The following is a 72089-nucleotide window of genomic DNA, read 5'->3' as shown; positions in this document are numbered from 1 at the left end:
GCTGCAATATAATGATACATTGATGGTGACCAATCTCTGTCTGAAATGGCCAGTATCTTGGATGACTAATTTATGTATAATGGGATGGAGAAATATGCATAGAATGGCAATAGGAATCATTTACAGTATCTTCTATTGGCTCTTTTTAGCAATTGAGATATAACTGAATGACCCAATACAAAACTATGCTCTTCAAGTTATCTGTTACCAACATCACTTTTCACTTGGACTTATTTCTTGTACTTGCCACATGCAGATTTTCCAACATATGTATTTAGCACCCACATACAGTGTCTTCTATGAATGTGGTCCAAGTGGTCCAGGTTTTATATCTGCTTTTTGCTTACCTATGAGTATTTATATATGGCCATATGATATCCAGGTTAAAGCATGTGTGAAGGGGCTTGGGGCCTAACTCAACACTGCTCTGGGGTCTGCAAGTCACTTGCACACTTGCTGAGAATTTATGGCCTACACTGGCACAGGCACTCTGGTGCTGAGGACATCTCATCTCAATCGTCTGCACAGGACCTTTATCTCTCAGCATGGCACCTCTGGAGCTCCTTCCCCCTTTCCCAAGAACTCTCAGCTACTTCTTCCTCAGGGCTCCACCTTGCAGCATTCTATTTCATGCTTGTCCCCTCTTCCTTTTCACTTACTAAAGGGACTAATGTCTGATCTTGCTGAAGATAACTGCAGCATATTCACAGGTAAATGCCAATTTTCTCTCAATAGCCATCCTTTGTTCCTATGGGAAACAAGCCACTGCCATATTCACTGTTTATTTCCCTCTCCCATTAAATTGTAACTAAGTATCTCTGTAACTTCCAGAAACCAAACTCTTCAAATTACAACCCATTACTTTATAATATTGAGAAACTTCTAATATTGTAAAACTAACATGTAATAAGCTAGTTATGGCTAGTAGGGCTAGCTTATATAATCATATTAATAGCATTATAAAGTAATCATCTGAAGCAGCTTTCCGGTAAGTGAGTGAATAAATCGCTCTATAAATAATATTTCTCTACCATGTTTGAATGCGGCTGGTGTAGTTGTGCACATGGCTATCATATGACACTGCAGATGAACATTACACAATCACCATCATACATCAAGTGCCATATGAAGGATGATTTCCTTTAATTGGGATATGAACATTTTGAAAGCAGTTTTTGAAGCTAGTGTTACGGGAATGTCAGTGTAATTTTGCTGGTCTGGGCACACAGCAGCCAAGTAAATAGTAAATGAAGGAAATGATGAGTGTCCTTTCTACAGAATCTTCCAAGGAATTATATTATTGTTAACGTCCATGTTTACTGAGATAATAGTTCTGACTGATGTTGAGAATACAATTAAGCCAAGGTGGAATATTTACAACACTGGCCACATTCCAGTTATTCTATTACTTGCCAATGAAACCTTCTAGTGGACAAATAGTATGGATAAGGTCATTGTACTGCTGACTGCATATATAGGTCAACCATTTTGTATTTGGTTTAAAGGGGTATTCCAGTATCAGAAATGTTTTCTTCAAAAAAAGGAGGTGTGTTTACAGCAACCTGCGTGCCGTGAAGACACCGGGAGCCCTGAAGCAAGCAGGAACGGGGACCCGGTAATGTATAATGTCCGGCGGCCGGGGGGTTAATGGGGTGGGCTGCAGACAAAATCGCAGCAGGGATGTACATCCCTGCTGCGAGTTTCTCTGCTATTGAAAGTATAGGGCCAGGATCTGCAGCGAGTCTCGCTGCAAAAACGCAGCAAGGAGACTCGCTGCAGATCCGGCAAGTGTGTTTGTAACCTTAAGTACAATAAGTTTGAAGAGACTCTTCAGAACACTTAAACACTGCTGCCCATAGCAACCAATCACAGCATAGCTATTAATGTAAAAGGGCTTTTAGGTAGATGAGTCTCTTATAAAGATTATGCTCCCTGTCCTCCTCATTGAAGGTATGTTCACACTGAGCAAATCAGGCGGAATTCCGCAACGGAATCCCACCGTGCTGAGTGGGTCATTGCCCGTCTATGGGAGAGCGCATGCTCCTCCACTTCCGCGGCTCTCCGCTCAAAGAAATGACATGTCACTTCTTTGAGCGGAGAGGAGTAGAGGAAGTGTAGGGTCTTTTGTCGCTAGACTCTGTAGAGCCAGGATGCAACCTACAGTTTCTTCTCAAGTAACTCCGCTCGACACTATGCAGTGTTAGACCTTCACTAGAGAGGATCATCTCACCCCACACCGTGGACAGGGAGAGACACAGTGGAGGACAGAATCCATAAGAAAAAGAAAAGGAACTGATCCGCATAGAGCAAAGTTGCTAGAAGCCTATGAACTCTATCTCGCAGTGCGGGTGTAAGCAGGGAACCCTCAGCATTCCGCTCATCCCAGGTAACAAGGTCTGGGGCTTGTGTCACCCTCTAGGACAGGGCCTCCCAACACTGGTAGGGCAATAGGTGGTGGAAAGACCCAAGAGTCAAAACACAGGCACAAGTATACTCTCTTCCCAAGTACTCTTCTATTTCTACCTCCGACATCCCGGCAGAGCACAGTACTAATTGGGTAGGGACTCTCACGACATCCTCCTCTCTACTCTTCTGATTCTTTTTCATACCTCTCAGCACGCAACCCAGTCGGCATGACTGTACCCCACTCTATACTCTCACTACAGATCTGGATCCTAAGCAATCAAGTGTCTTATCAAGTGTAAAGTGTTCTATCAATGCAAAGCTGTATGATCTGCTGCATACAAGTATCTTCAGAGTAAACCAGATTTTATTTGTGATAAAGAGACTCTGTGATTCCTAATCAACCACCAACACACACTCCTTGGGTCATCTCCCCTTTCTGCGGGTGGCAGTGCCAATAGTCCAGGTGGGTCACTACTCCACTCCGGACCACCGTGATAAGTACCCAAGGGACCCCGCAACAACCCGGCAGGACACTGTTCAGGGCGGGAGAGCTTCGCTGCGGAATTCCGCCGTATTTGCTCAGTGTGAACACACCCAGGGGCTATGTTCACACTACGCAAGTCTCCGGACGTAGCGCGTTCCGTGAATAAGCGGCCGGAGTTTTATGTAGTTTGCGTACAATAGAAAGTATACGATCTACGGCTGCACAGTTCAAACTACGTAAGAACTTACGCCAGGATCGTACGCAGCTCCGTAAAAAATTAACCAGACCATTGTTTGAGGACGAAAATGACGTAACTTACGCCCGTAGCGTAACATGCGGTCCCGTACGTAGTGGTGATTTCTTCATTTTTTCACTTTTCTTTGCCGATCCAAAAGGTTCTGTGGGGTGTCCGGGGCTAGGCGAAGATTTCCAAGTAAAAGACCGCTGTCAGATCGCTACGTAGGGCACTCGGGAAGCGTAAGTAGACTACGGGCGTAAGTTCGCGGACCGTACGTAGCCGGCCGCAACTTACGTAAATCCCCGGTCGGAGTTTAACACACACATGTCCGGCCGCGAAAATATGCGGCCGGACATATACGTAGTGTGAACATAGCCTAAAAGAGCAAATGTCATGAAGCAAAAAAAATAACAGTTGTCTTTGACGTGCATTGTTTTTTCAGCAAGAAAGGGTTAAGATGAAGAAATATCTTTTTAAGTAAAATAATCTCTATGTGATGAACCCGCAGTAGTTTTCCTTGAGTAATGTTGTTTTCATTTGATACTAGTGATGTCTTGGGTTTGGGTTGCCGTTTATTGCAAAATACAAGTCCATCTGAGAACACTGACTGAAATGTAAGACCGTTAAGGGAAAAAGATTTCTGTGGTTTCTCCTGGTTCTAATGTGTACTAAAAACTTGCAGACTGCAAACCACTGAAAGGTGTCAAGCTCATAAAACATGTTCCTGTTGTGAAAGCAGAAAAGCCCTTCTCAGGATGCCCAACACGTTTGTTCAGATAGAGATCTTCTGCAGTCACAAGTCTGAAATCCGTAGTAGACGTTTGCTGCCTGAAGCTAGGCAGCTCTCTTATAATGTGCCGGGTCCTTTATAAACAATATTCTGCACCTTACCGTACCTTAACCTCCGTTCTTCACATGTCCTACGTGACACACATTTATGCTGATTGATCTAAGTACAATGAAGGAAATGGATGAATAATATGTCAAGCACTCAGGAACCTGGCAATAAACACACACAATGGGGTGTTCTGGATGATTATAGAGGACTTCACATACCAACATTACATAACAACTTATCATGTGACTGATATTATCAACACAAGTAATGATTCTCACGTCGGCATTGGCTCATAGGTCATTATAGAAATTGTTTTGGCCCTATTACATGGGCCGATCTGGAGGAGCAAGCAAGTGGTGACCTGACAGATCCTGCTCGCTGCCGTGGCTATTACACGTGCTGACAGTGAGCAGGTAAGAGCAGGGGAGGGCTTAAGAGCCCATAGGAGACAGCAGTCTGCTGCCACCGCTTCTATAACACTAATGCCCCTATTCCACAGGTCGTCAGAGGAGCAAACGAGCGCTCTCAGTGCTCGTTTGCTCCTCCTTCCCCGCTTGCTGCCGCCGCTATTCAACGCGGCAGCAGCGAGCGGGTGAGTGCGGGCGGGGGCGGCGGGGAGCTGCGGGGGGGCTGCCCGGGGGATCGCTGATCGTCCGGGCAGCCCATAGGATATAGCAGCGTCTGCTGCCGACGCTCCTATTCAACAGAGCGACGGCAGCAGATCGCTGCTATATCAGTCGCTTGTTTTTCAACATGTTGAAAAACAAGCGACTGCAACGATCACCCGACATTAACGATGTCGGCTGATCGTTGCACTCTATTCCACCGGACGATTATCGTCCGTAGCGGCCGATATCGACCGAATACGAACGATAGTCGTTCCGTGGAATAGGGCCTTAAGTGATGGGCAGCAGACCGTCGCTATCATTCTATTTTTTTTCAATATGTTGAAAGACAAGGATCAGCCGACATCGTGCATATCGGCTGATCGTTGCCTTTTAACAGGAGCTATTACACCAAATGTTTATGGGCCACAGCGGACGATAATCCAAATATGTCCGATAGTTGCTTGGTGAAATAGGGCCTTTAGTCCCCAAAATGTAACCTTTATAATATTGTCACGACTCAGGTCACAGAGATATGCACGAGAGACACAGACAGCGTACCCTAAGCTCAGCCGCGCCCATGGTCCCTGCGTATTTGCCGCTATCTGCCCTAAAATGGCAGCAGGTAACTGGGCAGTGATCCCTGGCCTGGATACATGAAACAAAAGACAAGACAAACAAACACAATAAGAATAGTCAGCGATCCGGGTCACAATGGTCGGGCAGCAAAAGTACAAAATCAGGATCCAAAGGTGTAGTCAAACAACAGGCAATAAGGTCAGGGGCAAGAAGCAAGCAAGAGAGATCAAAGATACAAAGCAGAAATCAGGGGATACACAGAAACAGAACACACATGCAGGCAGAGACTAACTCAATAACTGGCCAGGCAAAGGCAGAAACAGAGACCTTAAGTAGGAGACCAGGAACCGAGTCCAGAAGGTGATTGGAGGAAGCAGCTGTCAATCACAGAGGCAAAACCAGGTTAACCATTACCTGACCAGAAAAAACTAGCAGAACAGACAAGGGTGGGGCAGGGAAAACAGTAGCAGAAAAGAAAGCATAAGACAGAGTTCAGACTGGGCACAAAGGCAAACAAAACACAGAATAGGTGAATAGTCATGGCCAAAAGCTCTGTCTTGGTCGTACCTTACGCACCAAGGACTGCGCCAAAGTTGCATTCATAACATAAATTCATTAAAATATTAAGAACTTAGGGCCTGCACAAACTAAATAAACCTAAAAACAATGTAATTACACCAGAAACCACAATCCAATGCATTTCAAGTATGAACTATCCTGTAGTCTTACTTACAGATGCAATCTCAAAATGCACCTTATAGCTTTTTAACTGGAGTGGCCACACCTGTGGTCAGCCTGCATCCCAGTGTGATGTGGAACGACCACGCCAGGTCAATACTGCACGTAACCCACATTCTGATCCAACTGGGGTCGCACACATTACTGACCTGACATGATCATCTCCATGGATACCCAAAATTCCGACGGCAAATGGATTCCATGCAATGCTGGGTACAAACTTTGTGACAGATGCACTTTGAGGCTATGTTCACACTACGTATATGTCCGGCCGCATATTTTCGCGGCCGGACATATGCGTGTTAAACTCCGGCTGGGGATTTAAGTAAGTTGTGGCCGGCTACGTACTGTCCGCGAACTTACGCCCGTAGTCTACTTACGCTTCCAGAGCGCCCTACGTAGCGATCTGACAGCGGTCTTTTACTTGGAAATCTTCGCCTAGCCCCGGACACCCCACAGAACCTTTTGGATCGGCAAAGAAAAGTGAAAAAATGAAGAAATCACCACTACGTACGGGACCACATTAAACGCTACGGGCGTAAGTTACGGCATTTTCGTCCTCAAACAATGGTCTGGTTCATTTTTTACGGCACCACGTACGATCCTGGCTTAAGTTCTTACGTAGTGTGAACTGTGCAGCCGTTGATCGTATACTTTCCATTGTACGCAAACTACGTAAATCTCCGGCCGCTTATTCAAGGAATGCGCTACGTCCGGAGACTTACGTAGTGTGAAGATAGCCTAAATGTCAACTTCAACTTCATAAACTTCATAAAACTTCATAAAAAGTACCAACAAGGGCATATTAAAAACAATACATAACATACATATTATTTGCTACATGAAAGTTCTGCATGCTACGTCATGGTTTTCAGAGTGGCAGGCTAAATGCCTATTAATATACCACTAAATGTGAACATCTGTCTTTGAATAGCACTTATTGCTTGGAGCTCACCCTTTGGAAACAATTTACTGACTACTGGCCCTGTATCACCGATTCTCTGCATAACTTACTATGATTTACAGGTAGAACCATTATTTAAAATAGCAATTTTCCTAGAGGAGTCAACAGCAGATTAAAGGCGCAATTTGCAGCAGACTGTGCTATACAACTCTACTGCTCTCATAGACGTAATAGGCGTACACGCTCCCCAGGGCAGAGTGAGAAGACTGAGTTGACCATGAGCCCCGCAGGTAAGGTCAGAACAGTCATGCTAAAGATGGAAAAAAAACAACATAATTGAAGCAATGCAAACTAAAATAATCAGTTTTTCATATCCTAGCTTCAGCTACTTCTGAAAGTGGTCCTGGGGGGGAGGATCCTTGTTTTAAATTTTGCTATGGGTCTTTGTAGCCCAGAGCTGCTTTTATAATTCCAGCTAGTAGGAATGTATTCACCAACACACTTGCTGACCACTTCTAACTATAAAAAGCAGAACTGTGAATACATTTCTGGACTATGAAACAGGCTGTAACTCTGATTACCACTTTATGAGTAATGTATTGTATTTACATAGATTATCTCCTCTACATTGTAGAGATCTGAGACGTGAGGAAACCAATTTGGGAGTGGAATCTTCCAATTCTTGCCTGATGTATGATTCTAGCTGCTCAACAGTCCAAGTCGGATGAGCCCTTTCCTCTTGAGTCCGAAGGACATTGGGGGGACATTTATTAAAAGGCTAAAATGCCTTTTTTAGGCGCAGATGGGCCTGATCGGCGTAAAAATATTTGCAAATGGTCTATTTGCAAATATTTCATTCGCATCAGGCCCATCTGCGCCTCTGTGGGGCAGGGAGGGGGCGCTACAGGGGTGCGGCAGCACGCAGAGGGGGCACGGCCTCTGTGTGCACCGTGTTTATTATTTTTCCGGAGGAAAAATTATAGTGAAACCGGTTCCAATTCATTCGCACGGACGATGCGCCTCTACATAAATCCTCTAAGCTCCAGAGCTATGAAAAGGTTTGTAAGCCCGGCATAAAAATTGCTGGACTTAATAAATGTCCGCCATTGAGTCCAAAAAGAATTTAAATATTGATTTATATCACCATATCAGAGGTTCCTATTTTGCTTCAGTCCACTTCAAATGAGCTTTGGCTCAAAGAAGATGGCATATGCAACTTGCATTTGTGGATTACAGGGCAACTGTGTTGATAGATGGTACCGGAAGTGTTCCTGAGCCCATTCAGTGATTTCCAGTACTTGTTTTTAATGCAGTGCCGTCTGAGGGCTCATTGATCACAAGCATCCAATTTTTACCATCAACCTTTACACACATTGATTTCTCCTGATACTCTGAATCTTTTGTTGATATTATATACTGTAGATAGTGGGATATTCAATCCCCAGTTTTACGTTGAGGATCATTTTAATGAAATTGTTCCACAATTTTTAAACTGTTTTCTAATATTGGTAAATCTCCACCCAGTTTTGTGTGTGAGAGACTTTGCTTTTTATGCTCCTCATGTGACTTGGTTGTAAAATGCTCATCCAGCTGTTTTTTTTTTTATTAGTACCACTTACTTTTCCGTTATCCCAACTTTTTTGAGATGCATTGCTGCATGGTAAAATTTCTCACCTTCTATGTTATTTTGTGAAAACAATACAGTTTTATTAAACTATTATATATTTACCAAATGTTTCTACATATATTTTACATTTAGCAAATCCTCACTGTGAAGTGATGTTTTTAGATGTCAGAATTGAACGGCACTCCTTCATAGGTTTTCCATATCTGATACAGGCAGGAATTTGCAGGAAAGGGCTGGAACCATGCTGTTTGGTTACGGGTCTTTGGACCTAAACAAAGGTTTTTTGTAGGATAGAAGAAGAATGCACACATAGAAAAGTATTTAAGTAACTTTGAGGCCTGAGTATGGGCATAATTACCAGGGCAGCACTGGCCCATCAGCTCTAAGGGTGTCTTGACAAAGAGAGATTTATCTGACAGATTTTTGAAGCCAAAGCCAAGAATGGATGTGAAAAGAGGAGAAATCTCAGCCTTACCCTTACGACCTGTTCCCTGTTTATAGTCTGTTCCTGGCTCTGGCTTCAAAAATCTGTCAGATAAATCTCTGTGTGTAAAGGCACCCTTAGTGTCTGGCTAGGCTTAGTGGAAACAAGCAGTTAGTGAAGAAGTAGGAAAAGTAATGTATATAGTCACTATTGAGGCACATGAAAAACAAGTCCTAAACTCAAGTGCTGGTGAAAGTCGTTGTGATGTTGTTGTGATGGCATGAATCATTCGTAGGGCAATTTAAATACATTGCTATCGGTTGCACATACATTGCTATCGACCCAGACGATTAATTGTGCCTTGTAAAGGCACTGCAAATGAGTTACGATCTTGCTGATTGGCACTCATTTGCGGCAGTGGACAGGCGATCTCTAATTGTAAAATATAAATTGTTCTGAAAGAATAAGCTGGTGCCAAAACTGTCTCGCTACGGCTAAACCCTGCTTTCCCATAGGACACATAAATGTTCGCCCAAGTCCGACCTTTCTTGCATATGGAGAATTTTAGAGAGATAACCATTGACCAAGCATTTGCCCGATAGTTATTGAAAGTGTATGGCCAGCTTTATAGTTGCACTCCTATACTGTGTTTAGTTGACAGCTTTCACAGACCCTTCTAGCTACTGCAGTAATACAAACAACCCCTCTTAAAAATGCTTTGAGGGCAAAATAGCAACTCAAGATCCCCTTAAAGGGTTGAATCTTTGAACTCAGCTAAAATATTATGAGCAATGATCTCTAAAGACTATTGCATCATAAAAAGATCAATGAAAGGTTTTTTTTTGCTTTTAGGGTGTTTACACAGAAACCTGACTTGCCCAGAATATGATGTATCTCCATATGCAACTGCTAGGAAAGGTCATAAACTTTTCTTAAATGCTCCTATTTTTCTAACCTAGCCAGACTGTGGCTGCACAGTGTGCTGCAGTGTTTTATGGTGTAAACCAAGGATATAATGCAGGACACTGCAGTAAATGAACAGAACAGAATTACATTTCATCCTTTGTTTTTACACATTTTGATAGATAGTTGTCGTGTTTGACCTTTTTTTACCAAATATTGTGAAGTTTTTAAGGGAACCTGGAATGACCCTTCAGCTGTAGTTGGATAATGTATGGATAATATAATATAATATTTCTTTTCTGTTCTTGAACCATTTTCGCCTACCTTTTTAGATGAAAGTATACATTTAATAGATTTTGACCAAACTCTCATACTCGCTACAGTATTCAGCTTTTCAGTATTCAGTATTCAGCTGAATGGGGTCAAAACACCCTACACGTTACGTCCCGAACCCGGACGAAGTTCCGGGTTCGGGACGTAACGCGTAGGGTGTTTTGACCCCATTCAGCTGACCACACTCTATCTGGGATTACTTTTTGATTTTGTTGATTTGGGTTACCACTTGGATATATGGTTATTTATTTATTTATGCATATTGCACTTTGAGGGTTTATGCACTTGCACTTTGTATATACACATATATATACATATATTTTTGTATATTTATTTATTCCTAGATGGGTGTATTGCATATATAGGGTACAAACCCACTTGACGTATTTGCTGCGTGAATCAGTCTTAAAAATAAGCAGGCAAAACGCAGGTTGGCTTTATACAATTGTTCTGCGTTAAAATACGCAATTGCGTATTTTTGAAGCGTGAAGCTTGTTGTTAGCAAAGCATCAGTTGTTAACAACCTGTGCGAAAAACGCATGTAGCTTCACGCTTCAAAAATACGCAATTGCGTATTTTAACGCAGAACAATTGTATAAAGCCAACCTGCGTTTTGCCTGCTTATTTTTAAGACTGATTCACGCAGCAAATACGTCAAGTGGGTTTGTACCCATATATTGTATAGAGTGTTGGTTCTAATATAGTAGCTGAATATGGGGAGGTAGGGATTCTATGTATTGTTTGAGAGTCCCTCCTGGATATGCTTGGGTGTTTTAAGTGTTTTTAAATTTTGGGTTTGTGCAGGGTTGTTTTGTGTATGTACAGATATATGAATAAAGATTATGTATACTTATTGAATTTATATTTGTGTGTTGGTGAGTTATGACATACCTCTGTCTCTTGTATATAGACTAAGGAAAATTAGCTTTTATACCAGGGAAAAGTGTACATGTGCCATTATTGGGCTACATAAACTATTTAGTAGTTTGAGTTTATGCAGTCCAGCTGAAATGGACTAGGTAATAGGCTGAATCCCGGAATTCCAAGCGGTCCCCGGCATGCTCCTCCTTCCGCACGGACTGTGAAGATATCAGCAATCTAATGCGGAAGGTTTGGGAATGTTCAAGTTCGATTGAACCTTGGATTTTCCGAGGTTCGATCAACTCTAGTCTTGTGCTTTGGCTCTCTTCCCACTTTTCGCCTCTGAGTTCTTCTCTTTAGGGGTAGTTGAACGTCACCACTGGCTGCTGCCCACCTAAGTGGGCAAAACTGCTCATACTACATTAAGAAATACCCTAAATTAAAGGAGGCTTGTAGTAATACTGATTCCCTTTACATGACTAATCTACATTTGATATAACAAAGTACTGTTCTCCCCTATCAGCCATGTGAGACTAAAGGCTTATCAACAAAAAGAGATCAGTATTAATACATTTTAGACTAATGCAATCCTAGCATATTTTCACGCACTGAGAATAGTGAGATTTGGGGGGGGGGGGGGGGTGGAGCTAGCCGCAGCCATGAGGAGACGCGTCTGAGGAGAGCTCCACTTCCACCACTACATAACAGCCGTTATCCTGCCAATATTCTGATACCACTAACCCTACCGACACTGGTATATGACCCAGAGCACACTAAGCCCAGAAATTAGTCGTTCCCGGCAATCTACTGCAGTGGATAAGCTGAAAGAATTCGCCAGACCCAGCACGCAGTTAAATCAAGATGGCACCCGCACCTCCAAAGAGACTGACTCGCTGCAGCCGGATGCACTGGAGCCCACGCTAGTCCAGGTCACCGCCCAGCTCCTGGATGCTATACAAGCATCCACTGTCTCCCTTACAGAGAATAGATGAGGTAAAGCTGGATGTGGGTCTCCTTAGGCAAGACCTCCATAAGCTACATGACAGATCAGAGAGAGCGAGCAAATGATCTCACAGTTGAGGACACTACAGCTCCTATGCCTAATAAGCTGAGCGGGTTAAAGAATAGTTAGATTCTTGTGTCCATCTGCATACAAAAAGCAAACTGTGTAACATGACAAAACATTTTATTATTAACAACTCTTTTCAACGATCAGGCAACATACCCCCAATGTCCTGAATCTTGCAACACTAATTACAACTATGTACATACATTACATACAAAAATACTTTGCGTAAAGGTGGAGGAGGGGGTAAACAGAGAGGAGGGGGTAAACAGAACATATTGCTACATTTTCCATATGTACAGAAACCGATTAACACAAAATAAAACATAAGAACAAAACGTTAACATCCAGTCACTTTAAAAGTAACAGTTGCCGTAAAAATGTACAAAAATATAACATCTTAAACCATTAAAATAAAAGTGTCAGACTAAGTGCCCCCGATAAAGTACCTTTCGTATTAATGGTTTGGTTAACAAGCAAATCCTAAGTGATTTGTCCAAGATCATACGGAGGAAGTTCTACTTAACCCCTCTCTGAACAGCCAGGAGCAAAAAGGTCAAAGCATTTTTTTTCTTTATTTTTTTTTTATCTTTTAGAAAATATTTAACATTTTAAAGGTGCAAAAACAGACAAATGCAGTGCAAATACAGGTTATGCCTCAGCGCACCTTTCTGTAGAAAACCAGTGAGCTTTCACAGAGTGAGAGACAGTGATGCTATTGATCTGACCTGTTCCTGTGATACAACTGTAATGAAGCATTCGAGGATTATGGTAGTTGTAGTTCGGCAATATATTAATCAGTAGTTTGTGCTTTGACCTACTCAGTTTCTACACAAGGCAAGGCATACCTCTGGTACTAAAGATGAAAATTTTATATCCAAATAATTTAACGCTTATAACTATATTCGCTGTATCTATCAATTGTGAATAAGTGCACGAGAATGGTCAATAAATAGTTTCATGAAATATAGTATATATGAGAAATGAATCAGTAGCAAGACACTGGAGACGTAGGTATGTCAAGTCACACAGCAGAAGCGGGTCAACAGAATTCTGGTTTCGCATTCGGTTTGCAAGACATTTTAGCATTTGTGTAGGTTTCTAATGCTACAATTTAAGTCTCTTCAAAAGTTCCCAGAGCTATCATCTCAGTAGACTTCAAATCCGGGAACTTAAGTCTTCATCCAAAGTCCTTCACAGGTCACTGAGCATTAAGCCTGGCATTCACGTGATTGTTTCTATATTGGCGTCCACAAAGAAACAAGTGACAATATGTCCGAAGAAATGATAGACGTCAATATCTATTACAGCATCACATGGGCCACAAAGGACCTAGCTGATATTTTCGATCACCGCTGTCACAGAACGATCTGTCCTGAAATTCAGCAGCTCAGCAGGATTGTGGCAATATTGTAACATTTAGAAATGTATGTGAAGGTAAAATCCACAAAGCAGCGAGAGGTGTTTAGCATTCCCTGTTGGCCAGTAGGGGTTGAGTAGATGATGTGCTGCTCCCCACTGAATTGATCCTCACGGAATGATCCACAGGAGTATGGTTCGGACACACAGGAGAAGTGTTTGAAATTTTCTGTTTATGTAAAAAAAAATAAAAAAAAATAATAATGTTATAAATAGACAACTGCAAAGTGGATAAGGCTACTCTATTAGGATATATCACATCTGAATTACCACTTGTTCACACACCAGTACAAAGTTGGAATAAATGTCTATGGGGCCATAAATGCTCCATCAGATACAGCGTTACAAAAATATTCTCTCCAAAAAACATTTCCTTTATTGGTAAATATCTGTCATATAGAAGGACCACATGGCAGCACATGAAGTACATACAAGGAGATGTGTACAGTACAGGCCCATGCACACAGACCTACAGAGTAGAGTAAAGATGAACAAACTTGCAGTCAGTTCAGGTTCTCACTCAAGAACCCGATCGCTCGGCATTTGATTCCCACAGCCTCGAGAAGAGGGATGCTGCACATCTTCTCCAGGCTGTGGGATTCAAATGTTGTGTTCAGATTCACGCAAACCTGAACTTACTGTATATCTGAGTATCTAACACTCAGTGTTCACATTACAGCTATCACAACCTGTCTGTCCTCATGACCTATTATACATTTTAAAGCACTTTAGCAGAAGTTCCACTTTAGCTAATAACATTTGACTTGAAAGAAGTAGACTCACATGCCCCTTGGTGTCTGAAAGCTGCTGTTCCACCATCTGTACAATCTGTTTAAAGGTAGGCCGCTTCACTGGGTCGGAGTTCCAGCAACTCTTCATTATATCATAACTGAAAGCGGAAAAAGAACACTGATGAATATTGATACAGTATAAGACTTTGGTAAATTTTCACGGGGGAAAAAAAAGACTGCAATAAATGTAGGTTTACTCACAGCTCAGCTGGTGCACACTCTGGGCTCAGCATGCGGTAACCATCCTTTATCATTCTGTAGAACTTGGAGTCCACCGGTATTCGAGGATATGGGCTGCTTCCTGTTCATTAATCATACAACGCAGTGTTAGAAACAGGACAGGAATGACTGAAGTGGAAATAAAACATTGGTATGGCGAGCACTGGGCTATAATCATGGCTTTTTTAAAATTACAACTTCCTTTAATACCCCAATTATTGACACATTAGCAATTATACCACTTTATTCTCAAAATATATCATTAATAGATATAGATCCAAAGCTTTAATGAGGTTATCTGGGGACATAACATTTTTTGTTACCTATAATTAGAGGTACATTAAAAACAAACAATAAGTTATTGCTGTTCTCTCAGACAGCATTTGGAGGCTTTATGGCTTTCATGGTGCAATATTTTTCCTGTCCCTCTTCTCCCTTGTGTTACGCAAATGTGTATGTAATGTGTTTACATTGTCCATGCTCAGATTGATATTCCTGTTTCTATATACACAAATAATATGATTTTTTTTTATATTTGCTGATAATATTGTCTGTATTTATTTCTCTGTTTTTCTCTCGTTTTTGGACAAAACTCCCCTCTGATAGCTGATTCATGTTTTTTTTTTTTAAATAAAAGCTTTTAAAACTATAATCAAAAAATAAGTTATACTCAATTACCCTGATCCCTCTCTGCTGCTGTTCTAATGCCTTCCAGTCCCCACTTGTCACCATGGCTTCCTGGTTTCTGTGACATGTTGACCCTACAGGAACTGCCTGAGATAGGTCAATGCTGCAGCCAGTGATTGGCTGAACTGGCAGTTCCTGTGGGGTTGATGTGTCAGGTGCGGTGACAACCAGGGAACGGGAGGCATCAGAACGACAGAGAATCAGGCTAGACGAGTATGACTTATTTTTTATTCTTAACACATCCCTAGCCATATGTAAAAGGATATCTGACAGCTGAGATAGGCATAACTCTTCAGGGGTTACAGAAACTGGTTAACTTAAGATGCTATGCAGTTTTCATAACTCCCGTTCACTTCTTTAGAAGTTATATAAAAAAAGCATAGAACTGTTTAATCAATAATCATATCCTTCCAGGCTTGGATAGAAGTAATTATGTTATGGACATTATGAACGTGAATGGTCATTTTGATCACAATATCCAATTTAAAAAAATGTCATGGTGCAACAGAATAAAAGAGATGCGGCCTTTGTTCTTTTTTCATGGAAATTAAAAATAATAAAAATACTAATTAAAACAACGTACCAAGAGAGAAGATCTCCCAAAGCAGGATCCCGTAAGACCAGACGTCACTTTCGAATGTGTACACACAATGGAAAATACTTTCAGGTGCCATCCACTTCACTGGCAGTCGAGCCTGAAATACAACCATGTTATAAATCTGGTTAGACAATCGTAGGATAATATCCCAAAAAACCCATCATGTAGAGCTGTATGGCCTTAGTATATAGAGCTGTGTGACCACAGTACATAGAGCTGTATGGCCACTAGATAGAGAGTTATACGGCCACAATATGTAGAGTTGTGCTACAGACTATGTTACAATAGAAGACCTAATCCCACCCATATAATGGATTAAGCATACTAAGGATCCTTCTGAGGAACAGCAGTTCCCCATTTGCTTATATTACTTAGGCCAAAACATCTTCTTTTGCTGCTAGTAAAAGACGAAACTTCATCTGTTCCATTTCTGTTTTATAAGGCTGTAATTTTGTGACATGTCGTATATCTTCTAATGTTGGTTGCTTATTATGCATCTAGGATTAAACTGTTGTTAAAAATGCTTAAAGGGGCAGAAATGCTGTTGTTATATGTCCTATTATGACATGTAGAGACAATAAAAGAAGGGGAACACAAATGGCATCTCTTTCCTGGTAGAAGACAATTCTAAATTGCCTCCAACATTCACTGTACATAATGGATGACCATTGATTCTAACAGACATTGGAACATTTACAACACCCAGAAATCTAAATTGTATGGAAAGTCCTAAAATATACAAAAATGTGAATCCACACAAAATACATCAGGTTATAGCTAATTTGCAATATTGATAAGTGGGTTTAGGAGAACTAATATGCTCCCATAAATACAACCTTATAGTTGCCTAAATATGTTGTCCCGTTCTCTCCCTAGCATTACTGGGAAATTCCAAATTATCCCTTCTTAAAGTGAAATCCAAACCTTATCCCATGAGAAGTACTAAAGTTATTACTGTAGTTTGGTTGAATATATATGCTTCAACCTATACAATGGCTGGATATGCATTAATGGTAGAAGAATATAAGGAAGAGTATCCTAACTTTCCATTGTAATTTTTTGCATTTATTGCCAAATAAAGCATTACAATGTTATATTTTTCTCAAAAGGGATTATGTTAGGATGCTATACACTTTAATACACCATCTCTTGATAGAATAATTTGTCACAGCTGAACTATATTACCTTTTCTAACCAGTTTAAAAAGATCAATACATTTTATTTCTTTTTCTCCAAAAGGCACATTACGTCCAGTACGTCCATTATGTCCAGTAAAACTGTGCCTAATAGGACTACTGTAGTGTCATTTTTACATGAAATTTTACATTATATCACCAAATCATTAGGTTCTCTCCAAGAGAGAGTGTCCTGATGTGATTTGCCATCTTCTTAGGGTTTTCTAAGGAAATATGAGAACACTGAGTAGCGCTAACTGAATTACACCTGCTCAGACTTACATTTCCTTTAACCACGTAATTTGAGTCATTCTTGATATCTCTTGCCAGTCCAAAGTCACAGATTTTTGTAATTCGACCATGAGTGAGGAGAATATTTCTTGCTGCAAGGTCTCGGTGAATGCACTGTTGAAGAAATAAAGAAAACACAAAAATAGTTATTTAATGTAACAGCACAGTATGGACAGTATAGGATTCAACACCATAAACCTATGTATTTACATAAAAGAAAATATCAGAACATCATTCTAGAGGAATAGTTTTCTACTTAACTGTGCTTAGGGTGCTATTAAAGGGGAAGTCCGGCAATTTTTTTTTATTAAAGTATTGTATTGCCCCCCAAAAGTTACACAAATCACCAATTTACAATTATTACGGGAAATGCTTATAAAGTGTTTTTTTTCCCTGCATGTACTACTGCATCAAGGCTTCACTTCCTGGATAAAATGGTGATGTCACGACCCGACTCCCAGAGCTGTGCGGGCTGTGGCTGCTGGAGAGGATGATGGCAGGGGGATTCTCAGTGTCCCTCCAGTGCCCTGTGTCCCTCACTGTCCCCCTGCCATCATCCTCTCCAGCAGCCACAGCCCACACAGCTCTGGGAGTCGGGGTGTGACATCACCATTTTATCCAGGAAGTGAAGCCTTGATGCAGTAGTAAGTGCAGGGAAAAAAGCACTTTATGTGCATTTCCCATAATAAGTGTGTATTGGTGATTTGTATTACTTTTGGGGGGCAATACAATACTTTTTAAAAAAATTTCGCCGGACTTCTCCTTTACATAGGAAAAAAAACCCTATACTTTCTCCCCTTGTTATATCCAGGTCAGTCCCCCAACACTGCTCTAGCCACTGATTGCTTCATGATTTAAAAAGTGTACTTGAGCACAGTTTAACAGAACACAAATGTCTCCAGAATATCCCTTTAAATGTATAAATTACACGTTATACTTTTCCCATAAAACTATATATGAATCTGATCAAATCCAACAACATATAGTCTAAAGATCAGGCAGCATATTCAATACAAGGATCCCTGTAAGTCAACCGCTTATATCTTCAGTCAGGACACACTAGAAGGCTGATGGGTGATAGGTTTGTACCATCAGTACATTCGCTTCAAGTTTTGCACATGGATAGAACGGCGCAGGGAAGCCAATGCCATGCCTTCTTTTGAACCATGGCCCGCTGCCCGTGTATGGCGCTATTCTATTTCCGGGCACCGGCCGGGGGTAAAGTACTGGAAACGGGCTGCCCCCTAGTGGAAGACCCCCCCCCTCTATGATGCGGCTCCATTGATTCTAATAGAACCGCGTTATAGAGGGGCGGGGGTTTCTTCCCACTGGGGGGGCAGGCGTCCGCCCCCAGTGCCTAACCCCGGGCTGGTGCTTTATCCATGTGCAAAGCTTAAAGCTAATGTACTGATGGTACATTCACTTTAAGGGATCCTGTAGAAATGTTTGATTTTTTTTTATCAGAAAAAGTCAAAAGTTGGGAAAATATTTTTCAAAACTAAGTTTTCATGTCAATTAATAAAACAGAGAGAACAACATGAATACATTGCAGGCTTTCTAACAGTAGCCTGAAATACCAATGACTTTTTTTAACACAACTTCTGAGAATACACAATGTCATGACTGCTGTAGCATTGCCCCTGTTGAATGGAACCATGCTCACGTCAGTAGATCAGTAACTGTATCTTAGCCTCGCATGTCTGTCAAGTACAAATGTGTGTGAGCATCTGTGTATTAACTCACATTTTTAGACGCCAGGAAGTTCATGCCCTGTGCAACCTGATATGAAAAGCTAATCAGATCTTCTGTATCTAAGGCTAAATCATCCTCTTCAGGCATTGCGATGGTGACATCCTGATCAACATAGGAACCTATTCAAGATAAACCGTTTACAGAGCGTTAGACAGAAAATTCTAACAAGCATATCATGGTTCTGAGCAATGACCACTTTTTTTTTCTACGCAAGCAAACAAATGCCTCACTAGAGCAATAAAACTATGTGAATTTTAAACAAAAAATGTGTGGTTTGAAGAAGTACGGGTTTTCAGACAAACTTAAAGGGGTTGTCCAGCGAAAATCTTTTTCTTTCAAATCAACTGATTTCAGAAAGTTATATAGATTTGTATTTTACTTCTTTTAAAAATCTCAAGTCTTTCCATCCTTATCAGCTGCTGAATGTCCTGCTGGACGTGGTGCATTCTTTTCAGTCTGAAACATTGCTCTCTGCTGATATTTCTGTCCAAAAGAGATCCTGTCCAGAGCAGGAGAGGTTTTAATTGGGAATTTGCTTCTGCTCTGGACAGTTCCTGTCTCGGACAAAGATGGCAGCAAAGAGCACTGTGTCATACTGAAAAAAAACAGCACTTCCTGCAGGACATACGGCAGCTGATAAGTGTAAGAAAAAATGAGGATTTTTAACTAGAAGTAAATTACAAATCAATATAACTTTCTGATTTGAAAAAAAAAGATTTTCGCTGAATAACCCCTTTAATTTAAAATGGTATTCATTGCAACAGACAAATATGTAATTGATGGCAGAGTCATCTACTGGGGAATGAAATTTCCACTCACCTGATTTTCTTTTGTCTGCCTTGGTTGGCACCACATAGGACACTCCTGGCTTCATATCCATGTACTCACTCAATCCGTCACTGTAAAACAAGGGGAAGGTTTGTTTTTGAAAAACATCACCACTATTTACAGCTCCTCGAATGAAGGATCCAAGAACAAAGACAAGGATATCAATGTTTAACTTGGCAGGAGAACAAGCATAACATCTCCTGACATCCACGTTCTTTAGGAACCGCGGCACAGGATGTACGTATAATCACTGAAGACGAGTCCACCGGTGGCAACAAAACTTGTAGGGTGCATTAAAAAAAGAAATGCTTATCATTTTATTCATCCACTTTTTTCCCCCTTGAAACCCACCTGCACAAACTACAACAATCTCCTTCCAAGCCATATGCTGGTTTATTGACACAAAATAGAAACATCAGGTCAATCGCCATATCTTAAAGTGATTACATGTTAGGAGCAGACGCTATACCCATTACATTGTGTCAGGAGAAAGAGACAGCAAGTGATGAACAATAGATCATTCTCCAGGGAAATTGTAAGGCACTGCGGTTTACATGAAACGAGACCTTGCACAAATACTGTTCACAGGTCAAGGAGAACACGGATTAAGACGTCTGCTCCTATAGGAGGTGATATAAATGTAACATTGCACACGAATGAATACTGAGTTTCATTTTATATTTAGACATAGGCTGGGTTCACACTGCATTTTTAGCATAACGGATCCGTTTTTTTAACGGACAAAGAAAATAGTGTCAGCAACGTATTTTTGTCCGTAAAAAAAAAAAGGATCCGTTTTTTTTATGATGGAAATCAATGGAAAAACGGATCAAAATGGATGCACACAAATGCATCCGTTTTTGCAATCCGTTTTTCATCCGTTTTTACAAAAAGCGCATGAAAAAAACGGACTGCAAAAATGCAGTGTGAACCCAGCCTTATTGAGGCCTAATTTCCTTGTCTACATTGGCACAATTACTCACTGTGGTAAAGTGAGTCATGTAATTTGCTGTGTAAAAGTCTTAAATTTTAAGGTTAATATGCTAAACCATAGCACTACCCAACATGCCCCAGGTCTTACAGATAAAAGCCCCAGAATTAGCATTAGGGCAACTGTGATGTATTTTTGTGGTGTCACTACAAGGTCATCCAGAACCACGATGTGACACCCTAAATTATTAGAGGGGGAATAGGGATACCTTTATTTACCTATACATATTTATTAAGAAATAGGTTCATTTTCGGACAACCTTTAAATGTATGTAAAGGGGACCTCACACTGAAAACGCAGTTCAATCTGAAGACATGATGTTACTGAACAGGTTGATATATAGATTTGTGCTTATTCTGGCCGGTTCTACTCAGTGACTGACAGCTATTTATATGCACAATTAAACACAGATATTTGTCAATGAGCCGGACTGCCTCTTTGACTACTTAGCCCAGAACGAGCAGAGATTTACATAAATGACAAGTTATATTGAAATTTTTCCCCAAAAAACTGTATATAAGTCTGCTCATCTCCCTCTGTTCTATACCACGCTGCCTGCAGACTGGACTGAATTTTCATTGTGACAGGTTCTTAGAAGATCTTAATGGAATGTACTATGGAAGTGATAAAGTATCACCACTTTCTGTAATCAAAGATTTGATCTGCTTTTCAGCATTCTGTGTTATTTCCAAACTTTGACTGGTGAACTGGACCTCAAGAGATCCTGCTGGTAACTTAACACACATTGGTTATAAGGTTGCTGCACCATAAGACATAAAATACTTAACTCACCAAACATGTTCCCTGGAGTTAAGGAGGTTCTTGTAAAGGGCATTTTCTGAATGATCGTCAAACTTTTGGCAGATGAAGGAATCGCGTTTTCTTCGTAGATAATTTAGAAGATCCCCATAGCAACAATATTCCGTAATGACAAGAGTGGGACCTGGGAAATAAATGTAAAGTCTATTTAATGACAATAGAAGCACATCTATGGAATAATAATATTATTCTCAGGTCACATGATCTGAACACTATGTAGATGGGCCTTGCCGTGGCCAGTATGGTATCACAGTATGATATGTGATATGTTATTTCTCATTATATTCTATGGAACTAAGCTAGAAAGATGTCCCAGGCTGCAAATGATGGCTCAATGCACAAATTAGATTAACTTCTCATTAGACTCTTATGAAGAATGTATTTGCTACAAGGGTTCTTCTTCACTATGAAGTTATAAGTAATATTTTACTACTCAATTAAAGCATGCATAGATAAAGAAAACCATAACTATGACTGCTCTGTGTCATTCTGATGAAGAGGACCTCTGTTCCTCGAATCGCGTAAATATTGTGCACTTTTAATAAATATTTTTACTTTATTCAGCCTCTATTTGGAGTCTTTTGGGCAGCGCTAACATTTATGGATTAGCCACGCACCATTTTTGTACCTAGACTAGCCTTATTCCCACGGGCCCCCACTTGGGAGCATCCCGTTTGGGCTATCCTAGTTGGCCTGCAGCCCTGCACTCTCCACCGAAGCGCCATATCCTGGCATCTTCTGAAGACCTGGTACCCATTTGGGTGATATGCATAAAGCCCAAGGGGCTTGAAGGTGAGCACCCCATCAGCACCTTGCATTTTTAACTGACTTGTTTGTACGGTATCACACGAGGCGCTGCTGCCTGGCTTTTTTCTCTCTCCCTTGTCTGTGTCAGTAGAGGAATGAACATGACAGATACCCCTTAGAAATCAACTTTAAGAAGAAATTCAAAGATGAGTTTGGCAAAGGTAAAGGATCATGTTATATGCATCTAGGATGTTTGAACCAATCATTACAGGTTCAGCACTGGATTTCAGTAGCTTCTTCTTAGTAGTGAACTGACTCATTGCTAAAGAATGCAAATTATAGCGTGCACTAGAATGCAGCTGGAGAGCCACATAACATGCTTCTATTTGAAGAAGTGATCCACTTAAACAGCCTGCCAATGCTCTAAAAACAACCTGCCGGGTCACTGCACTAGATTATATAATGCCACCTAAGGTTCTGTCCTTACAGTTACCCAGATGCAAATTTTACTTTCTACAAGTTTTTTTGGACACACGAAATCTTAACTCCCTTATTCTGCATATTATTGTGCTGACCTTTTGTGCCTAGTAATATTTATCATAATAGTGCAGCAGTTTAAACAAGCATGCCAGCTAAGACATGGACTTATATTCTGACACTTAAAAATTCAACGAAAAGCTTGATAAATAAAAGACATGGAATGTGACTCTTAAAATGAAAAATAAATAAATAAATCATGCAAATCAACTGGTGTCAGAAAGTGCCAGAGGTTTGTAAATTACTTCTATTAAAAAATCTCTAGTCTTCCAGTACTTATCAGCTGCAGTATATCCTACAGGAAGTGGTGTAGTCTTTCCAGCCTGACACAGTTCTCTCTGCTGCCACCTCTGGAACTGTCCAGAGCAGTAACATATCCCCATAGAAAACCTTTCCTGCTCTCCAGACTGGAAAGAATACACCACTTCCTGAAGGACATTTAGCAGCTGATAAGTACTGGAAGGCTGGAGATTTTTTAATAGAAGTAAATTACAAATCTCTGGCACCAGTTTATTTAAAAGAAAGAAAAAAAAAATCGCTGGAGTACCCCTTTAAGTTTCACCTAGTTTTTTCTGGCACACCAGAAAAAGTGCACAGATGCTTCAGCAGAAACACCGTATTTATAATGAACATAATGTATACCCTGTTCTCTGCAAATAAAATCAACAAAAATGCATGACCTGACATGTAGATGCTTCCAGAAACAATTTATTTTATTTAAAGGGGCATTTCCCATAATTAACTTTTATGAGGTGTCAATCATATACCAGCGGCTCCACCTTACTAGAAATTGAGCAGGAAAATAGACAGTTCTCCTCCACTAAAAACAAACCAGTCCTCTAAGGCTTGTCTAACAGTGACTACATTCAATCTATAGTTTGATTCCAATGAGAACCTAAATCCCAGAACTATGCGTTGTGTCTCTCAAAATACATAGAGCAGACTTCTGACAAAGGAAACTTTGTTACCAATAACCCCATTGCAGCTATCATTTCTCAACATCCGAGTATGAAATGAAAGCTGCACTGTGATTGGTTGATATGGGTAACAATGACAGTTTGTCTTTTATATTTTCATAAATCTCCTAAAAACAGAATAGTAATACTTTATTAGAATTTATGTCTTTCTTTCTCTCTATGGGGTAGAGGAGTATGTTGGAGTTGCCCTTTATGCATATGTTTATTTAGCATGTAATCTGACTGAAAGAGACAACAAATTAAAGTGTATCCCTGCCCGGACTCCACTGAATAGATGATGCTTTTCTGTCTGATGATGGATGATTGATAATGCATTTACTGTCCTCCACATACAACACAAGTCCACATTAACAGCTCTACAGTCCTCGCCGGCTCCATAAAGGCTTAGTCACACGTTGAGTCTTAAGCTGCGCTCGCAATTAAGCGATTATCATTAACCCCTTAGGCAACCAGGTGGCCTACGTATTATAAGCATGCCTTAGTCACAACCTAGTAATCCTTAAAAAATGATGTAAAAACAAAATACAGAATAATTTATAACATGATCCTGTTGTAATCCCCTACAAAGATTTAGTGCGTGCGACACATACTGTTTGTGTTTCCAACTTCCTCAGTTGTTGTCAAGTCCCTGGTTATGTATAATGTTGATGTAATAAAAACTTGATACAATGTATTTCATCATACAGGAAGCCAAGCACTAGTGACACTGACATTGCTTTACATGTAAACTATAAAAGTATAGAGGTGTTCATAGTACAGCAATGGGCATTTGGAATACTACCTAATAGATATATGTGGTAGGCTCCTTCTCTTTAGTAAGTCACTTAGTGGTAACAGGACTCCCATAACACATGACACCATTGTATTTGCTGGAACAATGTATGACGAGGTGTCACATGATCCCTACTGCCCGATAAGCTGGTATAGACTACAGGAAGAGTGTGCGTCTTATTTATAGAAACCAGTGGAAGATATTAACTTCAGAAGACTTGCATTTATTTACCTCCCACAGTGCAGGCTCCTAGAAGATTTACTATGTTTTTGTGATGGCCAAGATAGCTCAAGACCTTCAGCTCAGACATCAGGGCTTCCCTTTCTGTTGAATGGGCACTTGCTGCAAACAGAAACATTTTATTCAGTATCAGCTATACAGTGTCATTGGTTATCAATAATAAAACCAGTCAAGAGTGATACTCACGTTTCAGCATTTTGACAGCAACCGTGATGGCGTTGTCTTCCTTCAATAAGCCGTATGCCGTTGCTTCAACCACTTTACCAAAAGCGCCAGCACCCAGAATCTTACCTATAAGGAAATACAATGAAATGTTAATACAGTTACTATAGTAGTTTGGGATATAATGAAACATAGTCCTGCAGTCGGACTATAGGGATATAGTCTGCATCCATGACATTATAGCATAACATATCTGAAGGCTGCTATAGTCCACACCAATATTAACCTGCACTAGCTGATAGAGTAAAAGGATCATCCTAAGATTTAAAGTTAATAACTATTTATGGGATAGAGAATGCTTTGCAGATCAGTACAGAAAGACACCAATCTCTGTATAACACAGGGGGAGATTTATCAAACTGGTGTAAAGTAGTATTGTCTTAGTTGCCCCTAACAACCAATCAGATCCCACCTTTCATTTCCCAAAGAGTCTGTGAGGAATGAAAGGTGAAATCTGATTGGTTGCAAGGGGCAACTGAGCCAGTTCCACTTTACACCATGTTTGATAAATCTCCCCCATAATGTTTTATATATGACGTAGAATATAACAGTTATATAACTTAAAGGGAATCCGTCTCCATGAAAAAGATCTGTGTGTGTTTCCATGTGAAATTGGAGGCATACAGATGTACAGTTTAGCTCTATATCTATGAACAATGCATTACGCATCTGTATAATGTATTGTTTATATATGCACGAGGCCATAATCTGTAGGAATCTAACTTCTTGTGATATATAGTATTGTATAAAGTAGTGAAATAATCCAATGCACTAACCAAAGCACAGCCTGTCCCTAGGGAACTCCCACTTATTGTCATAAGGAAGTTGTGTCGGATCAATATACACATAGTTATTTCCATTGATTTCTTCTACAACCTTCCACTGAATTTCATACTTTGGTTTCTGTGGTAAGAAAAAAACAACATAAGCTAAGTAAAAGGAATATAGATTAACATAAAACACCAGTAAGAGCAGAACACAAGTGTCTGCCATACCTGCAAGTATTTGTACATGAGGACCACCATGGCGACGCACAGGACAGCGGCTGCTACTATAAATCCGATCAGTAAGGGGTTAAACAGGGAATTCCCATCTTCAGAGAAACAAAGAGAAAAAATAGAAAGGAAACAAAAATAAAGGAAAAAATTATATCAATGTTTAATCTAAACAGGGGCTAATGTCCCAATGAGCACCACTATGGGTGGAATCCATCAGGCTTATCAATGTCGCCCCACTGAATAACATAAAAAATTAGCAAAGAAAAGGTAACATTTTTATTTACCTGTAATGGCAAAACTGTAAATGGAGGTTATTCTCTCCACATCATTGTATGCGATGCAGTGTACGGAGCCATTCTTTTCCTTAATAGAACTCACGTCAATGATGCTTTCTACAACCGTACGCCCAAGAGAGGAGTTTTCCATGCTCTGTTTTGTATCAATTGGTAATATTGTTGGAGAATCTATGCACCTGCAATAACAAAGTCACATTATACTTGTTTTCTTCTGAAGCATCAGCACTAAAAGCAAATGGAAAGTACAGATATAGCTACAGGAACTGCAGTAATAAAATACAGAAATGAAATTGAGTCGACTGTGTTGATATTGTTACATAAAGTGAGTTGCTCACAAAGCAGATTATTGTGTCACTCCCATAGGGTTGAATGACACTTTAGTAATTGTGCTAATGTCTCGGTGTAATACTTAAATAGATCCTATGTCAATAATGCATGAAAACATCGGCTGCCTGTCAATCAGCGTGCGCACACAATACCAAATAGTCTAAGATTTAAGAAACTTGAGTTCCTTCATTAGAATTGGTCCTGAGGAGATTTCAGGTTCATTTACAAAAAGAATTATATTTATCTATTAGTTATCTAAGAGTTTTGCATAGTGTCTGTTACCTGGATTCAGATCCCGGACAGAATAACCAGTCAATAGAAGGCACAGGAAATCCCGTCGCCACACACTGCAGCATGTCCTTACTAAGTCTCTCAACTATTAGGATTTCTGGTTTTGCTGGAGGAATACAAAAGAAACCAGGGGCATTAACAAAAAATCTTCACAAATTATTTTACATTGTAACCATGTGAAAGTTTACACTCACTCTTCACTGATATGTTGAAGCTGACGGACGCATTGGCATCGGAATTCGAAGCATAAAATGTATAGATTCCCCTTTCATTCCCTTTGAGACGGATCAGATGTAGCTCACTAACATACCTATCAGGGGTAGAGAAGTATATTTACCTATAGATAATGGTAACATATGTAGTCATTTACACATATGGCCCCGACCACACAACGTCCTTTTTGGACGTTTTTTTGTACAGGTACCATGTCGCACTCAAATAACGTACGTTATTTCAAAACAATGGCCACAGTTCCACAAATAACAGCCGTTGAGCGCGAAGTGGTGGATGTTCAAAAAACTGCCGTCAAACAGCCAAAGATAGACGTTGTGTGGTTGTGGCCATATAGTTATATAAACATTGTATACAGCATAGTTTATACATTGTGTTATTTCAGTGTAAATGTTAATTTAACACTAAGATATACCATAAAGATTACCAGTAGCTCACACAATTGTTACTGTCATACCTATTGTTGCCTTCATCTCGCCACTGAACAAAATGGTCGGAAGTGTTGAGCACACTCTCGTTCATAAAGGTCCACAGCTCTTCATCTGGTCGAGGATATGCATCAATGTAAACCTGCAATATGATGTTCTCGCCAGCATTTACACACACGTCAAATGTGGTATTGTCCATCACAGTCAGACTGATGTATCCAGTTTCTGTTCACAAATAGAATAATTGGGCTAAAATTAGTGTGATATAAGAGTAAGAGGGGTTTAGATTAGATCTTTTTAAGGTCCCCAGGTGCTGCATAAATAAAAAAGGAAGCGTACTCGTTGGCCCCAATCACCTGCCACAACCAGTCTGATGGCTCCTGGTACCGGATGGTTTCCTCTTCTTTCTGACATAACGACCTTGTAGGAAATGCCTCCTCAGTCAATCACTAGTTGAGATTGTTCACCATTTCAGCCAATGCTTGACCAAGTGGGCAGTTCCTGCAGGTTTTGTCTGTCAACGGAAGCAAAAAGAAGCAGAGAGCACCAGGGACCAGGAGCCATCAGAACGGCAGTGGTGCTGTATGGTGTGTACAATACATCAAGATGTGAACATGAAAATAGCAAGTGGTCTCCTGGTATCTTAATGCAGATCTTTGCATTGGTCTTCGCATAAAAAGCAAAAATAAAACAAACAGGACACATTAAAGTACTGCTTAAATATAGGAATGTAGGTCAGCAAACCACATACATTTCAGCAGTGATAGATTTATGTACATAGACAAAAAAAAAAGACCAGTCTGCTACTGTCATGAATAGAAAAAAAAATATCATGATCTCTACATATCAAAAACTTCTATGAAGAGGTAGCACGGCCATCTTTTTATTAAAATTTCCATTAAGAACACAATGGCCAGGAATTGATGAACAGAGATCTCCTAACCCACGTTGTCTCCATAAGGGATGGTCCTAGAAGTGGGACCCACATGTATTGGGCACTGAATGGGAATAACGCTAACTTGCTACTGCAAACCTAGACTTGAGCAAAAGTGCTAAGACAGGTTGTTTGCTGGGATACACTACTCAAAGACCTAGCTGTAATTGTCAGACACTGTATCCATAGCAACCAGGCTTTCCTAACTCAAGGCCAGACTGCTGATGCCCTTCAGCTTGGTAGCTGTCACACCATATTAGTCGCACTTTTAGTCTCTGTTAATAAAATACTCTTAACAATACAGTTAAACTTTATTTTTAGCTGTGATGCTAAGCTGCCACTTACCAAGAACATCTAATATGAACGTGGCATTCTCAGTGCCAACACTGTTCCTTGCTTGACAGGTGTATATTCCAGAATCATTAAGCTGAACTGCACGGCTGCTTAGCGTGTTGTTCCGTTCAAACACTGTATCGGATAGGTACTTGCTCTTTGTAGTGGTTGTCTGTAAAAAAAAATTACTAAATAAATGAGATATTAGCCCAATTTCATTTAATTACCACTCTTCCATGTCAAGGAATCCAAAGTTACGACCTGTCAACCTGTCTATTTTAGGGGAGAGTAATGGCATATGAATGGATAAAATAACAATTCAAATGGTGAGCGCTGGGATGCTCTATTCTGGTGACGTCCCTGATTGGAAATTCACCTTTCCAGCTTCATTAAAATATGCTAATGGCAGAACAGCGGCTGACTATATCTCTATGTGCGACAAAAGAAACATAATGAAATGACAGATAGGAAGCGGAGGATGATGTGCAGGGACTACAAGAAGAGAGGAAGGAAGGAAGGGGGGCTCGGAGATTCCACAAAAACAGCTTTATTTCTTTTTGTCATGTCAATGGAAAAGAATGCTAAGAATTGGTGAGGATGGTGGGAGGTAATGGTGGAGCTTGTGTACACTATAAAGCCATTATGACAAATGATGTCTCTCTATGTATATTACACTTTGTAAAGCTTGCTTGCTTTTTTGCTACTTGCAAGAGACCACAGGGAAGCTGCCCCCTAGCCTTGTTTTCACACATCCACCATGTTTACACTGAGCTCCTACACAAACAATACACTGACATCACAAACGGGAGACAACTTCCCGTATAGTCCAGCCTATGGTTCAAAAATAAATCCAGTCACCTGTGTTTATCAGACATTTTTAGCTGTTTACTGGAAATGTATTAAAGGCTTCTTTAAGGGTATGTTCACTTGTAGCATATAGGCTGTGGATTTCAAGCAAGGAAATTTGAATTTTTCTTTCAATCATAAAACCCAGTATGAAATCCTCAGCTTCAAATCCATAGCATTAAGAGCAGCTTATATGCACAGAAACTGTTTATACACTGTGGATTAACAGTATAGCGCAAGTAGTGAAACAACTATAAGTATCTCCTAAACTACCCTTAAGAAGTCTTGGAAAGCTGGGGGACGTCCATACAATATCAGTAGGAGAGACAGCAGCTCAAGAATCTATATTTTTCTTGTTACTTTTTTGCATTTCAAGGTAAATTTTTCTAAAAAAAAAAAAGGGTTTTATTGCTGTGCATATGTAGGGCTGGTTTGTCACAAAATGTCATTGTAGACAGCTGACAGCATACGTGAGCTCTGAACATCAACCGTGACACTAAAACCCTGAGACATCGGTGACCCTCCCACTGTATTTGCACACAATGCGGTGATGACCCTAGGGCAGAATAAATTAGGTGAAGAGTGATAGTCTGCCAGGACAATGGAATGGAGATCTCACAGAATATTCAATTGTACAACCTTTCATGAACACTGTTGCTACGATGCTGTAAACGGAGACGTCCATAGCAACAAGTATATGGGTAGCATGCTTACTTGTTTTTCTTGAAATGCCCAGGGCTAAGCGGCTATAAGAACTTCTCAGACAAGCTGGATAAATGCAGAGAAGGGAGTATCAATGCTTCAGAGTGGACATAACACCTACAGCCAGTGCAGCTGTTATAGGACCTTGGGCAAGGAGCCGCTACCTGTATGTTTAGTCGCCTATATTCGGTGTCACTTGTGTCTACCATAAATTTAGGCTCTTGTCTTAAAGAGTTGTCCCACTACTAAGACTTCTCTACCAACAGTGTATGATCACTGGATGTCCAGCTGGGAATTCTTGAGAATGAGGTCCTCAATCTCTTATTGGAATCCAGCAGTAGTCATACTATTCTTTAAGGGAGTTGTCGGAGATAGCCGAGACGTGTACTACATTTAAACCTTCTAATGTGAATACACCATTCCGACAGGAGACTCAGGACCCTGTTCCTGGAGACGGGGTCCATGCGTTCTTTTAGAGGAAGGGATCTTGCATGTTGAATTTCAAAGCCCTATGGTTCTGTTTCTAATGGCAATAAGCTAGGCCACAACCACACAATGTCTTTTCTTGATGGCTTGGCAGCCGTTTCTTTGGACAGACAACATCTTGTTGCTAAACTTTGCTGTTTTATGCAAATTAGGGCCATCATTTGCATAAAACTGCCACATTTTGTTGTCTAAAAAAAAACGCATACCAAACGGCCAAAAAAAAAAGATATTGTGTGGTCGTGGCCCTAGCATGTGTATGTTTAGTGTGCAATCTCATAAACACACGGAAAAAAAGTGGGAATGCTTATTACTCCAGGCTATTGTATCCATTTTCATCAAATGCACTAAAACAATTGTGTCAGTGTTAGTTATTCAATTGCATTACACTCCTATATAGTATGGCATAGTAATAAAAGCCATAAAACTAAAGAAAATAAATTCTCCTGTTCACACTGCTTTATATTTGTACTTCAAGGCTTTCTATGAATACATGAGAGAAATGTTGGCTGGACCTGTCAACTTCAGTGGGATCGACTGACAATTTAAAGTGCATGAGGTTCAAGAAAGATCAAGTGCATTGAATTTCAACATGCTCGAGAGGTGTGGGGCAGCAGCTTATTCTCACTGAAAAATGATGGTGGATTCTGGAGCAATATGTCACAACAGGATTTAGAATTATAAAAAAATAAAAAAGAAGAAAAGAAAAATCTCTTTTTTTTCCCATGAGCATCAGAAGGGCATATAAGGTATTGCATATGTCCCCCGAGAAGGAGGAGATCCTACTCTCTTCCAGGAAAATTGTGCAGCTTTGTGAAATGTGTACAGACATTCATTTGCGGACAATCCCACCTTCCTCTGACATGTATGCTCGGAGTGGCTGGCTCTAAACAGACTTTTCAGAAAGACACTCCAGGGCGCCTGCCACTAGATCTACAGACTTGTGTTTATAGTGCACTGAGAATTCGAGACACCCACCAGCTGTCATCACAGAGCAATCCTTCCCTTCATTAAAGGAGCCTTTCAAATCACAAAAGCTTTTATGTGGCCAAAACAGCAAATTAATACGTAAGCGGCACAACCACGTTTTAATAATTCAGCATTGTTTGCAGGCCATTATTCAGAGATGTGTTTTCATTTTGCAAATACAGCATGGCATGTTGTTGAAAGGCAAAGTGATTGATATCTTGTGGGAAATGTCACATTCACCTCCCATATGATTTACCCTAGACATTAGGAAGCAAAGCCTCTGCTTACCATGGTTGGTGCATCTATCCAGTTGACCTCCACAGTGTTAACATCCCTCACCACACAGGTCACCTCGAATGGTTCCCCTGCCTTCACAACCAACCTGGATTTTGTTAGCGAGACCAAAGGTTTTCTTTTTTGAACTAAAGAAGAAAAATGATGCATGTAAGCTAAAAAATATTCTGTTGTCTTTCACGTTTTTCATACAATAACCCATTTCTGATATTTTATATAAATTGATTGCGTCTCATATCAGGAAAGCATACAAATAAGGTATTGATATGGTGAAATCTAAATGACCTCTTGAAGTGGCCACACACAGAAGTAACCTAGAGCACATTTTTTGATTTTCGACCATTAGCGTCAATCTTTGTTATCCAGTATCTGTGCCTAGAAAGAGACCTTTATCATTATATAATTATTAGGGATGGGAGAGAGTACACTATACTCTAGGGAAGAATCTAAGATCATTAGTAGCTGGGGTCACGTGTTAATGGATACGATGGTGCTACAGCTGAAGCACAGCATCATGACTTCATTCCCTCAATTATAAGCTCAGTCATTTTGCAGGCGGCTAGGGAGAGACTTTTAGGAGGACATTACCTTACAAATGTCATATCATTCTTAAGACAGCTCAGCTTTGCTATATGGGATTGCATGATATAGAAATTGGTCTGATGTTTTACACCGCAAACTCTAACAATTTTTTTTATATATTACACAAATGTAAATATAAAATACATACAGTTTTTGCTAATATTATTTATTACAAGTTTAGGACTACAAATCTTGTATTAGTTACTATACTGTGTATTTTATTAGCTCGGGATAAATTACACTGCTTAATATCATGCATCTAAAACTAATCCATTTGTGATACATCAACAGCTTCTTTAATAGGATTGAAAGTCAAACCCACAATGCACTGCACTGGAAAACAAGCTTAAGTAAAGACCATAAAGTAAAAAAAAGCAAATCTAGACACAAAGACAGCAAAATGAGATTGGGTATCAATGTATCTAACTCACCTGGAGTCACCACCAGTCTAAACTGTTGGGTCCTGACAACTCCATCCTGATTCACAGAACACATATAGCAACCCATGAAATTTGTCTGTACGTTTTTTAAAGCAATGCCGTTCTCGATATCACTTTCATAGACAAAACCTTTGGGCAGGGGTGATTTATCGCATTTTTTAATAGAATAATCTGTAACATTTGAATCAGAGAGAAAGCAGAGGCCAGAAATGTCTCCACCTTCTTTCGAGTCATAATATCCTGGAATGTCAAGGAATGGGTTGCTTGGATCTGAAAAGAAAAAAAAGACACTGTTTTGTAAATCTTGTTTTTTGATAAATCAGTAAAGTAGCTACAGTATGTACAGAAAATATTCTATAAGCAAATTTAGAGGACATGGAGGCCACACAGATGTTGTCATGGTCATATTCAAACATACAATCCTAGGGGGTTATTTATTAAACCTCCGCCCAAGGCGTACGCCAGGGAGAAGGTGCAGATTCGCCACTTCTCCCTGGCTTACGCCTGCTGTATGCCCCGCTTGCCCGATGGACGGGCAGAGGGAGCTTGGGGGGCCAAGAAAAGGCAGGGAGAAGGTGTGGTCTCCTCCCATGCCTCATCATGATTTAGGCCTGCTCGCAGGTGTACATCATGGTCCAAATCTACCAATCTACATCTAATCCTGCCGGGGAAAAGGGGTCGGGGCCTAATATAAGACCGGCGTACGCCCCCTAGTGTCCATTTGGGGATCTTAATGTAAGATTTGTACCTCACACAAATGCTTGGACCAATTTCATAGAAATGCAGATATTTCAAGTATATTTCTTGGAGGCTAAAAGAAATCACAGCACTTTGCAGAAGAAGATGAACTTACCTTTAACAAAGAGATAGAAGGACTGCTCATCTGAAAAAGCGGCCCCTTTATTGACACAAATATATTTTCCAGTATGTCGGCGTTCTGTTCTCGAGATTAGGAGGGCGACTCCACCTTCTATCAGTTGCTGTTGTGAATTTAAAACAGGTCTCGGCTTCTTGCCATTTCCAAGCTTTTGGTGAAACCATACCAATGGGGCAGAATCTGTACAGGAAACCCTGAATGTGTTTCCTGCTTTCACAAGTTGCCTCCTTCCAGAAACAGATATAGTGGGAGATGAATGTGCTGCAGAACAAAAAAAGATATTTAAATGACCAAATGTTGCTACGAACATAAAATAAGATTTTACGGAGGGCATGATGAGTAATTTATATGATACATTAATAACAGAGCAAAAGTAACATGATGTAGAAAACTGATAAAACTATGTGCTATTTATTTATCACAAACAGATATGTCAATGGGATCAATGAAATAATTTTAAACAAATATCTTTTTGTCTCATTTTTTTTTTTTTTTTAATGACAACTATTTAAGCATATTCATTTGCCATCACAAATGCAAAACTTATTGTGTAACATGTTAGCCCTACAATGAAGTGCATTCCACTTTTCAGCTTCAGCTATCTGTCTTTGCTCTGAATAAATGTCCAAATAATTGCTTGATGCAAACTCCTAAGGCCATGTTCACACAAGGTAGGTTATGTAATAATCACGGCCGTTGTTGCAACGGCTGTGATTGGTACGGAACCTACATTGTGCTGCAGGCCGAGGGAATCCCGGACGGAGTGTATACACATAGTATACACTCCAGACGGGATCCCTAGCGGCGCCGTAGAAAACTGACATGTCTGTTTTCTGCGGCCGCATTTTCATTGAATAACGGCCGCAGAAAACCCTGTCAGTGCACACAATGGAGCAGCGTGCAGAGTTCAGAACTCAGTGGCATAGTGTGCAGTGGGGAGTTTAGAACTCAGCGGCGCTAGAGATCATTCGGCTGGTACTGGAGTACCGGCCGGGATGATCTTTTCTGAGACCGGCCGGGTCACGGAACGGCTGGTCTCGTACTACGTGTGAACATAGTTGTACATAGCTGTACATTTCCAGTATGGGCATTTAAAGGGGAACTATCAGCAAGTTAGACAAATCTAACCTGCTAATGGCCCCTTATAGCACACGGGACACTGAGGAGGAATGTATTCTTACCTTGTCTTACCTTCCTTCTCGGCCCCGGTTCCAGACTGTTAGTCGGGGTAAACTCCACTCCGGAGCACCACTAGGGGCACTGTCGCTTCATGCCTGCCCCCTCCTTTGATTAGCATTAGAAGGGGTGGGCTGGATGACAAGGCTATGCTCCTAACATTGCTTCAGAGTGGACAGGTGCTGAGGAAGAAGGTAAGGAAAATACATTCCTCCTCAGCGTGCCTGACGCTAGAGGGGGCTATCAGCAGGTTAGATTAGATTCTAACCTGCTGATAGTTCCCCTTTAAAGTATGCCTTGGCCTACTCCTATAGAATCTGTAGAAATCATCAGTAGGATGGAGACCTTAACTGGTAATTTACAGAGATGTTTTGTTATAATGGAAAATATTATACAGGTCAAATGCATCCCTGTTTATATTGGGGGCTTCTCTTTCAACCGTGGGTTTGTAACAAAAATGGGTAAGACTGATGGTGCTAAGAAATCAATCCACGCTAAAGCCAAAATGAACCCCCATGTATTACCAAAGGTGCAAGAGAGATGAACACAATCATACCCTCTTCGTTGAGAAAAGCTGATGGTCGTTTTAAATTACAAGGTCTTTCTTTATACCATTTCATAGCTTATTGGAATTTAAGAGATACAATAGTCATAAAAGATGTCCCCGAGAATAAATAACCAGACTGCATTTACCTATACCTGTTAATAATACTTTTTCACTATTTAATGCCAATTATGTTAAAAATATTCCCACAAATGTTTTCACTCATATAACAAAAGTTTTTATAGTCCTTTACTATAGGCTCACTTGTTTCCTTTATCGCCACATGCAAACACAGATATCTATAACATCACAGAAACTAAGGCCGAAGACAGATTTATAGGTCTCTACCTTCAACCACCAGGAAACTACCGTCTAGCATCTGTATGACTCTTCCTGTGGTATACATGCCAAGCTCTAATACTGTAGTTGAGTGGTTCAATGAAAAACCCCACAGTTAAATTCAATAAACTTAAGAAATCACAATGTTTCGCCACTGCCCTAAGTGTCCTTGGAGTTGGTTCACATCTTATTGACAATGCCCACATTTATATAAAGGAATTACATAAAATCATGAATATGCTACTCACATGTGAAACAGGATAAAGAATGTAAAATCATGCGTACCAGCTCTCCATGCAAGGATAAAGAATTAGTTTCATAGAAAAAAGGAGATTTCACAGAAAATCGGACCTCTAGACACAAGCGCAAATCATGCATGCTCGAGTCCGATCATTCGGCATTTGATTACCAGTGGCTGAAGAAGCTGTATGCAGCCCTGGGGAGTTCAGTGAAGAGGGCCATACACCCCATCACTAATGTATGTCCCTCTGTTCACATTAAATACCTGTCTGCCGAATGAGCAATCTCAAAACTCACATATATGAGCAATGCGTTGTCAATGAGGAGAGGAAAGAACGCTGCTATGGGATTTTGCTACTAGCGGCAGATCTCTTGAGAACAAAAGGATAAAAAAGCTGAAATCTAACATGCTTGATCCCTTTTCCCCAGACATCTGCTGCGTGGAGTTGGGAGGCCCTCATGCTCATTAAAGGGGTTATCCAGCTAAAATCTTTTTCTTTCAAATCAACTGATTTAAGAAAAATATATAGATTTGTAATTTACTTCTATTTAAAAACTTTTCCCATACTTATCGGCTGATGTATGTCCTGCAAGAAATGTTATTTTCTTTTCAGTCTGACACAGTGCTCTCTGCTGACATCTCTGTCCCAGACAGGAACTGTCCAGAGCAGGAGTGATTTTCTATGAGGATTTGCTACTGCTCTGGAAAGTTCCTGTCTCAGACAGAGATGTCAGCAGAGAGCACTGTGTCAGACTGAAAAGAAAACAACATTTCCTGCAGGGCATAAAGCAGCTGATAAGTACTGGAAGAAAAATAGAAGCAAATTACAAATCTATTTTTGTTGATTTGAAAGAAAAAGATTTTCACTGGAAAACCCCTTTAAATAGTGAGCCAGTCCTGCTAAAAGTTGTGCTGATGATGATTTTCTAACATGTATGGCCAGCTTAAGACAATCATTATCTCTCTAATATCACCTCTGTTTTCTATGATGTTTTATCTCCAAGGCTGCAGAAGTTGTGAGATAAGCACCTTTTACAAACAGTACTTCATACTATCACAGACAAACAGCCATCGACCAGTCTCCACAGTGCCACAGACTTTGCATTGAGTGGCAGGTGACACAGCTGACGCCGCTCCATTCCAGCTCCTCCCAGCGCACTCTTGTGGCTAGAGGAAAATGGGGAACCTCTTTCTAACAAAATTCAAGGAGTTGGACAGCCACCGATATAGTACTTAATTTAGGGATGGTCCGAACCTGCCGAGGTTCGGGTTAGTACAAACCCGGACTCTCGGCAATGATTCCCGCTGTCTTAAACCTCCGTGCAGAGGGTGGATACAGCGGGAAGACCGCTACTTATCACATATATGCTGGAAAGGTGACAAATACTTCTGGCTGGAATACCCTTGAAGATCTGGTTAGCTTTTTGTATTGCCCATGTTTATAGCTAATAGCTAGAGGGCTAATTCTGTATCTGACAGTGACTTCCAGAACAACTTTTTTATGTGCATTTGAGAATTAAAGTATTTTTAACTTTCATCCTCTTACAAATTAACCAACCTAAATGACTTCCGCATTTAACTTCCATGAAATTCCACAATACACTAATTATATAGTATAACATAAATTGAAGCATATGTTGAAATACAGTGGCAATAAAGATTTGTACTTATTTTTCACTACCCTAAACAGTTGATCTGTCTCTATCTTGATCACCTAAAGGTTGTTAAATGTAGGCCCAGTACTAAAAATAATCATATCTTATCAATAAAACACAGTTCCCACGAGTTAGCTCATTCAGTGATTTATTAACCTTACATAGTGACTCCCCATATTACATTGCATTGTAAATACTTATACTGAAAGCAATGAAGAATGAAGCTGTACAGATGATTAAAGTCAGAACACATGTACAGTATATATTAATATAGTGGCCACAGTGTCTCTGTCTTTGTATGTACTGCAGCAAAAACTCCAAGGGGGAGATTTATCAAACATGGTGTAAAGTGAAACTGGCCCAGTTGCCCCTAGCAACCAATCAGATTCCACCTTTCATTTTCCAAAGAGTCTGTGAGTAATGAAAGGTGGAATCTGATTGGTTGCTAGGGGCACCTGAGCCAGTTTCACTTTACACCATGTTTGATAAATCTCCCCCAAAACCTTACAGTAGGTTCTGTGATGGGTATAACATAATTTGTTCTGCTTTCCATACAAGTTCATGACTCTGTGTATCTGTATATATAAGGAATATAGGCTCACCCATTCCCCAGCATGCAAAAACATCACTGCTGGCCACTTGTTACGTTTACTATGATTACGCTCATTCAGGATTTCCACACTGCATTCACAATGCACTCAGAGAACCTGGAGAGACCTGAAAAGCCCAATCTGTTGGTCTGGCCCGCTGCCCACTCCTCAAACAGACAAACAATAGAATAAGGGGGTGGCAGCCAACGAGTAAAAGATGTTACTAAAATGACAACAGGAAAAGTATTTGCCTTTTTAAATTAATATACGTTCAGTTCCGGGACATTATAATAACACCAGGCGTCTGAGGCGCTCAATTAAGACTGTAAAAGCAAACAAGTTAATGTAGTGTGGTCTGCCCATGTAGCAGACATGTCCCAAACACTATATTGAGGCCAGGAACTATAAATATAAAAACTTAAAAAGGACACTCACAAAACTTAGGGCCCTATTCCACTGGACGATTATCGTTTTATGCTATCGTTAAATCGTTAAAATGATAATCGTTCGTTTGAATAGCAGTTAACGATTAACGACCAAACATGAAATCGTTGATAGTTTAATAAGACCTGGACCTATTTTTATCGTTTTGTTCGGTCATTCGCAGTAGTGACAAACGCAATAGCGATGACAAGAAGACTGCAAGAACGAGAATAAGTAACGATTATCGTTCCATGTAAATGGGTGAACGATTTCAGGTCTTTCGTAATAGCAGTCATTTGGATTATGCGAACGATAATTGTCCTGTGGAATAGGGCCCACATCTTAAAGAGGACCTGTTGCCTCCCCGGCCTGCCTGTTATAGTAAAACCTAGTAAATGCCCCAGGAGAGAACAATTCTGGAACATCTTTTCTTATAAGCAACTTGGTGTTATCAGTTGGGGAGTGGGGTCTGAAAGTGACAGTTTTGATAAGATAGTCTCAGATGTGTTTGGACCCCCCCCCCCCCCATTGATAACACCCAATTGGATATTTACTTAAACATTTCTAATACTAATAATAGAGGAACGGCACTACACAGAGCTATATAAAAAGATAGAGAGGCTATTAGTCCTATTGAAGGCTAGCACATGGCCTGGAATGGAAGTTAAAAAGAAAAAAAAGCACAGTGTTTAAATATTGCCTAGACTGCCATGTGGCAAAGTAAAAAAAAAAAATTATACTAAACAATAACCTTGAAATTATATATATATATATATATATATATATATATATATATACACAGTATATATATATTCTTAACGGCCCATGAATAATATTATAAAAACACACAAATAAAAAATTGTGAATAAATAATGACTTTTACGAACTGTAAAATTTGTCATAATTGAAAAAGTCACATCCACGACAGGTGCTATAATCCGGCAATAAATTCCCAGCCCTGCACAGTGCACCTCTTGCTATTTAATATTATGTAATTCTATCCCAAGCGACAAACCCTTCAATTTCACATCAAAAATGAGTGTTCTCAAATAGAATGAGCTGCTCACACATGTGGGAAACTACTTATTGTGCTTTTTTCTTCTTTTTTGTAATTCGAAGTGGGAGGTAAGATCATGCCTTCAGATAGTCTAAAACACATGCACTTTAAACTGGGTCCCCTTTTGGACATATGAATAACCAGATTTCTATTATAGTAGTTACGGTAGTGGTCTAAACACATTTTTATGACAACAAAAGTAGACTAATGCGACAGTACATGACCATGAGCAGCGCTCACATTTTTTATCTTTTATTGATTTAAATTGAGGATGTCTACAAGCTGACATTTTTCTATTGATGATTGGTATTAGTACCAGCCTTGCCCTGAAAATGGTAATGGACATATACAATATATGGATATATACTATACGTATTGAGCATATTGGTCCCCCAGTGAGTGTCCGTCTACTGATAATGTACTAAATTGGGTATATATTTCAACAGATTAAATGTCACATTGAAATCAACATGGACCTTTATATTTATGCTGGATTTGGAGGACCACCCTTTCAGTGTACAGTGGAGTGCAGCCCATTTACATTCCCGCCTGAATAGGCAATGTCCTGCTAGAATTGTATTGAACAGCACTGTGATTCCACCAGATTGTCATGCTACCACCTCCACTATTGATTAGTATTGTTGGAGGCTGAAATCCCTAAGAACATCAATAGGAAAGTAAAATGTATAGTTGACAGATGATGACAGATAAAGCTACATGGCAGGTCACATTTGACTGATAATGTACAATCATGTAAGGGCTGGTGGTAGAGCCCTCTCTCTATTCACACCCTGCTTGGATGTGGCAGCCAGGGATGGGGGTCACAGGTACGTCAGCATACCTTTTTCTTTTTAATTTTGCTGTATGGTTCTGAGAACTGAAGTTTTGTAAGCCTTACCTAGATCATATATTTGTGTAGACTCCCTGATGGTAATGTCATTTAAGAATACTAGTCAGCCTGAAATGGCTGATAACAGAAATAATAGATTCACAGACACTCTTTGTTTTATTTGTTATTAGGAATTAGGAAGAAGGAGGTCCTTCTCTTACATGAGGACAATATACCTCACATTTCTTATTCTAACAAAATGTTTATATCCAAATCTAGTCATAGTCTTGTGACTCTGTGCCATTTCTTCAGTATATATAGGAGACACGTTTGTAAGCCATCATGTGAAAACCACGCATTAAGAATGAGCAAACAGCAGGCGTCTATGACTTTGTGTTTATTTGAAGAACTTGGAACACTAGTAGGAATGAGACCTTCAATGTAAAACCCTTCACACTGTGGGTTATCATGTTCCGTGTGCTCACCTACTCTGGAATAAAGCTCTTAAAGTGACTGTACCACCAGGCCCAGGCTGAAGCACTAGAGGCGGGCCGACCCACCCTTAGTGGGAAGAAACCCCAGCCCCTCGATGACTTGACTCCATTAGAATCAATGGAACCCTATCATAGAGGGGCTAGAGTTTCCTCCCACTAAGGGTGGGTCGGCCCGCCTCCAGTGCTTCAGTCTGGGCCTGTGGTCCAGTCACTTTAAGTCTACGTACAGTATATGAACATAGCACTGTATGTAAAACATAGTGTTTTTTCTTTTTTTTTTTTCTTTTTCAAATCAACTAGTTTCAGAAAGTTATTTAGATTTGTAATTTACTTATATTTAAAAGCATCCAGTACTTCAAGTACTTATCAGCTGCTGTATGTCCTGCAGGAAGTGGTGTATTTTTTCAGTCTGACATGGTGCTCTCTGCTGCCATCTCTGTCTGTGGCAGGAATTTCTAACAGATATAAGGTCCATATTAGAGATGAGCGAACCTCGAGCATGCTCGAGTCGATCCGAACCTTCGGCATTTGATTAGCAGTGGCTGCGGAAGTTGGATAAAGCCCTAAGGCTATGTGGAAATCATGGATATAGCCATTGGCTGTATCCATGTTTTCCAGACAACCTTAGAGCTTTATCAAAGTTCAGCAGCCCCAGCTAATCAAATACCGAACGTTCGGGTTTGGATCGACTCGAACCCGAACCCGGTTCGCTCATCTCTAGTCCATATCTATCTATCTATCTCTCAAAAGTGGTCTAATTCTGACTTTGATGAGGCTAGCAGACTATCTAATGCCAACTCTCCCAATAGATTATATCAGAGGAAAGAAAGGTTTGGGCATGATGGATTTGAAGTGCCCAACTCTTGGACTTCATAGACCTTTCAAATGTAAGTTGGAATAAAGAAGCAAGCATGTGGAAGGGTGTATAACTGCAGCATCAGGCTATGTTCACACCACGTAAGTTCCGTGCAAATCACGGCCGTAGTTACAACGGTAGTGATTCCCACGGAACTTACGTAGTGCTGCCTTCTGAGGGAATCCTGGCTGGAGTGTATACACATAGGGGGAGATTTATTAAACATGGTGTAAAGTAAAACTGGCTCAGTTGCCCCTAGCAACCAATCAGATTCCACCTTTCATTCCTCACAGACTCTTTAGAAAATGAAAGGTGGAATCTGATTGGTTGCTAGGGGCAACTAAGCCAGTTTGACTTTACACCATGTTTGATAAATCTCCCCCATAGTATACACTCCGGCTGGGATCCCTAGCGGCACCGTACAAAACTGACATGTCAGTGCACACTATGGAGTGAGCGGCTCGATCCGCATGCTCCATAGTGTGCTATGGGGAGTTCTGATGCAGGCACACACGGATGCGCCCGCATCAGAACTCTGAGGCGCTAAAGATAATGCGGAATGATCTTTTCTGAGAGAGGCCATTCTCTTAAAGGACAACTCCGGCGGGACCCCCCCCCCCCCCCCCAAAAAAAAAAAAACACAGACACACACAGACACCATACTCACCATCCCTCCGGTGACGATCGCCACTCCATTCGCCCGCCGTCCGCCTCACCGTCACCTGTGTCCGCCGTCCAGCGATGTCTCTTGCTTCCGGGTCCATGAGAGAGAAAAGGCTGCCAGTGCGCTTGCGCATCGGCAGCCTTTTCATTGGCTGGAGCGCATCACATGGCTTTCAGCAAGCTCAGCCAATCAGGGCTGAGCAAGCTGGAAGCCATGTGATGCGCTCCAGCCAATGAAAAGGCTGCTGGTGCGCATGTGCACCAGCAGCCTTTTCTCTCCCATTCACTCTCAATGAAGACGCCGAAGAGGAAGAAGACCCGGACCGCCCCCCAGCTCTGACGTCACCCGTCACCAGATGCCGCCCGGGAGAAGAGGACCGTGTCGACCGTAATAGGTAATGTATACATTCTGTAACTTCCGGGGTGGGGGGTCGGAAGTCGGAAAGTGGGGGAAGGGGGCCAGACCGGGTATTTAACCACATTACAAAGTTATATAACTTTGTAATGTGTGTTAAATAAGCCAAAAAAAAATTTCGCCGGAGTTGTCCTCAGTCTGCAACTAAGAAAATAGATATGACTGCATAGCAGCTATATTGTATATAGCAGCTATAGGCACAAAACAGCAGATAAGTTTCTTTAGATGCATGGCGGCATTAAAAATAAGTCTGCAAAAGATGCCAAGCCCCTTTAAATGGAGCACTGGAAGTTTGAAGTATTTTTACATAGCGTTAAACAGCAAATAATAGCATAACTGTTTACTTAAAGCTGAAACAAGATCACAAGTTTTCTTGCAGCAAATATTTAAATGGTAATGGTAATGGGGGCCAGTGAAGATGCCTTTTGTTCCTGTGTGACTGCCTCTTTCATAAACCTTTATAAAGAATTCCATTTCAATCGATTTATACGATGTGTAGAAAGCTCCACGCATCATGGCCATTTAAACAAGCTCTGGTCTGTCCACCTCTAAGATTATTCTCTGTGCGTGATAATCCACTAGCTCTGCTCAATATGTTTGTGTCATGGGATGGCGGTAAAGAACACTGTATGGCTCAGAGTGGGGACATGACATATTTTCAACTATTTTTAGACAACTGTCATTTTATATACTAGTTTTGCTGTAAAATACAACAAGGCTTCAGGTTTTGTATTTTACGGGTAAAGCACCTTTCCAAGGGGGGTGATCCGTAAAGGAAGATTTAGCTTTGTTGGGTTTTAGCATACCGAAAAATGTCTTATTTTTACATTTTACAGGCAGCAGACCCTGACTGTTTAGTCGGCCGCACCCTCCAACTGTTTATTTTCTTACAATCTGTCTGAAATTCTTCCTAATCATTCACAAGAGACAAAGATGCCCTTACAAAAAGAAAGAAAGTTACAAAAACAATATATATAGGTACTATATTATATCAAAATGAAACTCCAGACATTAATCAGATTCCCTACTGTGTAATTGTAGTGAGTGCTGTTATTTAGCCAGTTGCTGTGCAACAACACTGCAGGCTACTGCAGGTGACATTACTGGCTCTCCAAGATCTGCTGAAGACTAGTGTTGTTACCTACTATACAGGGGCGGTTACTGATCACCTGCTACATTCTATAAGGGATGATGGCCAATGGCCCTAAAAGAAGACTTACGGCCTCTTGTCCTCCATGTAGAGTCACTGTTCTACAGATTCTCCTTTTTTCTGGCTTTCTATTCATCAGCAATCAATGATGATTGCTTCCATACTCTATGTGCTAATAAGGGCCTACTCTGTCAACTGGGAGGATGCACTTCCTGCGGAGAACTGAGAAGTGGTGGCTGCCCAGTTGACAGTCTAGGCCCCATTGATACCAAAACTAGCAGCAATGATTGTGAATGAGTGGCAGCCCCAAGCCACAAAGCATGATGAATGTGGAGCGTTTTTCTTTACAGTTATTAAAGATACAGAAGCATGGCTTACTAGCACCATAATAGTCAGGTTTTAGGCATTTTTATATACATTGGTGAAAAAGAGTGAAAAGAATGATAAAATGTGCAGAAAATGTTCTTAGTGCTATACAAGTTTCTGTAAACTAACATTTCTTTATCTTAATAATGTTAAGCCATTACTACCACTTACTGATATCATTAGGCTACATATCGCCAATGAAAGGATAACAATTGAAATGACTTTTGTCCGTTTCCTAAAACTATGGTGAGTAACGATGGTATAATCCAACGTTTCTTATGATTAAACAAAATGAAAGACATTTCCCTGCTAATGTGGACATGTACTACTTTAGTCGCGAGGGGAGGACCGCTCATCAAGGATGTTATGAGGCTTTGTTTCCTGTTGTCTTTTTCATAATATAAACTTGGGGGAAATGACTCAAATTCCTGAAATCTGCCATGTGGGCAAATGGAAAAATGCAAGGTGTAAAAACTAATGATATAAATGTGCCAGCTGTGGCTTGTGGGGAACACTGGGTTTCAGCAGACATCTCTAATGCTTACAGTAAAAGAAACCATTGTCTCTGACATTCCACCTTTTACAAGATGTTTTTAAGAAAGTTTTCCCATCTTTTATTCTAAACATGAATTTAAGAAGTCCAAGGCCGTGGTTTTAGCACTACAACTTTCTAATACTTCAGAGGGCTGAGATTGATCTTGTGGTTGTACCTCGCACCCTCTAGTTGTTCAGCACTTATAAGGCCTGACTCCATCTTCCCGACCACATTGTATCTTCATAATTTAGGTCTATGATGAAGTACTCCTAATATTTAAAATTTTCAAAAATAAGCATTTAGATTAGTATTGGAGGGCTACATTGGTCAAACTAAGAACACTTTCTAAGGAGCTTTTGAAATTCTCACATGTCAAAGGTTTTGATTAGTCGGGGTCTGTATGTTCAAAACCTCACCGATGGCTAGATAGAGCCAGGCTCAGCTGAGTGCTTCAGGCTCCAACTACTTCTATAGAGTCCATCTCCTTAGCCAAGTTCTTCTCCCCGCTTGTTCTAGCGATTCGTGGAGATCTGAATACCAGATCATGTTTTCTGAAACCATGTCAGTTTCTTTTTCTTATGATAGTAACACTTCAAAAAGCTTCTCCAAAGTGTAACAGCTATTATCTATCTACAGGATAGTTGATATCTGGCCAATGGGTGGTGATCCAACCTTTAAGACCCCACCGATAAGCCAGCTTGGGATAACCTTTTAACCACAGATATTTGTAGAGATTATTCTGTGGGTCCAACTCACAACTGTTTTATTGCAAGCAGATCTAGGAGGTTGACTTCAGGCCACACAGATTTGGTAAACATCTAGGACAGACCAGCCTATGAGCATGCATGCCAATTCATATGGCAAACGCCAGACTTGCCAAGTCTAACCTTGTTGGCCATCTAATAAGGTACAAATATAACTATAACTTTACATTACTCGGTAAACTAGACAACAAATTGCCAACAAAGGGAAGGAAAAGAGCACAATACTATTGCTAAATGAATTTATTTACAACATTTTTAACTTGACCAGTCCTACAAGTATAACTATGTTCTTTTAAGCATTGCAGAACAACATTAATGGAACATATTCCTAATCATAGTGTTCCAAAACCTGTTGCTCGCTAGCTGTCACAAAACTACAACTCCCATCATGCCCTGACAGTTTTGGAACAGCTGGAGAGCCACAGGTTGGGTACACTGGTCTACTGCCTTGAAATATGAAATAATGTGTCCATCTCCTTTTAAAGCCAAATAGCCTTTGGCATTACTCAATCCTGGAACATGGACAGGGTAGACGTAAATAGATATGGTCAGGGTAGACATTACTGATAACGCGAGGATTTCAAGGACCAATTAACATTTACTGTCCACTTAACTCTCTCTTCATTGCAAAGCAAGACGCTTAGTGGTTTCAGGCCGAGGCCGGCTCCCCTGAAGTCATATTATGCCATTAAACCAGTGCTCAATTATACCCATAATAGCATCCAGGAGGCACCGTGTAGAAGGAGCTGGTGGCGTAAAAATAAAACTGCATCGCCTTTATGACCAAAGGTAATCATTCTTACGCTTAATGAGGGTCATGATTCTGGAAATACAGGCAAAGTAAAAGCAACCATTTACACTGCACATGATTGCAAGTGCGCTGGAAATCAAGCCTCTTGTCTCACATGCTGTCAAAACACTGTCATAAATATATACCTGTTGTGTTCAGCGGAAACCGAAATCATGTAATCAAGGTCTATACAGAAATTATAGGGATATGTGAATAAACATTTCCTGCTTTGGATGGGCATGCGAGGTAAAAGCGAAGACAACTGGGCCTTGTACAATGCCACTTGTAATGATACCTGGCACACCTGACTGATAGCAAGGATTATCCACTACAGAATGGTTACAATGGAACAAATGGAGAAGCTGTTAAAAGATGGTATAAAATTGCATTCATTGGATCATTATTCTGAATGGAACTAGGTTCTATCTATAGAAAAGCATAGCGAACAGCAATGCATTGCACAGCCAATGAAGTGGCTGGAAATGTTTGCGTTTTGTTAGACACTCGTGTTCTGAATGCAACAATAGCTGTAATAAAGTTTTCTTCTGTAATAGGGTGAAACCAGCATGCATATCTTGATTTTTAAAGGGGTTATCCTGTATTAGAAAAAAAACATTATTTCAAAACAGTGCCACACCTGTCCTCAGGTTGTGTGGGATATTACAACTTGGCTCCTTAATGGAATTGAGCTGCAACACACAAATTGAGGACAAGAGTGGTGCTATTTTAGAAGAAAAGTATATTTTTTTTAATCTTTGATAACCCCTGGTTTACAGGCAAATGGTATAAGGGGCAGCATCATACTGTACCTATAGCAGAAATGAAGAGTCAGTGCAGTTTGTTTGTATACTATGCCGTCTGCTACATGCATGGAGATGAAAATGATGATGTACATGAAGGTACAGAGCAGTGAATATCCTATTAGATTCTTCACAAAAATACTAAGAGGCTGAGAATGAGAAGGGGGTGACTAGGTGTACTATCCTTTTAAGAAAGCATGCTTTTTTAGATTTGCTATATTTAATAGGCTATCTGTTGTTTATTAAAGGAGAAGTCCGGAAATTGCTAAAAGCCGGCAGCCTGCAGGGGGAGGGTGTAAATTGATGACAAGTAAGCACTTACCTCTCCTCATGCCCACAGTGAGCGGCGGGACCCGCGGCGGAAGTCATTTTCCCCCGTGTCGTAATAAAATGCCTGTCCCGGCTGCTGCACTGGCCACTTAGCCAATCAGTGACTGGAGCAGGGTCCCGTCCCAGTCAATGACTGGCAGAGCGGCCAGTCCATCTCCCGGGTCCTGAAGTGGAAACCCCCGGAGATCCCAAAGCCCTGTGGCGGGCCGTGGCCACTTCCGCCATTCACTGCGGGCAGGAGGAGAGGTAAGTGCCTACTTATGAATTTCTCCCCTCCCCCTGCAGGCTGACGGCTTTTAGCAATCGCTGGACTTTTTATTAAAATTTTTCTAAACTATTCTAATAAAATAAACTATGTTTAGTCCCTCAGAACCAGAAGGTGATCTACTTGTTGCTTGAGTTGCAGTTTCTTTGTGTTGGTGAAACAACCACTGGTCTTTTTGCTCTGCATCTACAGTATTCTGAAGAGCTAAAGCCAAATGAAAACAATCCAGCCTGCAACATCTACTAAGAGAAGCAAAGGGGGTCTGTGGACTTTCTAAAGAACAAATGAAACCAATACGGTGTTTACCAATTTCTATTCCTTGCTGAAAGCCGCTGCGGCTACTAGAGGGGGGTGCTAGTCAGAGCAACCTGTTGCATACATTCACCATGCTTACCTGGCCTAGATAACAAGGAGCTGTGTAAACCAGACAGCTATTTAAACACACACTCCTTACCCAGACTCTTGTGAGGAAAGATTTGCTGAATGCTGAAGATTTCCACAAGAGTAAATATTTCAACTAAAATATGTTCTACTCCTAAACAAACAGAATTTTTGCTCACACCACTTACTGGGTTAACTTTTTTGCAATGATTTTAGGCCCTTTTCCCATCTGCTGGAGGCTCTCTTAGGAACCTTTATATAGTTTTCATCAGAACAGTGCAGTTCTATATTGTCTGCACCAAAACGGATACAATATATACGCCGTTAGACTCAGTTGTATTGGGTGTCAGTCATATGATGAATCAAACACTGCTGTCATTCTTGTAGTCCTACTACTATGCACAACAGAAGAGAACAAAACAGGTGTGAACATAGCCAAAAAGTCTGCTACTTTGTAGTATTCATTATACAAGATTTTACAACTGCAAATAAAAGGTATATTGCATATAGGAAATGTCTTTTCACATTGGATAACTTTACTTTAAACCTGTCCAAGCCTTAATCTGATGTGGCAATGTGATATACCCGACTACTAAACCGGTAGTTTGTGATCTCCAGCTGCAGTGAAGGCAGGGATGCTGGTAGTTGTAGTTTCATTTCATTTTATTAGACCACACTTGGCTCCATGTCAACTGTTCCCTTTGTAGTTGAGTCATTGCAGAAGTGTCATGTGGTTTCTGTATACATCTACTAGCACATGAAAACCCTCTGGGGTCTAAATAACAATAATTTTCATGAGTGTACTAGAGGAGCGCTACTTGAATGGGTACAAGGTATGTAGATTTTAGGTCTAGACAATGATCAGAGATGGCTTGTAAATACCTATCCATATTTGCTTTCTGGAAGATTGTAACATGTAAACATGCATTCCCCTTTGAAGCTTCTATTAGCAGACCCTCTGTGAGAGCTTTAACCTGTATTTTATGCCTTTACTAACCCTAGCCCTATAATAAAAATGGAAAATGTTTAAATAAAGACGTTATGTCGGCCTATTCATGTGTATTGTGCTGACCAGCTCTGCAGATGTGCATTGTTAGTGAATTTACAGAACATAAACATGACAATTTACTCCTTTGATGTCAATACTTCAGGAAACAATAAGGACATTGCTGAGAATGATGGATGTAATGTAAGAAACATATAGTGATTTACAGCACAGGTCCATTGTATCTGGCCTGCAAAAATCGTGACTCAACTGTTAAAAAAAACAAACACATGCCTGCTCAGTTGACCTGAGTGTACTTGTGTGTGGGGAGATCGAAGACATACAGCCAGCTTAAAGGGCTTTTCAATCTTTAAATATATTCCCTACCTCTGCTTTAGCCAAAACTAATATAGAATGATCAGATAGAACATTAAAATCAGACAGAATAAGTGAATAAGGGCCTTTATACATTGGGTGATTATAGGTCGAATAGGCTGATACCGCCCTGTGTAATAGACCCAGTGATCAGCTGATAAAGGGGCAAACACTCATTCTTTGTCTGATCACATTGTTTTAGCTTAAAAAACAATGTTAAAAAAAAACACTGTTCACCAACCACACATTTATCCATGTAGCAGGGGAAGTGCAGCCAATGAACGATGAAATGATCCATCCATTGTACATGTGAAAAGGCTCTTTATGTGAACACCGTCTCAATCAGCACATCTAAGAGAACAGGTCTAAAGGCCCTATTACACGAAGTGATTATCGGCTGTATTCAGCCAATTATTGCCTGTTACAGCCGATAATTGCTTTGTGTAATAGAAATGTTAAAGGACAACGATCAGCTAACGTGCACAAAGTCGGCTGATTGTTGTCCTTCAACATGATGAAAGACCAATGATACAGAGAGCAACCATCTGTTGCCATCGGTCCGTGTAATAGGAGCGGCAACAGCAGACCGCCACTATCTTGTATGGGCTGTCCTCACTCTTACTGGTGCGTGTAATAGCACCAGTAGCGAGCGGGGAACGAGGAGAAAGCTAGCACTGTCGGCGCTCGCTTGCTCCTCTGAATCGGCCCTGACTTTAGAGTATGTTCACACTACCCAATAGGCGAAGAATTTTAAGTGGAATCCTCACCGCGGATTCCGCTTAAAATTCTGCCTCTACCATTGATTCAATGGGATTTGTCAAGAGCAATCTGTAATCCGCCCATAAAATTGATATGTCAATGCTTGAGATATGCCTGAGAAATACCATTAAATCAATGGGACAGGCAGAACTTCAAGAGGAATCCGCGACACGGATTCCACTTGAAATTCCTTGCCTATTCCATAGTGTGAACATACCATAATGTTTCCTACACTTGATGTCCGCAAAACCCTCTGCTAGTAGTAGATTTGGCCATCCGTATAAAGTGCATGGAGTCTCCACTGACAAATGATGTTGGTTTGAATAAACCATCATCAGAGCAGTCTGGCTTCGGCTTAACCCTCCCCAGTTATTGAGGATGTATAAGCACCTTAAAAAGACGGGTATCCCAAGGCACCTGTCATGGCCTGGCGTTCACAGTATGTATGTATGTATGTATGTATGTTTGTTACCAACCAAAAGTGATCCAAGGAAGGACAACCAGTGAAACAACAACATGCTCAGTAGTTAGAAATATGGGGAATAAAGGCTAGCCTGTATTATACAATCTACCATAGCATAAATTGCTGAAATAATTATTGCTGGCTATGATAAAAAAAGTGTCAGAACACAGACAACATTGAGGCTGTGTATGGGGCTGCATATCCCTGTAGCACACAGCATTAGCATACAAGAAAAACTGCTGTAGAGCTATACAGAATATTCATCACCCCAATGAGAACTTTCACTATTATCTTCTAGTGCGTCCTTACTGGGTGCGATTGGTGGACCTTACATCTGGGGTCCCTACATATCCCTCAGTAAAGCGTGCAAAGTGTGTGTCATAACTATTTCTTATTATAATACTTAAACATAATTTTGATATAATGTAGCAATGTATGGATACATATCCCTGCAAACCTCTGCCAAGTACATTATTAGTAGACACATCCCAGCAGGTTTCTCCATTCAGCGCAAAAACGGATTCCGTACAGAAACTGCTGCTCCAAGGACAAGCAGAAAGCCGGTTTCTATATAAAATCACACCATGGGGTAAATAGCGTAATCCCTGTGCTACTATTCAGTGCTGCTTCCCAAATTACCTACATGTATTCTTTACAGGCCACTTAATCCAGAAAACCTCAAGTGATCACTAACATTGAATGCACCAAAGAAAACGGATGAAATGCACCAATAATGTTATGATAAGAGCCCATGGTAAGCCTGGTATCACTTGTTCATCTGCTGCTATAGAAACTTCTTAGTAAAGAAGTTGTATGTTTTGATAGAAAGTCTTTTGTGGAAGGTCACCGAGCAGGAAGGGGTAATTGATGTTGTTGTCCCAGTCTCTTGTGTCAGTGTGGTCACCGTAACAACATAAGGAAGGTAGTCATTTTCTAGCACCTAATACATGTCTAAGGTTTCATTACGTTTTCATTCACTTCCAAGGCAACCGTAAAACAGACACTAAATGACCAATGGACCAGCTGTGGCGAAATTCCAGGACTTGCATAATAATGCAGTCAGGTAAAAACTTATACCTGAATTACCTGAACTTTCAAGCCTCAGCAGCCCTCTATGGATGAAGTGGTGTCACCATGTCAAGTGACATGAGCTGAGCGCAGCTGATCAATGAATAATGGAGGACAGGAGATTGCTCATTCATTGAGTTTAGACTGAGTGTGTTCAGATGGCCTGTACCCAGGGTATACAGGATTTTGCTGGCACACAATGGAAGGTCGTTGTAAGATGCAAATGACTGGTGAGCAGGTTTAGATGTCTTCAGCAGGATATGGGTAATGATGGCACTTGCAAACTACCCACAAAAAGCAATTTGCCCCCTGGCACCATGAGTAAGTACTATGAGGTTGGGTTTATACAAAACTGTAACTATGTTCCCATAGCTCAGACACAAATATAGCACTATGATGGGAACCATATTAAAGAAGGCATTGTCAGTATAAGAACAAAATCTTCCGATTCCGAATAAAATTATAGCAACAACTATGACTAACAGAGACCTCAGCAGATTACCAGCACCAGCATTACTCTATGGTCTCTGCATTTTACACAGGAAAAAACAAAGGTCACAATCTGCCAAATCTCTAACCATAAATGTAAAGGCTTTTACTTGAACTTTTGCACACACCATTCTCTTTAGGAAACCCCAAAAAATTTACCTATCACTTATGGCAGGGGTAGGGAACCTTGGCTCTTCAGCTGTTGCAAAACTACAACTCCCATCATGCCTGGACAGCCAAAGCTAAAGCTTTAGCTGTCCAGGCATGATGGGAGTTGTAGTTTTGTAACAGCTGAAGAGCCAAGGTTTCCTACCCCTGACTTATAGGCTATGTTCACACATAGTATTTCCATCAGTCTTTTTTTTTTCAACCAAAACAAGGAGTGGTATGTGAAAACACAGAAGCTGTGCAAATCTTTCTGTTATAACTTTGCCTTGTCAGTTCCACTCCTGGTTTTGGTTGAAAAAAGACTGATCAAAAGACTGACTGAAATACTATGTGTAAACTTAGCCATATAGTAGAAAATACTGCATTTGTATTTCCATGTGTGTTTTTTCCCAGCATAATAGTAAGGTAAGGCCTGGTTCACACTAGCCGTATGGCTTCTTTTGACAGTCAACCATATTTATAGTCAAAAACGTGGTATTGCCCTCTTTATATTCAACAGTAACCCAACCTCAGGGACCCCCACTGATCATAAAAATGAAGGGTCTACAGTGCTGTGTCCCCTCTTCCTCCACATCAGAGTACCAAGCCACACGGCTGTGCAAGCAACTTCAGCTGACCCCATTCACTTAGCTGGGGGTTGCTTTACACTGAGAAACAGTGGGGAAGGAGATGCATTCTCACAATCAGTGGGGGTCCCAGCAATCACAAAGCAATGGGGTAGGAATACTCCTCTGATGGATTTCAGTATTTCCAACCACAAGAATAATCTTGCAGACTTCACTATTTTTTGTTGTCAAAAATACCAAGTTGATAGAAACACAAAGAGCACACCTGAATGTAAGTGTGAACATAACTTTAAATAATACCATAAAAGTATTGACCAATAAAGCTAAACAATAATTAATCAATATCCATCCGATAGGAAGGATTTCCTCTGGTTGGAAGGAATGGTCTAGAATCAATCCATCTATGACATCTTGAGAGCCTCTCCAGCAATGTCACCACCATCAGTAGCACTTATAACACTTTCATACAACTACAATGTCACTAAAAAGTCTCTGTATAGACTAAAAGTGTCCAACATCAATTCACTACTCAATCCTAAAAAGCTGCATCTTCAAACCCCCAAAGTCTGCTGCTGTGGGACTACAAGTGCCAGCAGAGTGTGCAATCCTCCAGGATACAGCAGGCAGTCTGGTAGCAGGGGGACGTTAATAATTACATGCAGGCACAACAAGCAGCCTAGATAAGGTGATCAATACAGCAGGAGGTTAACCCTGTGCCTGCCAGGAGGATGAGCCACCAGAGCTGTCCAGCACACAGCTCATGCATCAGTGGCAGCTCTGGGGTCTCAGGGGTTAATAAAGTTTGCAGAGCGTTCTAGGAGCAGAGAATATCAGACACAGTTGTAAGGTCCCTTCCTGTCTCCTACACCAGACACAGTGCGATCTCCAGAGCATGAAGATGCCCGCATGTGACCTGACCCCGAGCAGGACAAGGTGATCCCGGGCTGACCTGTGTGAGAGGTGACCAGCAGCAGCAGCAGCAGCAGCAGTACATCCCTGGCCATGGTGAGTGCCCAGCAGGGAGGCTGCCCCATGGCACTGACTCCTCCGGCGGCTTCTAGCTTTCTCCGCAAGCAGCACTTACTACAAGTGACCTCCTCACCAGGAGCTGCGAGCAAGGTAGTAAGTGCGATCCCACAGGCCCCGCCCCTTCTCCCGGCCCCGCCCACCGCTGGGATCCCGGAGTGCTGTATACTTCTTATCCCCGGCTAGCTGTATACACTGCACATGGGGCTGGCCAATGGACACAACTCTTGTATTCATCACTGTATAGATTATCTATACAGTAAAATAGAGACATTCAGATGCATAGGAAATCCCCATTATTTTTTATTCTAAGGGCCATGCTGTGTGACCTTGCAGATTAATGAAACAACTACTACTCCATGCAGTACAGCACCAGAGCTGCTGGAAGACAGGGAAACAACAGAAAACTACACTGGCATCTTATACATAACTTCCTTCATATATAAGCTTTGGCTGCACCATGTCCACATTGCAAATTACAAAGCCATATTAACTGCAAGAATTATAGGAGTCCTACTGAGATTTTATGGGGGGTCTCCCCATGTGGACCCCAATATAAGCTAGGCCAAGCAAGACTTGGGATTCACATGGACGCCATTCATCTGAATGTCATTCTTGCAAAAAAAAAAAAAAAAAAGTGTCAGAAATGCATGGTTGCAGCTTTCCTATGGGGACACCATCAGCTTGCTGGTTAAGGCTAAGGCTCCAAGGCCATTTTTGTGGCATGACACAGAGTTCTGCAATATGACTGCGATATAGCACGACAGCAAAAGTCACAAACAATCCATCCTTGCGTGCTTGCGACTTGCTTGCGACTTACCTGGCATTTGGTTTTTTACAGTTGTAGCTGTAATAAAGTCACACAACAGGCGGAGAGAAGTTGCAGAAAATAATTTGGGGACTTGGATGAGACTTGCTGCTGTGTAATTCCAGCCTAAGGTGCGATTTTCGTTACGCAGATGGGAATTGCAGAACTTGCTGGGTTTACACGAAATGATAATTGGCCCGATCATATGATTAACGATGTCGAAGTAACGATTTTTTTTTCATAACGATCAGCGTTTAGACGGTTTGATATATCGTACGGAAAAATAATTTAGCGATCGCCCGCCCGCAGCCCGGCCCCCCGGTCAACCGCAGCCCCCTGCGCCACCCCGATCACCACCCCTGCCGCTCCGATCGCCACCCCCGACGCTCCGATCACCACCCCATGCGCTCCGATCACCACCCCATGCGCTCCGATCACCACCCCCGCCGCTCCGATCGCCCTGCCGCCGCTCCGATCACCACCCCCGCGGGGGCGGCGGGGGTTGGCGATCAAGCCGGCGCAGGGAGCTGTGGATGAGCGGGGGGCCGGGCTGCGGATGAGCGGGGGGCCAGGCTGCGGGCGGCCGGACTTTCGCGCGACGACTGTTTACACGGAACGATCAGCGAATTTTTTCGAACGACGATTTAAGTACAAGATAAAAGATCAAAATGAACGATTTCTCGCTCGTCGTTCGATCGTTCGCTGCGTTTACACATACGATTATTGTTCGAATTCAATCGTTATCGTGCAAATTCGAATGATAATCGTTCCGTGTAAACCCAGCTTTAGGCAATTTTATTTTGCATGGTTGCAGCAATGCATTGTTTGCGTGACTTGCAGCAAGTTTTTCCCATTTTAACTATTATGTAACAAAAGTTACATGCAAGTGTGTTCCTTTGCATCTTCATACAAAAATCATACTGGCTGGGGCTACACAGTGATTTTGGCTGCGACAGGCGTCTTGAGATTAATAGTTACCATGCAGCTAAAGTAACTGAATGGCGTCACATTGCGACCTACAAGTGTCCGCCACCATGACAGTCACAGGCAATCCCCAGCCTTAGGGAAGGTGCGCACAATGGAAAATGGATTTAGCTTTTATGCTTTGAAAGAGGTGAAATCTGCAGTAAAAATCTGCACATCAGGTCACTTTAATATGGAAGAAATCTTCATCATAATACTATGATCAGCTGTGGATTTTCTGTGCGCACATCTGAAACTGAGCGGCCTGAGACATGACACACTCTGCCATATGTGAGGGAGATTCTATAGGGTCAATGAGGCTCAGTGAGGCCATAGTCAGAGGAAAGAACTAGACTTCCTATAGGGGCCTATGCCTTCTATGCAAATTGGGAACAACATACGTCCTTTCATATTTATCACATCACTGATGATGATGATGATGATGTCATAGGTAGAAGTACTTACATCATTATGTAACACACTACAATGGATGCATTTAGGGGGAGATTTATCAAACATGGTGTAAAGTGACACTGGCTCTAGCAACCAATCAGATTCCACCTTTCATTTTCCAAAGAGTCTGTGAGTAATGAAAGGTGGAATCTGATTGGTTGCTAGGGGCAACTGAGCCAGTTTCACTTTACACCATGTTTGATAAATCTCCCCCTTAGTTTTCATAATAAGTTTCATTCCTTATTGAGAAAGACTGCCCACAGTGTATAGTCCCTGCGCAGGTAGTGACTTCCCACAATTCTGTATTGTTTACACATGGCTACAATTTGTCCAATAATATTGTGTATAGTCTTTTCTAATGCAGCCATTTGTATCCCCCCCCCCCCCACACACACACACCACACATATGCACACACACCTATTGGTGTTATGCAGCGCTCGCTTGGTGAAGTTTTCCCTCTCATCTGCCCCATCTCCCTCCTCTGGAGAGGCTGCAGACAGTGTATACAGAGTCCTTTGTACTGCTGTGTCTGATGCTATCTGGCCGCATGTTAGACCCTGAGGGGGGCGGCACCGGCCCGGGACTTGGCGCGGACTGAAGAAGAGGAGACAGCAGCAGCCGCAGGAGGTCCAGCAGGGGGCGCTGTGCAGTCTGCTGTGTGTATGAGGAGGCTGCAGGGCTCACACTCACTTTGTACTGTCTCCACACTTGTGGCTGTAAACTACAGCAGCCATTCTGTGGGACATGCTTTACTACAGCTGGAGAGCCACAGGTTGTAGAATATAGCAGAGGGACAATGCCATTATATTATCTTTAATTGGTAATGCAAACACATCCCGACACTTCCCACTGCACCATGTGACTCCTATGTACTAACATGGTGCTCTCTCCTCCTTCTTATAAAATTGTCTGTAAAGGATGAGCCTTGTAGCCCTGGCCTGGCATTATAATAGTCATTTATGTTTTCACCACAGGAATGTATCTGTGCTTTTTTATGGAATTTGAATGGAATATAAAGGGTTACTCCAGACACTATTTATTTTGAGGTAAGTTTGCCTGGGATGTGTCCCCTCACCCTCTCCTCCATTTACTATGTACACCCAATAGTTTAGGTGAGGAGCCTTACACATCACAAATGTTAGGATATAGTTTATGGCATATCCAGTGCTTTTACCATTGAGATTGAGATTGGGACTGCCACCAGTGTACAATATGGAGGTGCCCAGTACAAACTCCTGGTAGATACATGAGGCAGCTTTCAATTATTATGGGAGATATAAAAACAGCGACCAGCCATTCTGTACCAAACTCTACATCAATTCCATGCAAAACAAGCAGTCACAGTGTTGGCAATTTACAAGTCCTACAACCATTCATGTTTATATTTTACCACAAAGCACTTTAGAACATAGGGCCAGATTTACTAAGAATGACCCAGATTGTTGTCTCAAGACCCTATTTCACGGGTCGTTTAGAGGAGCAAACGAGCGCTCTCGGCGCTCGTTTGCTCCTCATTCCCCGCTCGCTGCCATCGCTATTCAACGCGGCTGCAGCGAGCGGGTGAGTGTGGGAGGGGCGGCGGGGAGCTGCGGGGGGGGGCTGCCCGGGTGATCGCTGCTGTATCAGTTGCTTGTTTTTCAACATGTTGAAAAACAAGCGACTGCAACAATCAGCCGACATGAACGATGTCGGCTGATCGTTGCACTCTATTCCACGGCACGATTATCGTCCGTAGTGGCCGAATACGGACGATAATCGTTCCGTGGAATAGGGCCTTTAGTAGCAACATTGAACTGAATGTTCTCTAATGACCATTATTTCAGTCATTTTATTATTATTAGCCATATCTTTAAAGAAGAAGTCCCACAAACTGTAGAAGCGGCAGGCAGGGGTGGGTGAAAAAAAAACCAAGTGAACTCATTTGTCCCTGTGCTTCCATTGCAACGCTCCAGGCTCCCATTCATTGATGCTGGCAAACCAAGTACATCACATACCCAGCTCCTGCAGCAGCAGTATCAAGGCCCGGCTGAGCGATTGCTCACTCAGCCAATCAGTGACTGGGACGGTGCAGGACCCCGGCTGATGTGAACGAAACCCAGGAGCGGCACTACAGAGGCATAGAGATATGTGAGTTCACTTGTTTGTTATTTTCTCACCCACCCTTGCCTGCCTGCTGTTTTTACAGTTTGTAGGACTTTAAGGTCCCCATTGCAAGGTTCCCGGAGGAGGCTGCAGATACTGAAGCATCGGGTGATGCTCACCCGATGCTCAGTATCTGCAGCCTCCTCCGGGGACCTCCATGTGCGGGCGGGAGGTGATATTCATCCCACTATGGGGGCGGGGCAGCTGCGGGGAATATGTGCGGGCGGGAGGAGAGCGCAAGTGCCGGTGGTGTGCGCCCGAGCAGAGTGGGTACACCAGGTATGTTCCCTCCTGCCCCGGTCAGCCCCGTGCTCCCGCCGATCTGCCCCGTGCTCCCCCAGGTCTGCCCTATTCTCCCCCCGATCTGCCCCATGCATGCTCCCCCCTCCCCCCAGTGTGCCCTATGCATGCTCCTCCCTCCCCCCAGTGTGCCCCATGCATGCTCCCCCCTCCCCCCAGTGTGCCCCATTCCCCCCCTCCCCCCAGTGTGCCCCATATTTCCCCCCCCCCCCCAGTCTTCCCCATGCTCCCCCCAGTCACCAAGGTTTCATTGGGGCCCTATGTTCTTAGCTATGTCCCTGACCCTCATCTGTTCCTGTACTACTACACCCCTCATCTTTACCTGTACTACTACACCCCTCATCTTTACCTGTACTACTACACCCCTCATCTTTACCTCTACTACTACTACTACTACTACACCCCTCATCTTTACCTGTACTACTACTACTACTACACCCCTCATCTGTTCCTGTACTTATACACCCCTCATCTTTACCTGTACTACTACTACACCCCTCATCTTTACCTGTACTACTACACCCCTCATCTTTACCTGTACTACTACACCCCTCATCTTTACCTCTACTACTACTACTACTACACCCCTCATCTTTACCTGTACTACTACTACTACACCCCTCATCTGTTCCTGTACTTATACACCCCTCATCTTTACCTGTACTACTACTACACCCCTCATCTTTACCTGTACTACTACTCCCCTCATCTTTACCTGTACTACTACTACACCCCTTATCTTTACCTGTACTACTACTACACCCCTCATCTTTACCTTTACTACTACTACTACACCCCTCATCTTTACCTGTACTACTACTACACCCCTCATCTTTACCTGTACTACTACTACTGCACCCCTCATCTGTTTCTGTACTACTACTACACCCCTCATCTTTACCTGTACTACTACTACTGCACCCCTCATCTGTTCCTGTACTACTACTACTACTACACTCCTCATCTATACCTGTACTACTACACCCCTTATCCACTATACCTCCACTACTACTCCCTACCTAGATGGAGGAACAAAGAACATCTCCTATACTATATGGGGGCACAGAGTACATAGGGCACATATTTGGGAAAACTACTTATATGGGGCACAGAGAGTTGTTGTCTACTACATAGGGGCACAGGAGGAGTACTGTTACAGTGGAAAGCAATATAGGTGTCTCAAACATTATTAAAATAGTATCTGATGCTGCAGGGAGAAAAATGTTCTGTTTATTTAGCAAAAAGAAAAAAATCGAGATTTAAATCGAGAATTGTCCAAAATGTAAAAAAAACTTTTTTTTAATTCTTTTTGCCATATCGCCCAGCCCTAGTATGAACATAGCCTAAATCTGCACCAAAATCCTCACTGATGCATGTGAATATCCCGCTGTGGCTTTATCTGGGAAACCCATGAGACTCTATGCTAAGGGTACAAACCCACTTGACGTATTTGCTGCGTGAATCAGTCTTAAAAATAAGCAGGCAAAACGCAGGTTGGCTTTATACGATTGTTCTGCGTTAAAATACGCAATTGCGTATTTTTGAAGCATGAAGCTTGTTGTTAGCAAAGCATCAGTTGTTAACAACCTGTGTGAAAAACGCATGTAGCTTCATGCTTCAAAAATACGCAATTGCGTATTTTAACACAGAACAAGTGTATAAAGCCAACCTGCGTTTTGCCTGCTTATTTTTAAGACTGATTCACGCAGCAAATACGTCAAGTGGGTTTGTACCCTAAAAGTACAAATCAAGCAGGGAAGGAGCCTAACTTTGCTATATCCACTTCTATCTGGTATTGTCAGGGTGTAGATGTATCCAGAAAAAGTTGACTTGTTGCCCATAAGATTCTCTGGAAAATTATTGGTTATTATGGGAAACTTCTTCACTGTAGCAACCTCTCACAACTCATCTCTACATTGCGATAGGATCATAGACACAGTAATAAGGAAGCCTTAAAAGTTTGGACATGAAACTCATTGTAGCAGAATTTCCGGTTAGTGCTGTTTGTTTACAGGGCGTCATACATGTCCTGTGTGACAACAAACAGCAATGTCCCTGTAGCCATGATCCCCATGTTGTCTTTTTATGGAACAAATTATAATATTTTTATTAAGTAATATTTTATTTATTCATATACAGTGATACTTTGGATTATGAGCATAATTCGTTCTGGGACCGTGCTTGTAATCCAATTCCACTCTTAGGGTGGGTTCATACTGAGGAATTCTCGCGGATAAACTCAGCAGAATTCCGCAGTATATCCGCGCGCACGGGCGCGCGCCTTTCCGCCGGCTCCATAGACACCATTCTATGGGCCGGCGTATTCCGCTATCCGCCGGAAAACTGTCTGGGGAGAGAGGGGTTTCAGCTATGAAGAGATAACCTCCACAGTCCTGTCCTCTGATGCAAGCCTCAGCCTGAAGTGGATCTGCTATGATTTGGAAGTTGAGGAAGACTTGCTGGAACAGAGGACAGTGCTATAGACCCCGCTATGCAGACCATGCCACTCACCCACTCCCCTCCCAACCAGTACAGGGAGCTCTTAAACCAAAGCAATGCTCTTAAACCAAGTTACAAGAGACTGCAGGGAGCATGAAGTAGGAAGGAAGTGGATCTGCCATGATATGGAAGGTGAGGGAGGCTTCCTGGGGCAGAGTACAGTGCTGTAGACCCTGCTATGCAGGCCATGGCCCTCCCCTGCTCCCCCTTCCACCCAGCACAAGGAGCTCTTAAAGCAAAGCAATGCTCTTAAACCAAGTTACAATTTTGAAAAACTGTGAGCTGTCCTTGCAAAATGCTGTCAATCCAAGTTACTCTTAAACTAAGGTACCACTGTATATTATTTAATTCATTTTTTAAAATGTGACTAGTTAATAGGACTGCTTAAAAAATGTTTTCAACTCATTTCTTAGATTACAATTACATTGCCTTATCTCACTAGATGGGCCAAAATTATTATTTTGGATATCGAACAAATTTTCGCCTATAAATTTAAATTTTTTTTCATTTTTTTAAAAATGCAATCTCTGTCACTTATCTCTACATACATATAGCTATTAGGCTAAATTAAAGGGGTACTCCAGAGAAAATTGTTTTTAAATCACCTGGTATCAGAAAGTATACAGATTAATTTCTGCAAGCAATGCTGTATTCTTTCCAGGTGATACAACTGTGCAATAGGGTTGATGTTCCTGGAGGTGTCACCAATATAGAAAATGATTTAGCTTTGCTATATACATGGTCCAAACAATGCAAACTGCAGTTCAATGTTTCCAAATGTAAAGTAACTCACTTGAGGAGGAGGAATCCTCTATCCGAGTGTCATAGTGGAAGTTCATTGTTGGCAAAGACTGCAGAGGAGAAGGGTTTAGGGGGGGGGGGGATTTCTGACAGACTTAAAATGAGTCACCAGTACAACCAGGCGGTGGGGAAAGCAAATCATATGCTGGGCTGTATAGCTAGAGGTATAACCAGTAGGAAGAGGGAGATTGTGATCCCGCTGTAAGGAGTTCTAGTAACATCACATCCGGAATACTGTGTCCAGTTCTGTAGACCTCACCTAAAAAAGGACATTGACAAAATAGTACAGGTCCAAAGACGGGCTACAAAAATAGTGCAGAGTGTCAGACATAAACCATATTAGGAAAGACTTTAAGGATCTAATAGCCCTATTTCACGGAACGATTATCGTTCATAGACTCGCTCCAACGACCGCTCGTTAACGAGCACTTAACGATTTTTTTAAGCGAACGATAACAAATAATACGTGTGGGAACGTGAACGATATCTGTAGTGTAATGATTTTTTTGCGGTCGTTACATTGTTACATGGTCGTTTAAAACGTGGGGAAATGTAGGTAGACATTTCAAGAATGACTGAAAGATTTTTTATTCAACGAAAAGATTAGCGAATTATTGTTGAAAGACCAACGATTTTTTTTTCGACATGTTGAAGAAAAATAGTGAACGCTGTTGTCGTTTGCTCGTTTACAGCTATTCCACAGGACTAATATCGTTAACGAGCGGTCATTTGAACGATTTTATGAAAGATAATCGTTTGAAAAAGTTCAGTGGAATAGGGCCTTAAGTTTGTAAAGTCTGGAGGAAAGAATGAAAGGGGGGGGGGGGACACAGGGACGGATTAACTTTACCATAGGCCCCGGGCTGTTCACCAAGCCTGGGCCCCCCCACCCCACTGTAACTATGGCGGCACTAGCCTGGCATTCATTGTACAGTATAGATAATGTCATGATGTCCTGATTTGTGCAAAATTGCACAAAACTGTGCAAAAAACTGTGATTTTTTTTTTGCAAATCATGGCGGAAGTGTAGCCAGGAGACAGTATACCACTGAAAGTATAAGTCTTTTTGGGTGGTCATGGGCCCCCCAGGAGCTCAGAGCCCCGGGCTACCACCCGGAACGCCCCTATTATAATCCACTACTGGGGGGACATGATCAAAATCTTTAAGTATGTTAAAGGACTAAATAAGGTTCGAGAGGGAAGTGTTTTTAGAAAAAAAAACTGAACTCAAGAATATGAGGACACAGTGAGAGGTTAGTTGGGGGAAAGATTAGAAGCAACATGAGAAAATATTACTTTGCTGAAAAAGTAGTAAATATTAAGAACAAACTTCCAGCAGATGTGGTTGGTAAATCAACAATAACAGAATGTAAACATGCCTGGAATAAACATCTGTAGCCCAAGATAATAAGAAGGGCAATACTAAAAGGGCAGACTAGATGGACCAAGTGGTCTTTTTCTGTCGACAATCTTCTATGTTTTTATCTTACAGTATGACACAGTGCTTCCTGCTGCCACCTTCTGTCTGTGACAGGAACTGTCCGGAGCAGTAGTGAATCCCCATAAAAAACCTCTCCTCTCGCCATAGAAAACCTCTCCTGACATGGACAGAGGTGGCTGAATAGCAGCTGATAAGCCACAAATCTCTATAACTTTTTTTATACCAGTTGATTTGAAAACTATTTTTTTTCTCTGGAGCATCTTTTTAAGAGGTGGTAAAAATGCTGCATATTTTACCTGCTGTTTTGCACAGGTAGAATCCACAGTGGATTACAGTAGCAGACTGTGGGTGAGCTTTTCTAGACCTCATCCATATGCTGCAGTTTTTTTCCCTTGTGTAGATCCAATCAGTAAAAATAACACTGTGTATATAGGGGTAAAATTTAATAACATATGCTTATAAAAAGGCTTACAATTAAAAAAATATATATGGCTGACTGAAAAAAAGAAACAATAAATATCTTTATTTATATGGTTTATAGGTATAGTTACCATCAAATCACCATCATGAAATCTCTGCTGTTATTCAGTGATGCATGGCCCGGGTGGGGCTTCCTTTATTAGGCTATGTTCCCACGTAGTAAGACACCGGCCGTTCTGTGACCCAGTGCTGCAGTACCAGCCGGATGATCTTCACTGCCGCTGAATTCGGAAATCTGAATTGCCCATTGTGTGCACTGACAGGTTCTCTGCGGCCGCTATTCAATGAATAGCGGCTGCAGAAAAGTGACATGTCAGGTTTTTTTGCGGCGCCACTAGGGATCCCAGCTGGAGCGTATACTATGTGTATACACTCCGGCCAGGATTCCATTAATTTATATGCGTGTGTGTTGTATAAATCGTGGCCGTTGTTGAAAATTGCAACAACGGCCATAATTTATACAACAAATACATTGTGTGGACATAGCCTTAAGATGCAGATTTGTTGTCTTATAAGTAATTTCAGCTGCAGCATACTACTGCAAATAGAAAGGTCTGTAATGGTGGATGATTTGGGCTTCACTAAATTTTCCCTCGGTTGCCACCTGTTAAGCTGTCTGTGTTATGAAAAGGCATAGAAATTGACCCCAAATTTTTTTAATCAGCTATTTCTTCAAAATCACTAGTACTGCCACAATTAAGGGTTTTTCTGGGCAAAAATGATTGTTGACCTATCCCCAGGATAGATAATGCAAGATCTTATGATTCAAAATGTGATTGTCACAGCTATAGTACTTGATTTCCATTGACCTCTGCAGAGGTCACAGAGCATGCCTAGAACAGTCTTCCATAGAAGTCAATAAACCCCATACTATAGGTTTCTATGGTCCATGTGGCTTCTGTGAAGCATATCTGTAAACAATGTGAACAACAGTGCAGTCAAGATGCCTGCTCCTATACTTGTATACAGGAAATATAATAATATCTACAATCATGAAATAAAAACAGATAAAAACAAATAGGAAAAATAAAAACAATATGTATGCATGTGATATTGCTGTCCATTATGTTTTTGTGTTTAGCAAATACAACAACAAATAAAGTAGAACATATTTGTAATGGTTTTCTATAAACTATAGCAAGAAAAGCAAAAACAAAGTATTTTTTATTAAGTTCTATAAATAAAGCCAAACCAGCCAAACTGGTATAAAAGAGAAATGTAATACTTGGTGTTCTATAAAAACTGGTTATTTTTACATCCAGCAATGTATCTAACCCGCAAGTAATTAAACAACACATTTCTTTTACTGGATAGGTCATATGGCAAATTGGAGACGGTAACCTTTACATTGCTTCAGGGGCATTAAAATACCATCCCGGAAATACATATTGAATTACCTTTTCTTCTTTTTTTATAAAATGGTTAGTTCATTAAAACTCTATTACTTTTATTGACTTAAACTTTATGTCAAACAAGGTAATTTATGCAAAGGGCATCAAACGGCTGACAGACTGCAAGTTATTTATACTTCATGGTATTGCAGAATTAAAATTGTCATCCCTTTTCTTATTAAAATCTATCTTTCCTCATCATTCCCTATTCTCGCATGCAAATCATTATGGAGTAGAAATCTTATTCCATCATTTTTACATAGTGATGATTACCTGCTAGTGTTCATTTCAGGTGATTTAATAAAGCAATGTATGCATTTAACTGTTACGGTACATGTTGGCAGTGTTCTCTGATTGTACAGCCAAACAGCGACATACTTTGTTTATTGGCTGCAATATGAAAAATATATATATATATTTAACAGTAGCCCACTGTTCAGGACTACTGCACTCAACAAAAAGGTATCACCATGATAGAGGCAAAAATGGTACACTCAGCTATTATTGGAAATCCCATAGTGTGTGAAAGGAGCAGCGGGTGGGCGTGCATGCTGCCGTTCCATTCAACAGGTGGACTAGGGGCCTTTGTTCTCATGATCAATGGAGGTCCAAGCAGCCAGACTAAAATCACTTGGGATAATCTGTTATAAAAACCTGACATTACTTTAATGCTGCCTGAATCACAAATGATTGGACCTAACAGCCTGAACCCAAACAAGGAGATTAATAAAGGCTGGTAGGATGAGAAGATGCCACTGGGGACCACCCCATTGACACATGATTCATGTGACATGACAGGGATGACAGGTTCCCTTTAACACTCCTGTGCTCTGTATGCATCCCAGCACCACGTGCTGTGGCTTCAGAGTGCCTGTTTGAGTTGACAGGCCGCTCAGCCAATGACCAATAATTGGCTGAGCAGCCAGTCAGCTCAGACAGGCCTCTCTGAAGGTAGAGCACGCTGTGCCAGAACACATACAGAGCGACACTGGAAGCATGGACTGGTGAAGTATTAACTGTCTGGACAATCGTCAGCCATCGTGATTTTAGAACTGGGCCTATAGAAATGATCAGCCAATGATCGTTTTTTCAGTTGATTGTTGTTTCTATTACACAAAGCAATAATTTGGACGATTATCACTCCGTGTAATAGGGCCCCAAGCCATTACGTCAAGCTTTCTAAATTGCTGTGGAATATGTCAGCACTATATATAAAACGCAATTATTATTATGGTGCCAAGAAATATACCACCTTTAGCACAAACATTTTTGCTGTTTCTAATCACCTTAAGCAATTTTAGAAATTCAATGACAATGCAAGTTCTCACGAGATGAGCACTTTTAGCAGATCTGACTTAAGGAGTCCGTGTCATTTATTATGCTTGATTGGTTTATTAGGATTCTGGAGTCATTTTGTGGCTGCAATTGCACTTACTTTATGTTATGTTCTGACACCTCATTCAGGAAATTATCAAAGGTCTGGTGGAGAGTTGCATAAGGAAGCTTTAATTCCTTAGAGATCGGGTCTTTGTGAGAATGTCTTAGCAGACTGTAGATTGATGTGAGTCTGCAGTTTGTGAATAGGATGTTGGTTACTGATCTTAAAGGATAGCGAGTTCATTGTAATAATCATTCTATGGTTTTGACCCTAAACCTTGAAGGACATCCCTGCTGTCTCTTTTTCAGAACTCTGCCCTAACCATACCCATGACTCAAAGGGCATCTTTCCGACCTGTATATTGAAGGGGTATTCTTAACTCAGACTGTTATTCCAAGCTTATCTGGGGCTGTCTGAGCACTGGAACCCCCACTGATCCGAAGAACAGGGACAAAACGTTCTGTCTTCTGAATGAATGGAGCATTCTGTGTACATGGCCATGGCTTTATTCATTCACCCCTGGACCCAATCTCTTAGAATGACTTTTCATGTTCAGCTTCCAGGGTGCACTATGGCTTTTAGTTTACCACTTTCCTACACCCTTTTTTGTGTCTTCCAGAGATCTGACATATATCACATCCCTGACTGGACACAGCTATAATCTATTGCTAGTTTGAACACTGGACCACTAACTCACCAATAGTACCCTGACCAGGCCCACTGTATGCAAAACCCAACAGGCTTTCTGGTGCTAACTGTAAAGGCTGGTGGTACACTTCAGCTATATCAGTAGGACTACCCCATCCATGGCTAAACCTTACCAGACCTCTAATAATCATTTGTTAGTTTACTACCCTTCATGGCACATGACAATCCTACATTTTTGCAATGTGTTTGTACTGTACTCTACTTCCAAATATCTGATCACTTTCCTTGTGGTCACCTCCTCTTCCATACTGCACAGGTCTTGCTGTCACATTCCTTGTCAGCTAGCTTAGTAGTGCAGACCTACAGCAATAAGCTCCACTATCCCCTGCAACATTATGTAGTCAGGTAAATGATGTCAAGCCTCCTCAGTTTATAGGTGTTTACCATCCCTACCCCCATCCTAGTAGTGTTGCTATCTCATATTCCTTATCAGGGTTACAATTAGCCTAGCATCACCCCCACCCAGTAGGTGCACAGCTACCTCAACTTGCTTCCACCATCCACCATTGGCCATTTTTAAAAGAGGAAAACATCCATCCATACACACACACGAACACTCACACACACTAAACAGACAACAATAAAAGGATGCAAAATCAGAAAATGTGGTTGCAATGGGGCATCCCTCTTCTATCCACTTGAATGCTGTATTCTAAATTGTAGCTTTAGAGCCAAAACTAGAGGTTTCCTTTCATTGCAGAGGGATATTAAACATGCAAAAATATATTTGTAGTCAAATCAAGTGTGTACTTGAGTAAACTTGAATAATTACAAACATTTTCTCAGCCAGAAATAGGCATAGGGTCGTTGATAATCTTCCTCCCCAGCTTCTCCCAGTGGGTCATATAGAGTGCATTACTCAGCATGGGTTACAATGTACAGAAGAGTAAGTGACTCCCATGCTATTGAGAAATCTTTAGTGTATACTGATGCATGATGGAATCTTATCCACCTCTATGTGCACAATCCTATTGATATACAATGGCTGGACCATACAGTACTTTCAGGCTTTTGTCTCATCCCCACTCCTCGTAGATAGTCCCGCTCCTCATAGATTGTCCTGCTCCTCATAGATTTTCCCACTCCTCATAGATTGTCCTGCTCCTCATAGATTGTCCCGCTCCTCATAGATTGTCCTGCTCCTCATAGATTTTCCCACTCCTCATAGATTGTCCTGCTCCTCATAGATTGTCCCGCTCCTCACAGATTGTCCCTCTCCTCATAGATTGTCCCGCTCCTCATAGATTTTCCCACTCCTCATAGATTGTCCTGCTCCTCATAGATTGTCCCGCTCCTCACAGATTGTCCCTCTCCTCATAGATTGTCCCGCTCCTCATAGATTTTCCCGCTCCTCATAGATTGTCCTGCTCCTCATAGATAGTCCCGCTCCTAATAGATAGTCCCACCCCTCATAGATGGTCCCGCTCCTCATAGATTGTCCCACTCCTCAGATATCCCTGCTCCTCATAGATTGTACCGCTCCTCATAGATATCCCTGCTCCTCATAGATTGTCCCGCTCCTCATAGATTGTCCCGCTCCTCATTGATAGCCCCGCTCCTCATAGATATCCCTGCTCCTCATAGATTGTCCCGCTCCTCATAGATTTTCCCGCTCCTCATAGATTGTCCCACTCCTCATAGATTTTCCCGCTCCTCATAGATTGTCCTGCTCCTCATAGATAGTCCCACTCCTCATAGATTGTCCCACTCCTCATAGATTTTCCCTCTCCTCATAGATTGTCCTGCTCCTCATAGATTGTCCCACTCCTCATAGATTTTCCCGCTCCTCATAGATAGTCCCGCTCCTCATAGATATCCCTGCTCCTCATAGATTGTCCCTCTCCTCATAGATAGTCCCACTCCTCATCGATTATCCCGCTCCTCATAGATTGTCCCGCTCCTCATAGATATCCCTGCTCCTCATAGATTGTCACGCTCCTCATAGATATCCCTGCTCCTCATAGATTGTCACGCTCCTCATAGATTGTCCCGCTCCTCATAGTCCAACTCCTCATAGAATGTAAACTCGTGTGAGCAGAGCTCTCTTTTTTCTCTTGCTTCAGTATTTCATTAGTAATTCTGTAATGTACGATTGTCTGTACGCATGGAAATGTAAAGTGTGAGGAATTTGTTGGCGCTCCATTATTATTACATTATTATTATTAGATTTGGAATAATACAAATGTATTTTTACTGATTTCCAAGATGCCGTATGCATTTATCTTCTGAATGTTTAGTGTATCTATCACAATTTACTGATTACTAATACGTACTTGACAATTCTGCAGTGTTTGATATCTTTAATGTAGAGCGATCATACTTTTTTCACTCTTTTAATCAATCTTTATTTATATAACAATTAAAACAGTAACAATACTTTTGGTTAGTAGATAACCGACAACCATAATAATTTATTTATATTAACACCCCCACCCTCCCCATCCCTCCCATCCATGTCCTACCCCACCCAGATTACATTCACTTCCTACTCTGAAAAGGAAGACAACTTCCCCCAAGCCTTCCACTCTCAAGCTTTATCTACACCATCCTTTTCTTTCAGAATCTCCAAATCCCCCTGCTTTACTTACTCCACACCCACACTTCTAGGAGCAAGAACTATAGTGGTAGGGGACTAGGAGACTAGGAAGAAGAAAAGGGAAAGAAAGAGAGTTTAGAAAGAAAAAAAAAGAAGAAAAAAAATACTGATGGAAAATAATTAAAATAACTAAACATACAAAGAAAAACAAACGAAAAAAGACATATAAATATCTCTGTATATACACAATATACAAAAGTTATTAAATAAGTCAAAAAACACTAATGAAAATCTACAATAGAGTTCCACTACCCCCCTATGAGCGATCACACCTACAAAAATCTTCTACCTGTTGCCACCACTAGGGGGCTGATCTGTATGCAGAGAATAGTCACATCAATAGAAGAGATAACTGTATACCCCCTAGAGTTGATGTTATGTAGCTGTGATCATTATAAAGCATGCATAAGAAGCTTAGGAAAACAAAGTCATGTACTAAGGAAAGAGAAATTATATACTCTCAAACCAAAGCTGTTTACAATTCTTTATCACTCCTGAGTTTAGCCAAATGTCACATTAGAGGTTAAAGGCGCAGTCCAACTTGCCTGTTTATACAGTCACCACTCTCACATCAGGCCAATCATTCCAATTTGAAACTCCTTTTTCCCAACACCATGCCGTAGGCACAAAACATTGCAGTCATTTAGGTTAGTAAGGTTGCTCAACCAGATCCACTCCTTCAGCAAAATAAAAGATGACCCTATAGAAAGATGATCAAACACAGAGCAGTACAGCAATGTTGTGTTACAACTAAGACATACAAGGTGTACATTGAATAAAAATACTGCAAAATGTTAAGTATTTCACATACCATGATGGGTCTCTGCCCAGCCCTGGGGTTTGCCAATTTGGCTGCTTTACAAAACTAAATTAATGGATGCTATCAACGCCAAATATAATATTGTACAATTTGCCTTTTTTTTTTTTTTTTTTTACAGTGGATATGAAAACTGTAATGACAACTAATGCATCTGTACATCAGCTTATTAACAAGTCATTATTAAACCCATTATTACAGAGTTTGTTTGTAATTATTGTAATTATTATTATTATTGTAATTATTGCTCCTTTCTCCTGCCTTCTGCACTGAAATATGTATGTGACAATATACTGTATAAGAATCAGCTGTCTGCTGTGTAATGTGAGTAGTGACAAGAAAGAGAGCCATGTAACCTGATTACTGGAAACATTAGCACAGTTTAGATTGCCGCACATGAGATCTGAAGTGGTCAACAAATAAATGATTGATTAGTTGTCTGACCGTATTTTTGGTGAATGCCACCACAAACATATTGCCACCTTCATACAATAAAACAAACTTTTAAAGGCATTTTCCCACATATGATGTCCATTATCAACAGCTGGAACTACCACCTTTCATGTGAATTGAAGTCCCATGTACCCCTGATTGAATGGAGTGGTGACCGGACATGTAAGGTTTTGTTTTAGTGAACTCTATGGGCC

At 41.2% G+C, this 72089-nt stretch overlaps 1 protein-coding gene and 1 long non-coding RNA gene across 3 annotated transcripts; one reads left to right on the top strand and one right to left on the bottom strand.

The window, feature by feature from the left end:
- Window positions 1-12109: 12109 nt before the first annotated feature.
- On the bottom strand, window positions 12110-57443 carry KIT (KIT proto-oncogene, receptor tyrosine kinase). Of its 2 annotated transcripts, none has more exons than XM_069977630.1 (21): window positions 57307-57443; window positions 34079-34363; window positions 33217-33495; window positions 32198-32331; window positions 28922-29081; window positions 27672-27867; window positions 27178-27293; window positions 26975-27089; window positions 26354-26541; window positions 26067-26164; window positions 25848-25974; window positions 25036-25140; window positions 24841-24951; window positions 21550-21700; window positions 19758-19837; window positions 18930-19057; window positions 17178-17300; window positions 15706-15817; window positions 14418-14517; window positions 14209-14314; window positions 12110-13594 (listed from the first exon to the last, which is right to left on the bottom strand). In XM_069977630.1, the coding sequence occupies exons 1-21, from the start codon at window positions 57359-57361 to the stop codon at window positions 13472-13474; spliced, it is 2892 nt and encodes a 963-aa protein (XP_069833731.1). In that variant the 5' UTR covers window positions 57362-57443; the 3' UTR covers window positions 12110-13471. The 2 variants fall into 2 exon arrangements, with proteins under 2 accessions (XP_069833731.1, XP_069833730.1); XM_069977629.1 differs by lacking the exon at window positions 57307-57443 and adding an exon at window positions 54588-54740.
- LOC138797458 (uncharacterized) lies at window positions 57096-58922 on the top strand. The gene is made up of 3 exons (XR_011363938.1): window positions 57096-57169; window positions 57864-57935; window positions 58842-58922. It is a non-coding gene; the product is annotated as an uncharacterized lncRNA (long non-coding RNA).
- The last annotated feature ends 13167 nt before the right edge of the window (window positions 58923-72089 follow it).

This window comes from Dendropsophus ebraccatus, chromosome 7 (assembly GCF_027789765.1).
Source record: "Dendropsophus ebraccatus isolate aDenEbr1 chromosome 7, aDenEbr1.pat, whole genome shotgun sequence".
NCBI classification, from domain to species: Eukaryota; Metazoa; Chordata; class Amphibia; order Anura; family Hylidae; genus Dendropsophus; species Dendropsophus ebraccatus.
This window is presented reverse-complemented; position numbering and strand designations above follow the sequence as displayed.

Coding starts and splice junctions, on each gene's coding strand:
- KIT (XM_069977629.1), bottom strand. CDS start 54,672: ATGGGGCAGCCTCCCTGCTGGGCACTCACCATGGCCAGGGATGTACTG. Junction 32,332..33,216: donor TAGACTGGTGGTGACTCCAG/GTGAGTTAGATA, acceptor TTTCTTCTTTAG/TTCAAAAAAGAAAACCTTTG. Junction 21,701..24,840: donor AGGAGCCTGCACTGTGGGAG/GTAAATAAATGC, acceptor TTTATTTCCCAG/GTCCCACTCTTGTCATTACG.